This window comes from Cimex lectularius, unplaced genomic scaffold (assembly GCF_000648675.2).
Source record: "Cimex lectularius strain Harlan isolate CLEC.00 unplaced genomic scaffold, Clec_2.1 scaffold105, whole genome shotgun sequence".
NCBI classification, from domain to species: Eukaryota; Metazoa; Arthropoda; class Insecta; order Hemiptera; family Cimicidae; genus Cimex; species Cimex lectularius.
Window position 1 is genome coordinate 255,673 of NW_019394178.1, and position 72,089 is coordinate 327,761.

At 31.5% G+C, this 72,089-nt stretch overlaps 6 protein-coding genes across 13 annotated transcripts in view; 5 read left to right on the forward strand and 1 right to left on the reverse strand.

Annotated features, from left to right (window-relative positions):
• Positions 1-244: 244 nt before the first annotated feature.
• LOC106664917 (sodium- and chloride-dependent GABA transporter 1-like) lies at positions 245-9,095 on the forward strand. 5 transcript variants are annotated; one of them, XM_014391001.2, is made up of 13 exons: positions 245-423; positions 5,457-5,622; positions 5,679-5,813; positions 5,980-6,108; positions 6,275-6,371; positions 6,676-6,808; positions 6,871-7,109; positions 7,169-7,385; positions 7,448-7,600; positions 7,863-8,066; positions 8,138-8,305; positions 8,562-8,696; positions 8,933-9,095. In XM_014391001.2, the coding sequence occupies exons 2-12, from the start codon at positions 5,460-5,462 to the stop codon at positions 8,685-8,687; spliced, it is 1,764 nt and encodes a 587-aa protein (XP_014246487.1). In that variant the 5' UTR covers positions 245-423; positions 5,457-5,459; the 3' UTR covers positions 8,688-8,696; positions 8,933-9,095. The 5 variants fall into 5 exon arrangements, with proteins under 5 accessions (XP_014246487.1, XP_014246490.1, XP_014246489.1 ...); XM_014391004.2 differs by having other exon boundaries at positions 8,962-9,095; XM_014391003.2 differs by lacking the exon at positions 245-423 and adding an exon at positions 3,247-3,400.
• Positions 9,096-10,416: 1,321 nt separating this feature from the next.
• On the forward strand, positions 10,417-13,152 carry LOC106664948. Of its 2 annotated transcripts, none has more exons than XM_024229989.1 (7): positions 10,417-10,477; positions 10,953-11,001; positions 11,110-11,413; positions 11,675-11,965; positions 12,025-12,227; positions 12,368-12,631; positions 12,693-13,152. In XM_024229989.1, exons 1-7 carry the CDS (start codon positions 10,432-10,434, stop codon positions 13,066-13,068), a joined length of 1,533 nt encoding a protein of 510 aa, XP_024085757.1. In that variant the 5' UTR covers positions 10,417-10,431; the 3' UTR covers positions 13,069-13,152. The 2 variants fall into 2 exon arrangements, with proteins under 2 accessions (XP_024085757.1, XP_014246542.1); XM_014391056.2 differs by lacking the exon at positions 10,417-10,477 and adding an exon at positions 10,501-10,792.
• A 4,330-nt stretch (positions 13,153-17,482) lies between these two features.
• LOC106664927 lies at positions 17,483-23,166 on the forward strand. 2 transcript variants are annotated; one of them, XM_014391016.2, is made up of 5 exons: positions 17,483-17,785; positions 17,964-18,205; positions 20,137-20,386; positions 20,452-20,598; positions 21,883-23,166. In XM_014391016.2, exons 1-5 carry the CDS (start codon positions 17,710-17,712, stop codon positions 22,143-22,145), a joined length of 978 nt encoding a protein of 325 aa, XP_014246502.1. In that variant the 5' UTR covers positions 17,483-17,709; the 3' UTR covers positions 22,146-23,166. The 2 variants fall into 2 exon arrangements, with proteins under 2 accessions (XP_014246502.1, XP_014246503.1); XM_014391017.2 differs by having other exon boundaries at positions 20,452-20,589.
• A 4,062-nt stretch (positions 23,167-27,228) lies between these two features.
• LOC106664872 (single-pass membrane and coiled-coil domain-containing protein 4 homolog) lies at positions 27,229-30,786 on the reverse strand. Of its 2 annotated transcripts, none has more exons than XM_024230004.1 (2): positions 30,607-30,786; positions 27,229-27,676 (listed from the first exon to the last, which is right to left on the reverse strand). In XM_024230004.1, exon 2 carries the CDS (start codon positions 27,660-27,662, stop codon positions 27,480-27,482), a length of 183 nt encoding a protein of 60 aa, XP_024085772.1. In that variant the 5' UTR covers positions 27,663-27,676; positions 30,607-30,786; the 3' UTR covers positions 27,229-27,479. The 2 variants fall into 2 exon arrangements, with proteins under 2 accessions (XP_024085772.1, XP_014246403.1); XM_014390917.2 differs by lacking the exon at positions 30,607-30,786 and adding an exon at positions 30,414-30,542 and having other exon boundaries at positions 27,229-27,674.
• A 229-nt stretch (positions 30,787-31,015) lies between these two features.
• On the forward strand, positions 31,016-40,651 carry LOC106664871 (solute carrier family 25 member 51). Its single transcript, XM_014390916.1, has 3 exons — positions 31,016-31,547; positions 34,750-34,934; positions 36,560-40,651. Exons 2-3 carry the CDS (start codon positions 34,779-34,781, stop codon positions 37,271-37,273), a joined length of 870 nt encoding a protein of 289 aa, XP_014246402.1. The 5' UTR covers positions 31,016-31,547; positions 34,750-34,778; the 3' UTR covers positions 37,274-40,651.
• Positions 40,652-45,267: 4,616 nt separating this feature from the next.
• The window catches only part of LOC106664846 (glypican-6), a 60,474-nt gene continuing 33,652 nt past the window's right edge, over positions 45,268-72,089 (forward strand). The window contains exon 1 of the mRNA XM_014390871.2: positions 45,268-45,714. Within this exon, the coding sequence (XP_014246357.1) occupies positions 45,570-45,714 (145 nt within the window). The 5' untranslated portion in view covers positions 45,268-45,569. The remainder of the gene's footprint in view (positions 45,715-72,089) is intronic.

Genomic DNA, 72,089 nt, shown 5'->3' on the forward strand with positions numbered 1-72,089 from the left:
CATTTGCTTTGAGGATTTATTAAATTTTTCTTTGCAGCTTTATGTAATCTTGTCTTCTTTTTTTTTAAACGGACAATAATCGTTTGATATTTAGCGATTACACCATGGGCTATGTTTAGTGTCATTAGTTCGATTTGCAACATATCTTCGCTGCCAACGCCAAACGAGCCAGCGAGGCCGGGCGAACCCAAGGTCGGTCGTAACGATTGGAAGCCTAACAAGTTCAGTAATCGTAATCCGTCAAACGAAAAGACAGGCAAAAAAGATACCTTTAAATAAAATTCTACTGACGCAAGGAGTAAATTCGTCCCGTCCCCACCACGTACAGAAGGAGTCTTAAGTTAGCGCCAGCTTTACGTTATTCAGTGCCGCCGTTCGAAAAGTGTTAGGACCTCATGAATAGTGATCTCTCTACAAAACAAAGTAAGAATGGAATTTTCGATAATGAACAAAAATCATCTCTTTTAAAAGATCAAACTTTCCGTATAAGAAGATTTTTCATTCTGAAGAAATTTCTTATTAAAAAACTATAATTAAAGCCGAAAAAGTCAATATGAATTTAATTTTAACGCATATAAATACAAATACCAGAGAGCTATAATTATTTAACACTATGATTATAATTATTACTTGTCAGCTTATTTCTCCAACTCCATGTTGCTGGTGATGAAATAACGCCCGATAATTGAAAAACTTTGGTGGCTAGATATCGATATAGTAGGTAAAAGTATTAAAGATGAGTATATTTTCTTGTGTACGATGTTGATGAACTCAATAAACTTATTTGATGAGAAAAAATATTAAATGTTCTATATGAAAAATAAACATATAGTTTAATGTTAATTTATATTCAGAAGCCTATGTAAAATGTCTACTTTTTGCGTGCAGCACGGGAAAATAATAATGGAGTTAAAATTATTAATTTGCATTATTAAATTAACAAACGCTTTTATTTATTATTAAAAATTTATGAAATTGACTAAATTTAAAAAAAGAAAAGAAATGTTTTTTGAACATGAATTCTATGCAGAGGGACAAGTCAACGAAATAAAATTATTATTTTTTAATATTTTAATTTAATGTTTATTTGAATATTTAAAGTTCAAGTTTGGAGAAGTCGTAAACAATCTTTTTTTATTTGTATGGGTCTAGTCGGAATGATAACTTCGTTTTCTGCAAAAAAAAAAAAAAAAAAAAAAAAAAAAAAAATATTCCGGATAGAAATTGATTGAAAAAGCACTGAAATTTCTTTAAAAATTTAATAAAATAAACAGGCTTAAGATTACAATATGAAAAATAAGCATGTTCTCTCTCTCTCTCTCTCTCTCTCTCTCTCTCTCTCTCTCTCTCTCTCTCTCTCTCTCTCTCTCTCTCTCTCTCTCTCAAAAAAAAAAAAGAAGAAAGTTTGATTAAAAATTTAAGAATGAAACTTAATCCTCCATTTCCTAAACAATTTAGGTCGTTCTTGAACTAAATTTAAAATATTTGCTAACTATAATGAAGCCAATTGACCGTGATGTCGATTTCAAAGTGAAAACTCATTGGATTTCTGTGCAAATTTCTCAATTAAAATACAAGTCAATGTCCAAGTACAACTGACAGACGGATGTGTTTCTATAAATTAAAGTTAGTTACACAATAGAATTTGTATTGATTGGCAATTCTGCAAGGGAACTCTGAAATTACAAACAACAGAACGTTTAACCCAATTCTGGGTCAATGTGCTAGATGGTTTTAGCGTTTGATTCGTATGGTATATTTATTTTTAGTTTATTGTCATCAAAAATGTATTGGAACAAACCTGTAGAAGTTAGTTAGATAGATAAATAAATAGAGAGACACTTCTATTGATAATTGTGAACGTAATTAACAAATGTGTGGTGATTAGTGACCGTTAATTGTTAATTATTCAGAAATCGTGAGATGCGGTCTGGTGTGATGTAGGTTTCAGAAAAACATTTTCTTTATCGTGCCAACGTTTCGATCTTTATTCAGATCATCTTCAGGGCTCAAAGTTTTTGTTTTATGCGAAATTGTGCCATTCTTGCGTGTCGTGTCGAGAGTGCACAAGAAGGGCACAATTACACAGAAGATAAACACTTTGAGCCCTGAAGATGATCTCAATAAAGATCGAAACGGCACGATAAAGACAATGTTTTTCTGAAACCTACATCACACCAGACCGCATTTCACGATTTCTGAATAATTAGTAATTAACAAACAAATAATTGCCAAAAACATTCCGCATGGATAGAAAATCCGCTTGCCGGATATGTAGAAGTTAATTTTTAATTGTTATAACGAAATAAACGGACAAAGGATAGAGAAAAATAGAATACTCTTGAAAAGACATTGAGACAATATTCTCCAAAACAAAGATACCATCGAAATATTTACACAAAACATAAAAAAAGAATCTGCTCAAAAAAGTGAACAAGAAGACACATGGTCGAAGGACAATTTGCACACATCAGAAAAAGTAAACTAAGTAAATTAATTACGAAAGAAAACTTTGAAGACAAACATGAACAATAGGTGGCGGACAGAAAAGACTCAAAGGTCGAACAACAACAATTTGTACATATGAAAAACAGAATAATTTAGAAAAGACCGGTCGAAGATAAACTCTTCTATAAATTTGATATAAGATATAACCCCACGAACAAAACCAAATACGCAATAGCAAAACAACACACAATACAAAAGAAAAGACGATAACGCAGATAAATTCGTACAAAAAGATGGACCCAAAATGAAAGATACATCTGAAAAACAGAATAATCTAGGATTGGCAGCCAAGAAGGCAAAACTCAAATAGTTGGCTATAAAAAAAAGTCGAATACATGCACAATAAAAAAAGAGAGTATTCAGAAAACACCGAACATGAACATAAACAAAAGTGAACATAACGCAGAAGACAAATAGTGATATAATTCACTGTCAACATTAAAATACAAAAGCTATTTTGACAAGTTCGTGGTCTTGGGTAGACATAAGACAAGGTAGAAAAATAAAAGCCATAAACAGAAAAAATACTCTAAGTAAGACATGGACATCGATGACATTCACAAAATTGTGCATAAGACAAACTACTTTCAATGAAAAAGAATCATTCTTTAACAAAACCACAAACACGAAAATCAATGAACTAAAAAGCATAGAAAATTAACCTTAATAAAACGTGAGCCACTGAAAATACGCTCAGCGAGATAAGGTGGACACAAAGAAATCTTTTCTTATTAACCCGTGTTTGTCACGTGTAATTTTCATATTTAATTTCCTTCTGGATAATACTGTTTGCAATTGTGTTAAAAAATATCCCTAATTATGCTTGATTGACGACGCCTATGTGTGTGTGGAGAGACCGGCATCCGAATAAACGGTTTTTGCTCTTCCTGAGGTAAATTTCAACGTGAACAATGCTAAAATTAATGTAAAATTTTGTTAAACTTTGATGATAGATCAGAATTTTAAATGGGCGGTACATCTGTTTACTTTTGTGAAGTCTATATTTTTGATTTGTTTGCTTTTTTTTTATTTTTAAAACAGAAATCCATGTTATCATACTTTACAGTTGTAGAAAGTAAAATAAGCAAAAAGTCCAGTTTTAAGTTTTCCTAAACTAAGACAATCGAAAAATTTAACATTTTTATTTACTCTTCCTATACATTAAATAGTCGAAAGTAGAAAACAAAGTGGTATAAATCTACATAAACATTCATTAACTAAAGCTGAAAAAAATGTTCACGAGACAACAGCAAATTAAGAAGAAACACAAGTGGAATAAAAAGTTTATTAGTATTAAGTTCGAGAACACATGACAAAGATTTGATCCACATGAAAAGGCTTCAAAAGGGAACAAGGGACAGAAGAAGTGATGGCTGAAAATGCAGCCAGTAGAGGCGAAAAGATACGGAACTACTGCATCGACCATCAAAAGACTCCATGGGATTCGGAAACTGCATGGAGTGATGATACGTTGACACCTTATGAATATAGCCAACGATAATTGTAAGTTTTTCTTTTTGTTGGAAAAAACGCCCGAGCCCAGTACCGAAAAATCATACGATATCATTTCACTTTCATCGAATTCCGGACGTTTTCTATACAATTTTTTTAAAATATACGTTTGTTTAAATTGTACGTTAGGAACATTTATTTATTCATTGATTATAAATGAAAATATTCTATTATTTTGAAAGAGTTCCAACCTCATGTGTCCATTTTTAAAAGTAGAATAAGGTCAGGGATGATTATCTGCTTTGACGAATTTCACTCCAAAATATTACGATTTCGGGAATTCTTTCTCATAAAAACGCGAAAAACATACCAATGAATCTCAGTTATTGCATTATTAGAACTTCTTTTTGTACTTATCTATGTTAAAAAAAAACATTATTTTTATTATAAATTTCTAAATAGATATTGAGGGAAAGGCTTTCTATTTGCATTTTGTTTGAAGTAAATTTTTGGTTTGTACACACTTTTATTTTAACAAAATATGCATAAATACTTAACTTCAGATTAATGGCGAGTTTAATCCAAACGAATTTCATCACATTTACACCTCTAATAAGCATTATTTTAATATTTTCTTCTTCAAAGATCAAATATCCTGAATCCATTCCTGAAATATCCTTGGGTGATATTATAAGGAATGTATTATTTAATGAATCAAGGTGTACTTTCCATCATTGCAATACTGACATCAATCAGTGTACTGGCAGTCATAGTCAGTCTGTGAATTAGAAGTTTTGCAGGTCCTGTCCCAAGTCTTCTTTTTGGGCTTTGTGCACATTAGCTACCTAAACTAAACTACCCGAGGTAACGCATGTTAATATTTTTCAAACTGATAAGAAATTTAATCTGAATAGAATCCATGCAGCAGAATGTGTTCAGTTGAATCGAAGATGGTTCTGACTTTTCAAACCAAACTACACACACCTAGAACACCGAACAGTCATTCTCAAAATAAAGAAAGAAACTGTTACACTGCTTGTACAACTTAGATCTTCTGCAGCATAGACGCACTATTTTTTAGAATAAAAGAGTGAAAAGTCACTGAACACAGACAAGTTCAGACAATCTTAATACACGTTGAAAAGAACGCAATTTAAGAATGATTAAGTGTAATGTGGTGAAAACCCAGAATTTTAAGTTTCTTGACTGAATAGTACAGATTCAATAAACAGTGAAAAAATTGGCATCAGAGAACAGGATTGAAATCTCTGTGGTAGAAATTGTAATTGAGAAATAATAAAATTTATAAATAAATTAGGTCATTGTTGTACTGTACTGCTAACATAATGAAGGATACATTTACTCTTTTATGGCCCAGCATGATTAGACTCCCACAACATCAACATTCCCAAAAAAGGATTTAACATTCCTGTATTACATTGGTCCCATTTCAAAACATAAAATTACCCTAAAACTAATATTTATTCTTGTTATAGGTCATGAAGACGGAATCATGGGGGACAGGTTCTACACTGCAACAAGAAAGAGCACGAAGAGGAGGATGGTCAAATCAGCTTGATTTCCTATTTTCTTGCATTAGTCTTTCTGTCGGACTTGGCAATGTTTGGCGATTTCCATACTTATGCTATGAAAATGGAGGGGGTAGGTGAAAATTAAAAAGCAAACCTATCATATTATTGATAAATTATACTTTTTAGGTGTGTTTCTTGTCACATACAGTATTGCTATGTGTGTATGTGGGATACCGATGTTTTTTCAAGAAGTGGCGATGGGACAGTACCTTGGATCTGGAGGGTGCACATTGGTAGGACAATTATGCCCTATTTTCAAAGGTACATTTTATTCTTGTATTTGCCTCAAGATATGAAATTTTATAAATTCACATGCTAGTTCATCATGTACTTTTTTTTTTTTTTTTTTTTTTTTTTTTTTTTTTTTTTTTTTTTTTTTTTTTTTCTTAGTCGGAATGTTTATTCTGCAGGAAATCATTATTTTCAGGAGTGGGCTCTGCTACAATGACTTTAGTGTTCTTTCTCAACGTATACTACTGCATAATTATTTCTTGGACACTATTTTATTTGATAAGCACGTTCTATTATTTTCCAGATCTTCCTTGGCAGTTTTGTGGTATGTCTTTATTTTTTTCACATTGTTAACATCATAAAACTTTGTCATTGAATTATTTAAATGCTAAAAGATTTTATGAGATTTTTTAAAGAATTTTGTTTTTTAATTGAGAAATTATAATTTTAAAAATTAAATACATCGATTAAAAAATAATTCTTTTTTTCAGATAACTACTGGAATACTATAAACTGCTATTCCCCTTATAGTGTAGGAAAGATAAGTAAAGTAAATGCTACAATCTCTTCAGTGGAAGAATTTTGGAAGTAAGCCAACCTATTATTTTCCTTTTGAAAACAAACGTAGAATTGTTTATTAATTTACATTACTGAAACATAAAAAGAAGTCTGTTTATACTTCGATGAATTAACACCCATTTGATGTCCTTTTTTTTTGCACAAATAATCAGAAAATCAGTAAAATAGTTAGCAGAGATGTGAAATTTGAATAATATATTTTTAGACCTGACATGTTTAATATGAAATTCTTATGGCAAACACTGTTTTTAAAAAATTAAATAAGACATTAAATATTTTAAGAAAGTTCTAATTCTTAAATAATAACCTTTAGATTTAGAGTTTTGGGAATGACAAATGGCATTACTGAAATTGGAGGTATCAGATGGGAGCTTTTGCTGTGTTTGGTCTTAGGGTGGTTGATGGTGTACCTCATTGTTTGCAAAGGAATTCACAGAAGTGGAAAGGTTTGTTTTTAAATACATTTTTCATTTATATTTATTTAAATTAATGTAACTGAGGATGTTAGGTCATTTGGGTTTCCGCACTGTTTCCGTACATTGTGTTGATAATTCTGTTTGTGAGGGCAATTACTCTTCCTGGTGCAGGTCAAGGGCTCTTTTACTTCATATACCCACAGTGGGAAAAACTTTTGTACCCTAAACCTTGGATTGATGGTGCCACGCAGATTTTCTTTGCATACAGTATTGGCACTGGAGCACTGCCTGCATTAGGATCATTCAATAATTTTCACCATAACTGTTATAGGTTTGATATATTAAAATATTTTTTGTTAATTGACAATTTAAAGAAAAAATCATTTCTAGGGATACTGTTATAACTTGCATTGTCAACACTTTAACTAGTATTTTGGCTGGATGTGTTACTTTCTCTATTTTGGGCAATCTGGCACATGAGCAGCAATTGAGTGTTGACAAAGTTGTAACATCAGGTCCAGGGCTTGTGTTTCTTACATATCCAGAAGTAGTGGTTAAACTACCTGGAGCATCTGCCTGGGCAGCAATTTTCTTCATGATGCTAATTGTGATTAAAAACAACCAACAGTAGTATTTTTTATGTATTACATTTCTTTAATATAATTCTAGGTGCTTGGGATAGACAGTGAATTCTGCTTGGTTGAATCATTCATTACAGGAATGGTGGACAATTGGCCTAAGCAACTGAGACCACACAGAGGGAAATTCACTTTTGTAATTTGCTTTATGCTTTTCATTTTAGGCATTCCAATGGTGACTAGGGTAAGCATATTAACAATTATTATGCAGCTACAAACTTTAGTTTGATCATAAACATCCATATAGCCTTTGCCTATCCTCACTGGTTTGGTCTATCAGACAAATTATAAACCAAGCATTGAAGATGGTGAAGTATAAAATCTGACAGACAAAACTAGCGCAGACTAGGATGATCAGAAATGATCACACTTCAGTTTCAGCACTCAACAGACCTAAAAAAATCACAATTGCACCAAAAAGCATTTTTCAATTTCTATCATTTCAGGGAGGATTTTACATTTTCAAATTAATGGACTATTACTCCGCATCGGGAATCAGCTTGCTATGGGTATGTATTTTTCAGACAGTCGCACTCTCCTGGGTATTCGGTGCCAAGAAGGTTGGAGATTGCATCGAAGAAATGCTGGGCAATAGGCCCAACAAATTCTTGCATATATGTTGGGTCTACTGTGCACCAATAACAATGATTGTAAGTGTAATATATAAAATTTAATTAATTACAGCTCCATTTATCAAGTAAGTGACTTTTGTTTGTTATAGGGAATTTTTTTATTCTACATGGCTCAGTTTACACCGTTACAAATTGGAGACTACGTTTATCCGTTCTGGGCCCAATTTATCGGAATATGTATAAGTATGGCATCAATGCTATGGATTCCAGGATATGCCATTTACTATTTAATTGTAACTCCTGGTCCACTGATTCAAGTAAGGTTTAAAATAAATTAAAACAAACTCAGTGAAAGTTCCACTCAATTTAAAATATTTTTGAATTAACAAATTTTAAAATCCTTTTAAAAACAAAAATTACTATAATCACTGTAGATGTCTATGCATATTTACTTATCCCATGCATTAGGTCAACTACTTCAAAAATTTAAAACTAGTTTAAAAAAAATGTACATCAATGCATACAACAAAAAGAAAATGATTTTCTTACACTTACTCTGTTTTTTTTTTCCAGAAATTAAAAGAAGGAACAAAAGCGAAAGCTTTATATGAGGAAGATCCATTACCGAAAAATTTGCTTCCTTGGTCTGACAGTAGTGCAGTTCTGTTAAAGAGAAGCTCCTATGATGAAAACCACTAATTTTAGCCAGTCAGTATTTACTTGTTGCTTGTTTTTCTGATTCAAGGTTTTTTACTGTGTCCAAATTTTAAAATTCACATTTCCTTATAAATAAACTTTAATTTATTAAAGGTGGTTAAAAAAAGTGATAAGAATTAATGTGTGTGATACAAATTTGGACTCTTACAATTACTTTGAATAGGTTTTTTTATTAGCTTTAAACATTATGTTTTGTAATAGATATTTTATTATTTTTATAATATTAGTTGTTCACTTTTACCTAAAATGCCTGTAGAGAAGAAAAAAGTAAAAGAGGTCACCTTCAAGCCCAATTCCACGGATTTTAGGGACAGAACTTTAACAATGCAGGAAGTGGAAATGTTTACCTTTGTAAAATAGAAAATAAAATTATTTTATATCAGTTGTTTATTACATTGTTTAAACTTTAAATGAATACATGTTCTATGACAAAATATATTTTTAAGAACCAATTGCTGATGATGGATACAATAACAATAATAACGGTGATTTAACAACGTATCTACTGTTGTAATAATAAATTAAAAATATCACATTATATGTCATTTAATAAAGTTATGACTTGAAGTCTTAAAAACCAATCTAAATATCTTTTATGTTAATAATTAGAATGCAATTTAATTCTTAATGAGATTTTGTTTGTTTTATTTAGAAGAAATCTAAATAGCCTAAATTATGTACCCTCTTCAAAAAGATTAATACAGTTTGGGGACCAGCAGAACATTTTTACATTAAAAGAAAATGCTTTTAAGCGATACAAGTCAAAATAAGACAAAACAATGTCAACTTCGTGATGATTAGAGAAGATTCATAGTATAGTATTAATGTGTCATCACTTCGCCATTCTGTTTAAAAATTAAATCTCAAAAATTTGTATTAACTTTAAATATTGCAGTTAGTTTTCTACTAATCAGAAAAGAATTACTAATTTCCGTCTGTCTAACCTCACTGGACCTGACAGGCACCGAAGATGGGAACCAAAATGCTTCAGACCAACCCAGCGAGGGTAGGCAGATCAAAATGATTGGTAATGACCAAATTTCAGGTTCATCACCCCGCAGACAATAGACCTAATCTCAAGCAAGGTGCTAGGCTTTTTCCCCGTGCAAATTGTAATACGTTATAAGTTATTTAAGTCAGCAAAGGTAATAAACATGATGGCTAGGATTATTTATTTTTCTAGCTTTACCTTTTTTTTTGGGGGGGGGATGATTTTTCTTTTATTTAGTTTTAATTAAAATTGTAAGGTACTTGATTTATTTTTATGAATCTATCACCTTTCTACTTTTCCGGGCTTTTGATTAGAAACAGAAGCAGTTTGAGACAAATTATTCTGATTGTCCTGTTGTGCCCTATGAAAAAATTTCATTTTTTTTTTTAAATTTGAAAGTACTAACAGCAATTTAACATAGCACTTTATTTAAAATAATTTCTAATTAATTGTAGAGAGGAAGAGAACAGTTTGTGTCGATTGTACTTAAAATATACAAGCCAACAAGTTGCTGTTAATTACAATATTTTATTAGCAGTTTGTAATAAACTTCTCAATAATATGAATAGTAATAAAAAAACTATTTCTGAAGTGATCTGTTAAATTATTGCAAAATTAGTTTGTTTTTTTTTTTTTGTAGAAGAAAACTCTTACAAATGAAAACTTTGACCCATTTGATGTTTTTAGATAAGGTGTTTATATTTGAAATAAAAGAGAAGATGCATTTTATAGTTGATGTTAGAGTTTGGGTCTGTGAGTTGGCGAACTCTTGCTGTATCAGGTTTGTTTTCACTTGTGGGTTTGTTGTCCTACTCAAACATGTTTCAGCATTGAGCCAGTGAGGAACTTCACCCTAAGACAGACCCAGTAAATGACCAATCCTGATTCAACATCAAATGCAATTTGTTAAACTCAATAAAAATTTTAAAATCTTATATGCAATTAAATTGTTCAAAAATATTTCAGTACAGTCCTATATTACAGTTTTCTTTGCTATTGTCAAAAAATGTGATGCTCTGTACTGGATCATCTTTAGTTTTTGTCAGAAAAAACAAGAATAATGGGCAATACAATCTGACAGCACAAGAGATTAAATGTAAATAAAGTTAGAAAACATATGTTATTACCTTAGTATATAGCAATACAACTTAAATAATTAAGCAATTATATATTTTCAGCCTTAGCTTACACCTGGGTTTTAAGTTTAAAAAAAAAAACACAATATTTTAGTTGAAATTGTTTCTTTTTTACTATAGGTTGGGTGAAAATGAGCAGAAGATATACAGATTCTAAAGATTTGTTAAGGTACGCTAAGAAGAGAAGTTTTTTACAACTTTAAACTTTAAAAACAAAATTTAAATATCCACGATTATTTGTATACAATGTAATTACAAATAAAGTTTGACCTTTTAGGGTTTCATGGATTGATAGGAAAGTTAAAGAATATGAACCTAAAGAGGTAGAAAAAGTTCAGCCAAAAGTGGTCCATTTGCGTTTCTTCGATGGCATTTCTGACTTTCACATCCAATACTTTGTCGAAAAATTTAGAAGAAAACAAACAAAAGAGAATGATGTCATTACACTCAACGATGTAAAAGATGTCGTTTTGTACACATTCTGGGGCAACCTGAATCCAAATTTCATCGATTTCTTTTATACGATTGCAGTCGATCAGTTTCTAAGGGCTCTCCTCCTGTACTTCCAATACTTCATCAGAGTAAATAGACATATAATTTTTGAATTTGTAACACTGTCAAAAATGCATTATTTTTGTCAACAGCTGTCCAGTTCTATGTTAATTTTTGCACAGAATAAAAGCAGAAAGTTGGAGTTAGTGTATAAAAAATTCAAATGCAAAAAATATTTTTTGCGTATTGAACTACTTTGTTTTGATTAAATGTGGCATTTTTACAGTTATTCTAATTCTATTGTAAATCAAAATATAATAGACTAGTTACTAATTATACATTAATTACAGCTCTTTTACATTATTGTGGAGCGCAGTAAACTGAAAAAAACTCATATATCACACCCTAATTCAAAACTACATGAAACCAAATGGCGCCAGCAACTCTCTGACTTAAGATTTATTGTCGCTCGAGAATACTCTTCAATTTTACTCGGTCTGAAAGGCACTGCAAAATTCCATCACTTTTGCAGTAACAATCAATCGCCTGAGTCGGATAGGATGCTTTATGAAAATCTGCATTTATTTTCTTTGAGGATCCTTGAAGTTGTTTTAGGAGAAAGAGAAAATCTAGCATTATATGTAAGGGAATAGTATGAATCATTTTATTTTACAAAAGAGTATAAGTGACAATGTTTCAGGAAGAGTTTAACCGCTTGTTTATGACTGGAACTATAGGTACAAAGAAAAGAAAAAAAGGTATTCTCAACAAGTTAGATGTCGATCTTGAATTTCCATTCTATTGTCCAAAACTTCAATTTAAAACCCCACTAGTCAAGGAATTATACAGGCCAAATCGTGATCCAATCTTGAAAAATATTGGTGTTAAAAAGATGGAAACCATGTAAGAGTTAATATTTTATTCTGTTTACACTTGGGCAAACATTTTTCTGAATTTTTCTTTTTGTTTGAAACCCATAGACAAATCATTACAGGCAATACTATTCGAGAAAGAGTAATTTTATTAGCATAAGAACTTTTCAGTCCAGATGACTACCTTCTGGGTGTTGAACTTGGTCTGCTCTGTAACGAGGAACATTTTACCGAGGCGAATTTTTCTTTTGGTATTTTGGGAAAGGAAAGGGTGTTATTTGATCCATTGTTTGCATTTCGAGAGGATTTATTAATGGATGTTCAGGATTGTTCTAAATATGAAGTAAAGCACAAAACTACATTTGGAGAGTGGACAGTGGACAGGCGCCAGGCTTATTCTGTTCTTGCTAAGATAGATGCCAATTCACCTTACAAGTAAGAAAGATAAAAAAATTTAACTATTTAAAATTTATTATAAATTTAAAAATTATTACAGTGTAAAAAATAAGTTTTATGAGCCAAATAAAAATGCTCGAAGGGAACGAATACAACTGAGAGAGATGTGGATTCAAAATTCAGATTTGAAGTGCAGGCTTAAGTATGGGCTGGAGACTGGAGAAAGGGCCATCCTTACACCAAAAGAGCTGGAAAATAAACGAAATCAAAGAATTTTGAAGGTCGATGACCTACCCAATAAACAATTGTCTGATGAGTTAATTGCGAAGTTGTTGGTTAGTACCACGCAAAAAAAGCATCTCAAGGACCTCAGCCTGTCATCTCTTTTATCCTTTTCATCATCAAGTGAGCAAATCCAGCCAGATGCTGTATCTCTTTTTGAAGATGAAAAAGATGCAATACAACCTACGTCCTGAAAAACTTTAACAGGCTTAAAAGTAATATAATATAAAAAAATAAAATAAACTTCTTACAAATAATATTAAGAAAAATCAGATAATAAAATAATGATAACATTTTTTGTACTTTTATTTTCATTATTTAATAGTACAATCATGGTACATATTAAAATGTTATAAAAGAGTTTTATAGGGTAAATTTAATCAAACTTTCAGTTTTCATAATTCTACTATGATGAGTCTACATTAATTTTTTTTTTGTTAACTGAAAGTCATAAAATGATATTACGGTTTTAGTATATGATCTTTAGTGAGTAGAAGCATTTTGCAATTTAACCGTTTTTCTTATTTGTTTATATGTGCTTACTAGTGTAATCATCAGGTATTAGGTCAGAATTGATTTTGACTTAATACCTGATAAATACACACATAAAAACACAAGGTCGATCCATCACTTGGCAATGTATTTACTAGATTTACAGATAGCCCACTGCACTGAGTCTTGTTTTTTTAAACGTCTCGATGTTTTTAAATGTAAACTATTGTTATTTTCTTTTATACTTTTTGGAAGACAACAAAATTGAAAGAGGAATTAAGGTAGCATGTATATATTAATAGCATCATGATAATTGCTGATCCATTTATCAAATTATTGTAATATAATATGGCATATTTTTACTATGTCAAAAATAGAGACCTAAAGTTATATTTTTAAATTTATTCTAAATTTAAATTTAAATGTGTTTTGGTACAACTTTTGCAACTATAAATCATGGTGATCAAAACCACTTTTTGCAATGCTTATTTTATGAACATGCTGTTCAAGTTGAATTTGCTGTTTTGACTATTTCATTTTGTTTTATGTTTAATAAATTGATATATTGTTAATACATTTGTGGTTCAATGTGTTGAATCCAACATGCTTTTCATTAGACTTTTCCAATAGATGTTGGTGTGGCAAATCATTGTCCAAGCACTCAGCTTAATGACACCACTTCTGAGATGCTCTAAATGAAGGGTGGATTCTATTTGATTTGTTTATGACCAAAAGAGTTCTGCAATCTTCAAATGCTTGCTGGCAAAATCCAATCTCAGTTAGACTCTTTTTCCTGGTTTTTAGCTTTGTTGTATTCATTTGTCAAACTGCTCAACCTCAATGGTGAGGAGCTCAACCTGTCTTCTCAAAAATCTGCACTTTCCTGAAACACTAAATTGGTAGATTGAAATATGATATATTGCAAGTCTGGCAAGTTGGAAGAAACAATTGTAATTTTAAAAGCTTGGAAATGACGTCATTTTGCAATTGAAAATGAAAACCTTTAATAATATTAGCAAAGAATTTGTTATGATTTTAAAGTTTCTTCCTGGTTCATCTTATTCAATATAAGACCTAATTTTTTTTATTACAAATCCTATAAGCTGATTCTTACATTACAGTGAAAAATTTAATTATTATTTATGGGTAAAAACCCAGTTACAAATAAATAACATATCATAAATAATTTTTAAATACAAAATATAGATTAATTTCTAATATAAAATTAAAACTAAATAAGCAAAAAAGACAGAAATTCAACAAAACAAAATTATATCTACATATGTTACGATGCAAAGACACACATTTTTAATTAACAAAACTATGTGAAATTGCAGACATTGTGTTTAAGTTAATTATGATATAAATGATAAATATCAACAGAGAAACTAGATTTTCATATCACCTACAAAGAGTTCAAAATTAATTTGTGTAAAACAAGATGAAATGACATTTGTAAATAGTTTAAACAGGAAAGGCCCAAATAGAACACCCTGAGGAACTCCAGAGTGGATAGAATATGCTTTAGACACTAGGAATATTTATTTGACGATGTGATATCTTCCTATTAAGAAAGAATAAAACTATTTCAAGATAGATTCATGAATTACATAATAAAGAAAGTTTGTTAAACCTGATGAGCTGCAAAGGGCTTTATAATATAGTCCTAAAATATAACTAATGTTAGTTTTTGTTGATTAGCAGAATGGCAACCATGTTCTGAGATTATTAAACTTTTAAGAAAGGATTGAAGTTTGTTTAAAATAAGAGATTAAAAGATTTTAGTTGTTGCCGAACTATATGGGTCTATAGTTTTAAAATTTGCTTTACTGTCATATATTAAATTGAGTTGAAAATCATTACTGCTCAGAGATTAGATCTTCGTCTTCTCTTTTAAATGTTTGTCTTATACACAAAATTTTCTCTTTTAATATTATTATGTTTTTAATATTAACACAAATGTATTCTTTTTTTCAGTTCAATGAGAAGGAATTGTAATTGAGAGAGATAATATTTGATTTTCTTATAGAATAGAGGTTAGGAGAAGGGAAGTATTATAGTTTTACTTTAATCTAATCAAATACAAATTCAGAAGTTAAATTTAAAGAGAAATAATTTAAATACTAAGATTACCCAACTCTCTTTTAATAGTTGGAAGGATTATACATTGGAGCGCTAAAATGAGTATTGTGAATGAATAGAAACGTTCCCTTTGAGGAATAGTTCCTTTTGGAACAGTTCTTTTTATTGACCTATGTAGTCATACATAATAATTTTTTTAAAGTTAACTATTTGTTGGTACAATTTATGTAAGAGAATTGTGGCTGACAGGGAGATTTAAAGCCAAAAATAAATAAACAATGTAGAAACAAAAGAAAAGCATTTACCAATAACAACTTTTAAAATGCTAAAATAATGAGAGTTTTTAAAATCTATTTATTTAGGTCAGATTGAAAGGGTTTTAGGGGTTGAGATTGAATTATTTTGAATTTATAATATGAAGTTATTAGAAGCTTCAATGGTACTAACAAATATTACTATCATTACTAAAGAAAAAAAAAGTAAATTAGTTACTTTTTATCTCTTTAATTATATTTCTGTATATGGTTATCAATTATTGGAGCTTAATATTGAACAAACTGAATGATAAAAAATGTTGGTATTGATTTTTATCATAAGTTGAAGTTTAAAAGTCACATTAAATTAAAGAAGAACATTAAAGAATAAATTGTCAGTTAAATTTTAATTTATCACTAAATGATTTTCCGGTTTTTTGGTGAATTGTTTTTTCATAATTAAATAATTTTTTTAAAATTCAAGAATTTCTGATCCAGTTTAACTTGGTTTACAACAAATCATATAACGATAAAAATACATTCATATAGTTTGATGTGAACAACAAAATATAAAAGAAACTATAAAAAAATAGCTGGCAAGCAATATAGTACAACAAAAAATTATAACAAATTGAGAGAAATCAAAGCTAGTACTAGAATACAGAAAACAGCAATCCGAAAATACAGAAAGGAAGAAACAGTACTACTAGGTTGTAAATTGGTCATTGTAGGATTACGCCATTACCTGATGGCGAGGAAACTGCCACCTAATGCTTGACGTGCGGAGAGGTATTAACTGTAAAGCATTTGCCTGTGTTCTATAGAAAATATGCGCTTCTACTAGTCAAATACGATTTGCCGCATAGCTTATGAGAAGTTCTGGTTGACTGTCGAGAGACTAAAGATAGACTGATGGAATTCTCACATGAGACTGGATTGATAAACTTAATTTAATTTTGGTGTAAATAATTTTATGTATGTCTAAATATAATTAATCTATTTTTGCTTAGTGACCAAATTAATTATTTCAATTAATTATCTTTTTATCTAAGGTTTTTGATTGAGATGAAAAATTAGTGTTGAAATATGTCCAAAAGCGGGAACATTGAATGGTTGTAGGTTGAGAGGGTGGTTAGAGCAGCAGCGTATTACGCCGAAGGTTGTGGGTTGGCATCCAGCTCATGACACTAATTTTTCCTCTCAACCAAAAACCTTAGATAAAAAGAATAATTAAACTAAATATAATGTAATTTAGGCAGTTTTAACAGTTTTTTATCAAATAAATTTCTCAAGGTACCCAGATAATTTGCATTGTCAATTGCAATGTGGTATAATTTAGATTTTAAAATTCATTATTGTTTATTCCAACTTGCCCAATACTCAATCCACGAATGCATAAATATTTCAGGAAGATGCCTTTCTTTTTGAAGACCCTAATGAGCAATACGCTTGAAGTTGAGGAGTCTGACATAATTGAAAATTTATCTCTTAATCAACTTAAAGATAATATAATTAATTTTGTTAATTAAAAATATGTATGTATTATATTGTATCATATCATATGTAGATATAGTTTTGTATTGTTTAATATTTATTTTATTCATTTAGTTTTTATTATTTTCTATAAAATTTATAAATATTTTGTATTTCAAAATTATTTATGTGATATAATCTGTTAGTAACTGGGTTTTCCCACAAAACCCACAAAGAGGAACCGGTCTATGTAGTTCTTCAAGAACAGTTCTTTTGAACTAGTTCGTTCATGAACTGCTCGTCCCTAATCGTGAGGTTTTCCCTGCGATGTTAGTCATAGTCTGTTTTGTTGTGATAACTTCTTGATTCTGTGTTATATTTCATATACAATTCAAACATAATTTTTTTATGGAACATACACAGAATATATATCGCGCTTTGCTTTATTTCCGTTTTGCATTTGTCTTTAGTGACTTTTTTAGTCCATACACAATATTTTCACTGTGTCACAATAACATTCCTGGATTAACATAAATGGGTTTTAGTACAAAATTCCTCTTCCTCATTACATTTTTTGGCGATCATTGTTGCTCCCCTTATTACGAAGACCGTAAGTTTGAAGAAAAAAAGTTTTAATTAATAAATATCCGTTATTGAACTTACCATTTGCTGACTGCTTATCATTAAACTATTTTGCTTTCAATTTTTTTAATTACATATCTCAAAATATATATTTTTACAGATTTTTTTTATCTTATGTGATGTTGTCATTTATTTTGTTCATTTAGGTAAGCTGCCTCTTCAAAAGGACCTTATATGCGAGGAGAAATATAAGCCAAAAACGTTGGATCTAAAAGGAGACTTGGCGTTTGTCGTCTCATTTGATCCCAACGATGTAAAAGAATGGAATGGAAAAAGCGATTTTAATTGCATACTCCATATAAAATCTCCGGATAAAATGGGAATAATATCAGTCATACAAAAAATGTCTCTAAGGACTAAAGATACATCATGTATAGATTCTATTCAAGTAGGTATTATAAATTGAACTGATGTTTTTGTTTTATCAAGAAACTTGCCGTTTTGACATTTCGGTCTGTACTAACAATAATTTAAGGCTTGTTGACAGTCATTACAAAAACATTAAATTAACAGATGTCACAGGTACTTTATGCTCAAAGAATGGCCCTCTCATTCCATGCTTTGATTTTAATAAATTAGCTAAGCTTGTCGTTTAAAATGCAGAACATAAGGCTCGCCTTTGTACTTGGGATATATTTTCTGTAGTTTAATTGTCTCCGATCATCCTGGTCTGCCTATTCTCCCCAGTTTAGCTTGTAAGATGTGGCATTATGCTATATAAATATAATTACAATATTGACAAAATAACTGAATTAAATAAAACTTAAATTTTTAGCATTTAATGGGCCAACAATTGATATTTTTTTCCAAATTTCCAATGTGCTAGCCAGAGTGAATCTTTGGTAATCATTTCACCTTGAATTAATTTTATAAATTAAAAAACATTAACTATTTTTTAACTGTTAAGGACCCATTTTCTTTCCCAGCTATGTAATCAGGGACGAGCTACACATTTTCATAGCAACATATAATTATGTCCTTGATAGCCTGGAAGATTTTCTGCTGACCCAGTCCAATGATTACTGTTCTTTTATAATATTTTTTTTATTGTTCTTGTGGTCATCAGGATGTCTCAACTATTTATTTTTTATCATAATTATTGTTTAAATATAGCTGGCATTCAATTACATAAAAATTAAGTACCTAGATTATTGTATTTTTAATTCTTGAAAGTCTTTAAATGCCAATGTCTTTTTTTGCAGAATAATTAATGAGTAATTAAATTAAATATAGTTTAATTATTCAATTAATATTTTTTTCTACTATACGTTAACACTTTGTGTGATGTTGCTGTTGTGTTCTCTTCTGGTGTTTTTGATAACATTTTATTATTATTATTATAAATTAAGGTTTTTAGTTGACATAAAAAAGTCAATGGCACGAGTGGGATTTGAATTTTTATTTCAGCTAAAAACCTTAATTAATTATAATATATTAATTGGTCAAGCGGACCACGAAATTAGTGAATTTAATTATTATTATTATAAAGTTGTATGGCTAATAATAATAATGGGGTCAGACTAGCAACAGTCTCAGCATGAGTATAGGCTCATCCTTATCATTTTATTCTTCCATTATGATAAATAAACTATTTCTACATAACAATAATAAAAAACAAAACACAATAACCCTTTTTTTTTTTTTTTTTTTGCATTGCAGTTTATTACTCCGCAATTTGTATTTTCTTCCATTTCATTTTTCCGCTCCAGCAGCCTCAAAAATTTCTGAAAAAAAAAGAAATCTTGCACGCACAACTTTCATTCATACATTAGCAGGCAAACGTTGAATGGAAATGGTATAACAATTTGGGAAAAGGCCTAAGTCTCATTATAAATTCCAATAAATTTGAGAAAATTGAAAAGTGCTCTTTGAAAGAAACACTGGGGACCCGGTAACTCCTATAAATCACTCGAAAGGTTGAGCCTTTGCCTAAAGGGTTGCAAAGTGGGACAGTCAACCAAAATATGTTTTACTGTCAGAATGATACGTACTCCACTTCGTATACATCGAATTATTATTATTATTTTTTAATGGCCTTATGAACATAGCGTATTAGCCAAGGAAGATGTGTGTTTTTGATGATGCACTGTTAATGGGGGAAGAGTTTCGTGAATAAAAGGGTCAGGGGCAACGGGTGGAATAGAACCCATGACTGCCGGGTCTACGAGCCAAGAATCTATCACACTACCCCCCTGGCTACCGCATTTTGTTGAAGAAAAAATGAAAATTTAATTATTAAAATTATATGTTTTATTTTTCCACAACAGACAGTCTCTTTATTTTAAAATATTTGTTACCAATTTTTTGTTTCCTTCACAGTTCCGACAGTCAGAACCGATGCATACTCTTGAGAAAATCTTACCATTCAGCCTTCATAAGAAAACCTCTTGGAGTTTGCCAATATGTGGTGAAATGGACCCTTTAAAAGAACCACCCAAAGAAGGTACTAAGTATGCGATGAACTCGTTCGTCGCGAACAACGGTTACATCGAAGTTAAAATTCATATAGGAAGAAAAAGGAAGTCTGATGAGAAAATCGATTTCCAAATTGTTTTTACCGCACTACAAAGTAAATTATCATTAATAACTTTGATTCTTGATGTGCTATTAAAGCTTTTTTTTGGTACTTTTCAGGCTGTAAAAACAGAAGTGCCAATTTGATGGCATGTAGCCCAGACATCTGTATAAACAAACATTTCTTCAATGATGGAAAATACATTAATTGCCCTTCAACGCAGTGCATCGATGAAGAATGCTTACCTGTAGATTCAGGTGATTCAAGTAAGATAAAAATTAAATATGAAGATTGACAAGACAAGAAAAAATTGAGGTTAAAAAAAAATTGATTGTTTAATCCAAGATCATATCCACAAACCATAATAATTTTTGATAAAAAATGTTTAAATAATGATATTAGTCTATAAGATTTATTAAAGCACTTGGTGGCTTGTTAACTTGTTAAATAAGTCAGAAGTGTTTTTAAAAATTCAGTTTCATCCCTCTTGTGCTTTAACGCAATGTTTATTTAGAAACTCTGAAAAGGGGTCTTTTTTGACAGTTTCATTTGAAGTTTTGTGTTTTTACAAGTGTTTTGTTTATTTGAAATGGGGAAAAGCAGTGCATTTTTATCATCGTGGAAAAGAAAGCTAGCTCAGGTTTTGTGAATGTGATGTATACGGTGGTGATGCTTTAGGAAAAAAATGTCCGTAAGTGGTTTACTAGGTACCTATAAAAATTGTAAAAGTCTTCTTATTTAAAAATGTATCAATGATCAATTGACTAGAGAAGCTGTTTTCATAATTTCTCAACAAAATTTGTTTATTTGTTAAAAAGTTGATATTTAAATTCATTTTGGTTCATTGTTTCTTCACAGTAGGAAACACAAATTTTTGAATAAACAACATTGATGTCAGAACAAACGCAATGCTGACTCACCATTTTCACATTTTACAAACTTAGATGATGTGGAATGTAGTCAAATAATATTTTTGTTTAATTTGTCTTCCCACAAAATTCCACAGATAATGGAAAGATAAATAAAAACAAAAAACAGGACTATTTTACAAATTTATAAAATGACATGTCTGACAAAATAACCATATATTTTGTAATAATGCCGATTTTGTGCACTGAAAGCTTTAATAAGGTTTGTCGGATTTTTTTCCCATTTTTCTGTGATTTAAAGGACAGTCAATCAATGTTTTCATTATAACAAGATATAGAGAATTTTTTTGTTTAGTTTTGACAGATAATTGTGAACTCTTTAGCTTTCCTTTGTCCTAATATTGATTTTAAAAGACTGACTTAAGCACAAAAAAAGTGATTATGATCATAGCAAGGGGTTATGAAGTTAAAAAATGGCTAGTTGGTGGAAGTACTTTTGATTTTGAATCCAGGACTCTAGTGCTTGTCCATGAGTACGTACATCTTAACCATTGTAGCCACTGGTGCACCTTTCATTATTACTCATCTCTAATAATTTAAGATATAGCATTAAATTTGTTCAAAAAAAGAAAAAAAAGGAAAAGGATTTGTTGTGAGCTATAAAAAAATAAATAATTTCAGATGGCAAAGCTAGTGAGCAAGTGGTGAACAGTATGATCGTGACGGCTGGAGTTTTGAGCGTCATGGTCTCATTTATCATATTTCTCGGCTGTTACATCGCTTGCCGTTCTATGGAGATTTGTTGGGTGTTTCGAGAGGGATCACAAAACAGGGACAGAGGGACTGAACTGTCACAAGTCGAGCCTACAGCTCCTCCACCTGATACGCCATCATCGGATAAAGATCTTCCTCCATCTTACGAGACGCTTTTCCCCGAGACATGAGGGTCTTGGAAAGTTTGTATTCACCAATTTTATCCCCTTATGTAATGATCAATTTTAATTTAATTCGGAGGAGTGCCAACCTTTTAGCACTGCCATTGGAACATCCTAAAATGTATGTATGAAAAAAAATTATTTAATTTATTTTTATTATTATTCAGCTTTTCTGAACAATTCCTGTAAAATATCAAAAATTATGACATTCCAATATTATGTAAATTATAACGTACAAACTATTTAATTGATCAGATTATTAAGGCTATTTTAAAACAGTTTTATAGAACAATTAAGATGTTTCCTTTAGTTAATTAATTTTAGTTTGAGTTTGAATACGCATTATAAATTTTGCTATACAATTTTCTAAAACTATAATTAACAGTTAAAGGCAGAATTTTAAATTTTATTGTAGGAAGTTTATTATATTATGAAAATTTCAATTATCATTTTTTTTTTGCAACAGCAGAATAATTTTTTTTTAAATTTACAAATATAAAAATGGATAAAATACATGCACACATTCAACACTCAAATATGGGTGTGTGATAATAAACTAAACCTATTTTTCTAATGAAAATTTGATTATGCTCAAGATACATTAAGAATATTTTTTTTTTAGATAATTAATACAGAAAAAAAGATATAGAGTCCCGCTAACCCGAACTAATTTGAGCTCTGTTCAGTTAAGCTGAATAACTTCAATAATGTGGAAACAAGCATTAAAACTGGTTTAGTTTGATAAAAAATAAGAAAGTACTTTCAAAAATAAGCGTGACGTTTTGAGATAACAGGACAAAGGCGTGATAGTGAAGAAAGATCGTTTCTGATCATTTTTTGACATGCTTATCCTCACTGTTTTGTACTGTTGGGTCTGTTTCAACTTTTCTTACAATTTTGATTACAATTTCAGTTAAAACCCACCCATGACTGCATACCTCACAATTATCATTAAAATTTAACTGGAAAGTACAAAAAATATATTTTCTATATTGAAAAATTCTTTCCACAAACCAAAATGTTACACAGACATTCGGATTAGTGGGACTCCGTCATACTATTTCTTTCGTTTGTATAAGTGTTCATAGGAATGGATTTTTAAACAGTAGGACTGTTTTATAGATTTCTTATATGATATATTTAACATTTGGTATAGGAAAATTATTGTAAATGTTATTTGTATTATTTTTATTACATTGTATTATAATTATAACTAAATACTATAAATTGAGAAAACCTAATTACTACTAACAATTCATCCCGATACCAAATTGTGATAAGTATTTTGAAAAGTAGAACGTTTTGATAAGTGTAGAATTATATATTTTTATGTGAATAGCACAGCATGAAAACTCCTTAATAAAAGATATGAAAAGAAAATGATTAAGAAAACTTATTTTCTTAGTTAAAATTTGTTGGAAAGTTTGTAATTAAGATTCATGTAATATAGGTCATGAAAGCTCACAAATACTAACTGTACTCATGTGATAATTCTGGTTTATTATTACTAAGACTGTAAACTGTGCCGAAATATTTACTACTTAATACAATTTTATAACCTTTCAAATAGATAAAAAATCTCTGAAATCCACAATTTTTCCATTTCTGGAATTGGAAAATTAAAATAACGTTTCTATTGTGATAAAACTAAAAATTTTGTAAAGATTGGATTTTTTGAAAAATACATTTTATGTTTTATCTAGTCTTAAGTAAATTGTATATAATTGTAATAACATTTTTAGTATAAAGGAGTCAACAAAGTTTAAACATTATCGAATTCGGATGTTGATAATGGTTTTACATTTTCTATCCGTAAGGAGTTAAACCAGTCATGATAATTAACCATTTTAAAATACAGAGCTTTGCTGTTTTGAATAAGGAAAAAAAGAAAATACATAATGAGTACTTAACAACATGACTAATTTGTACATTTTTGACAACTTTATGTAATTGTTAATATATTAATGCTTGTACTGTGTTGTATATGTGATTTAATATACATTTTTGTTTGTTTTTTAAGTGCTGATAATGTTATGTGAACACATTCAGTGATTTTTAATTATAAAATGTTTTCAAACTGATGTTGTTTTTCTATATTCCAAAACTTACATCAATACAACAGCAGTTCAATAATGACACAAAACTCGGTCAGATACCTTAAACTCTTCTATGCGATTATCAATTATTTCCATTGTGTTATTAAGCTTATTCGTGCAATCATAGATAACAATCCTATTAGAAAAAAAATCCAACTGTTATACTGATTTGCAAATAATTTCTATTATATATAATGTTAACCTTATTTATGACAGAAACAATGCAACATAAATCATAGACAACAGTAGTAGTGACAAATAAAATAATTCTTCAAAGAATTGTAACATTAGTGTTTGTAGATTAAAGCTTGATGATGCATTAAACTGTTCTATACATCTAATTAAAAAAAATATAAAAAAATCAAACAATTTCTGTTGTCTTATTAATCTTATTCATGCTTGAAACAACCACAGCTAAATCAAAAATAGCAATTGTAGTGAGAAAGGAATGATTTGTAAAATAATAATTCAAAATCATGCTAAATTAGGGGTTGTGGATTGTTAAAAATGAGCCCAATTCTGTTCTATCATATTGCAAATTATTTCTGTTATGATATTAATCTTATTCATCTTGGAACAACCACACATTTTGGATTTTGCCCGTGGCTGCGTTAAACTGTTACATGATTTAGCACTTGGGTTTCTGTTGTAATATTAAGCTTATTTATACTTGAAACAACCATATATAAAAATATATAACAATTATAGTGCAAAATCACTAGTTCAAAATACTGTAATATTAGTGGTTGTGGGCCTGATGCTGCAATGAACTATTTGTCGAGTTTTCACAGTATTTCAGTGATATTAAGCTTTCATCCACACATTATACATAATTTTCTAAACCCATGTCACACTAGACCGCATCTCACGATCTCCAAATAATTCTACGTAATGATTATTATGAGAGGAAATTTATTTTTATATATCCAAATAATTCTTTAGCATTTCAACATTAGTTTTATTTACTAAATTGTATTCTTTATGTTGTATGGGCTATTGATATTTATTTTAGAGATATTAGAGAAGTGAATTTTACATTATTATTATAAAACGCATTGTCACAAAATTATGTGAATTATGCTACATAAATATGTTTGCTAATTGTTAAGACTCAATGCTTTGTTAAACTTAAAAACAATTGCAAACAATTTCCATTGCCATATTACAGATAACAATTGTAGTTTTAAATTTAAAGAATTATTCAAAACGTTAAATTGGGGTTTGTGAATTACTTTACTAATACTACTTCTTACTATACTTTACTAATTACTACTTCAGTCGAAAGTTGTGTTAAACTGTTCTAAACATTTTAAAATGATTTCAGTTGCCATATTAAGCTTGAAACAACCATACATAAATCAGCTAACTATTTCAGTGAGGAATAACAGAATAAGGGGCGTCGGTGGCTGTAAAGTCTAGGCATTGACATAAGGTAAAGGTCCTGAGTTCAAATCTATGGCCCTGCATTTTAACCCGACATACTTACAATTTTTTTAAACACTGGCACGGCACCCTGAGGGTTGATATGATCGCAAACCCTTGTAAAAAAAATGCATATAAATGATTTAAAAGAGGGGTAAGACACAGATCCACACACTGAAGAAGTGCTGAAAACATATAGTAGCAAAGATAATCAGGTAAAACAAGGATGATCAGAAACTCCAGATATAAAAGAAGTAAACAACATTGGGAAATTCATGTTGCTGGAATGTTAAAAATTTTACCTTATGACTGTTTGAAGGTTTAGCAAACAATTTTTGTTCTGCTGGTCAGGTCATTCACACTTGAAAAAAACTATACATACATCATTGATGACAATTAAAGGTGGATTCAGCCTAATGTTCTGTATATTTTTATCCAATTAAGTTTAAATGCATTGATTAAAAAAAAAACCTCATTTATTATTATTGTTTTTACTGGCTTTATAAACTTTGCATATTAGCCAAGGAGTGGTTAATCATATGCGATGTGTATTTTTCATTTATTAATTTTTTTAAGGAGGGAAGGGTTGTGTGAAAAAAAAGGACCAGAAACATCAGTGAGAATTGAACCCATGACTGCTGGGTCTAGAGCCAAGAGTCATTCACACTGACCACTCGGCTACAACAGTTCCTATTTTGAGGTTTACAGATGTAATTCTCTTGCACTTACTGACCTGACTCAGATAGGTTGAATTAAACCTTAATCCAAAAATTAAACAGTTTAAATGATTTACAATTGATTACGCTCCAATTTGACACACATCAACATTGTTTCAAGGAACTCTTTATTACTAATCGTGTAAAGTAAATTGCACTCATTTTGCAGTAATCTCTGCAACATGGTTAACTTATGATTTGGATGAAAAATGGGTTAAATAATAATTTAATAACAATTATAACATGGATTTATTAAAAAAATATAATGACATTATCAACTTTGCAACAAACATGAAAAATAAGTTCACAAAACAAAACAACTGCAACTCAACATGATATGAACCCAATACCACCAATTTTGGCCCCAACACTTTACAATAATGCAAATATATATTTTACTCAGTCATTTCTTACAAACATGCGTATGAGGTGGCTTAGAGTCTTTTGCACTGTGTCCATCTAGTAAGACTAATGTGCTCTCCTTACAAACATGATAAAGTAATTCACGCACTTAAATGCAATGTCATCAGTTCAACAATGATTACTGGAATTATTGAATAGAATACTTTAAGCGTAAATGCAAGGGAATGGAAATAATTCATTTATATGCTAACTTTACCAATAAGCACCATACATTTTAAAGATTGACATTGGTAATTAACTATATAAAATGGATAATTATGAAAACTTTACAAGATTTAAAAAATATTGCATTAAATGACCAATTGAATGAATTTATTGAATAGTTCCCAAATGTGACAATAATTGGGAAAATACAAGAATTATTTACATACACTTCCCATTAAAATGATAAATTGTATATATTGAAAACGAGTTGGAAACAATATAAGAATAGCACAACTGGAAGCAATTTTTTCATACAGAAAATAAATCCTTCATCCAGACAAACATATATGTGCCAAACTTATTTTCCTACTATCACATTACTTTTTCTTCTTATTTTTTAAAATTTAATATCAACTTTCATTATGAGTACAAATGTTCATCAAGTAGTAAAAATCTGTTAAAATGACACACAAAAACTTGATAGAAAACAAGAAAATTTTTTTTATAAACTTAATCTTCTCAGTGCCTGGGTTTCGTATGTTTTAATAATCCTCCATTGTTTTTGGCCGCGTTTTAAGGTAAATATATACACCAATGAACAGAAAAACGGCTCCTAATGTTGGCAGTGCTATCGTAAATACTTTCTTTTTATTTTCAATGAATTCCTTTTTACGTTCCTTCTTCTGTTTATTCGTCTCCTTTACCTTGCCTTTAAGCTGTCTCATCTTTTTTCAAAACTGAAACATATTTTGGAAATTAATTAAACATGGTAGTAACATATTTGAAAATGTGCTCTGTACAAACTAAACTTACAACTTACAAAAAATTCTTAATACAATTTGTAATAGAATGAATATAGTATAGATAACAGAAATTTAAATAACAAAAAATTGATATTATCCCATTTTTTTTTTAGTTTGTATTATTTTTTCTCACAATTCAAATTTCTTTAAAATAAGTTTACATAAGAAACTTAATACTTATTTCAATTAGTTGTAATTTTTATGTAGTCTTGGTTGAGATGAAAAAGTTAGTGCCAAAGGTCATGGGTCTGAATCCCGCTTGTGGCACTAACTTTTTCATCTCAACCAAGACCTTACATAAAAAGAATAATTAATTGAAATAAGTAATTTGGTCAATTAGAATACTAAATATAAATGGATTAATACTTAATATTTATTTCAACTCTGTCTAATGATAAGTATATTATGCAACTGTAAAGAATTTAGCTGTCTGCAATCTGTGCAAATCAAAATGTTTTCCCTTTAGTTAGAAGCAAGTCCATTTTGTTTTATGCATCTTTTAATTTATCTATTATTATTTTTACATTTGTTAAAAAAAAATCATTATCATTATAGAAGAGTAATTTATTCTGGCAACAACTTCTAGCAGATGGATTTTCTGTCCATGCTATAATGCTTATGTTAATTATTTCTTTATTAATTATGTACACATGTATCAATAAAAGTATGCCTATACATCTATCTAAAGTGACCCTCAGCAGAGACTGAGTGGTCAGGGTGTCCGAATCCTTTTTGCCACATTAGTGGTTCTGGGTTTAAATCCCAGCAGAATGATGTTCACAGCATACGTTGTAATGATGGTGTTGGGATTTATAAGATAGTCAGCAGTATAAATGGTATAAAGGATGGCACCAAAAATGCTCCCTTGGGGTATAATCTAATATCTGGGTATTCATTGTCACACCGCAAAATAAAGCAGCTATTAGTTACATGATAGAGGATAAGACGTGGTAGGTAAAATTTAAGCTTATAAAGCATGCCTGGGCCACATCCATGAACGCACTCAAACGAAGCTCTACTCTCTAGAGTGGAAACGACTCTGAAACCTTGTCAAATCATTGAAAGGGGATGGAAGACAAATTTGTGGGAAGAAATGATTCTATGATGAATCCAGGATGTGCACTTTAAATTTAAAAGTAGTTTTCGACGATTTTTGACATAAAAAGTAAACTTAGTAATATAATTCTTAAAACAGGCCTTCGATACGGTATGGCTCGCTGGATTAAGGTATAAGTTAAAACGTATGGGAATCCCGATACCTATGTGACCCTAAGCTCCTTTCTCAAAGACCGAAAATTTAAAGTCAGAGTTGGCAATTGCTATTCAACGGAAAAAAGTATCAACTCGGGAACTCCGCAAGGGTCAGTGCTGTCGGCTATATTATTCAATATTTTCATGAGCGACTTCCCATCTCCAGGAGAAAACATTGCTGCCAATACTGACTCAGACATCCAAAAGGCACGAAATGCTGTCCAGTCAGCGCTCCATGAAATCAGCTCCTACTGTAAAACCTGGAAGCTCCCAATCAACCCCAGCAAACGCGAAGCAAAAATATTTACTCTGAGAAGACCCCGCAACCCAAACGAATTGAATATTGAAGGGACTAGCATTCCCTGAAACCCTCCCGACAGTGCTGTCAAGTACCTCGGAATAAAAATGGATAGCAGACTAAATTAGAACATACACATTAATGGCAAACTGCAAGAAGGATATGCCCACCTCAGTATGTTGTACCCATTAATGAATAGAAAATCCAGGCTTAAGCCTGAAATATCTCTCCTGATATATAAATCCATCATAAGACCTTTGGTCCTTTATGGGTGCGAAATATGGGGGGGGGGCCGCCTCACCATCCAAAATCAAAAGAATCCAGGTACTACAGAACAAAATTCTGATGATTGCAGTAGACGCAGAGTGGTTTGTGCACCGGGAACTCAATATACCTTCCATCGGTGAATCAATCCAAGAGAGATTCAGAAAGTTTCACTCCGGACTACCAGCAGTAAAAGGGGCTATACACTTCCAACTGGGGAACAAGATCGCATCGAGGTTAAAGCCGCGTACCATCCAGGATGTACTGGACATTGAATATAGCAGATAGTGGACATTATGCACATAGTTGTTATTCATTTATATATTTATTTACTTATTTAATGTTATTCCTTATTATATAAACTTAAACTATTTCCTCCATTGCTGAAAAAAAGGCTCATGATAGACTTATTATAACCAGATACGAAGTATTTAATACAAGACAATCACTGTGTATAACTTGTACTAAGTTGGTCTAGTGTAATAAGAAAAAAGGATTATAATTAATAAAATAATTATAATATTAATTAATTTAATAATATTAACATGAATAAAACTCTTTTTTTCTTTTTCTTTTTTTTTTAAAGAAAAAATTAACCCAAAACTTATGCATTGAAATAATTTCTGGTGGGTTCGATTACGCTATACTCTAAGAAAAAGATTTTTTTAAATGTGACTTTTCTAAAATGTCAACTCTGACGATATGAACCATAAAACCTGACAATATTTGTACATAATACAAAAAAATTAAAACAGCTTTATTGGAAAAAGTAATGAAGACAATTAACTTTTCATTCACACACACAATACTTGCTAGATTGAATAATAATACTAATTAAATAAATAAAAGTAAAGTCATACATTGAGGTTTATTTATTAAATGGACTCTGAACATCACCGAACTCATTCTATCGCAGGAAGAAGCACTTTTTGCATCTGCAACCCAACTATTTTTCCATACGTTTTTCTTTCTTTGTACATAATACTGTATATGGAGAAAAATATATTTTGTTGTGCATGCACCAACCACCAAACTTTTAAATTTATATTTTACCTTATTGAACCTCAAGCAAAATTATGAGATTTCTACTTTTTTAATGTACATATGTAAATGATTTTTAAAAATAAGACTTTTCCCTTGTGTCGAGTGTTTGGAGCTTTCCTGCCAACTTCTAGCTTGGTGATGTACAAGGTGATGGGAAACCTGCCACGTACCAAACAACCGATAGCCACCAGTACAACCTACTTGTCAATTACTACAATCCTGCAACAAAAACTTCGGTTCATTTTTTTATTGTATTGATTTAGTATAAATTTTGCTATATATATTCGCTTTAAAAACAAAAGTTTTTATGATTTACTCTTAATTGTAATTATTTTAATTAGGACCGTCAATTGATTTTAAGATTATTTTTTAGTGTTTTTTATTGTACTAGATTTTGAAACTTTTTATGATTTCAACTTTATAGTTTTGTATCTAATTTTTTTTTATTTGTTTCTTTGCCTCATTGTTATTTGATTATTATTGTGTCTTTCCCCCCTTCCATGATTTTTGGTTTTATATTCAAGGTTGTGATTTTTTGATTTTTTTTTAAAAGAAAAAATTGAACTGCGTCTATCTTTTACGTATTTTAGAAGAAAGACGCAACACGTTTCGATCGTGTGATCCAATAACGCCATATTCTTGTTAGACTGTTCAACCTGTCCCTTATCAGCGTAGCGTAGTGAACAATGAATGAGTTTTTTTTATCACGGGTATTGCCAATTTATCAAAAATCCTGCCGGAAAGATTTTTTTTGCTTTGAAATTTAGACTTTAGAAGGTGGTCGGATTTTAATTTTGAAGAGGGGAACGAAATTAAAATCATGAAAACGCCTTCGGCAGGAACGTTAGTCCGACGAGAGGGCGGCTTTTTCTGATGCCAGGCCGAACACCGGTGATGAGGCCGATGAGAGACCGTTCGATTTTGACAAACCACGTATAAATGGACTGGAGGTGAGTCTCTATCATTACAAAAAATAATATAAAAATTTACTATAAACGATATACAATTTTTACAAAAGTTTATATAATTTAAAAACTTACACTATCTCACAGCAAACGAACTACCCGATTTTCAAAAACTTTAAAAGCCTTTGATTTTTGTTTTCTAGAACATTAAGTTATTATATTCCTACGAATCCGTGCTTTCTCTAGAAATTTCTAGAAAAAGGCCATGTTAAACAAATTAATTCCATGTATAACAGAGCTGATATGTAAGAGCTGATATTTTAACTGTAGTCAGCCATTTAAAGAAACTTTGGTGTACCGATCGTTTTCTAGACTTGGGCACCATGTTCACAACCCAGACGAAAACTTTTTTTTGTGCTCTAAAGAACAGTATATGTTAATCAACTGCCGACTGGATGCTGCAGTCTCCGGAGGAATAAGTACAGTGTCAGAGGAGCAGAAAAAACCCTGGGTAGGTATTGCCAGGAAGAAGGAAAAACAGCAAATGTTCTCTGTTGCTGCGAATGAGAGCAGAAATTCCTTCTCTTGGTTTCGAAAAAGCCCAGGCCTGAAGAATAGATTCGAAAGTCTTTGACAAAGCTTTGTTATATTGGGGTCTGATAAAACTCTTAAACATTACAAAGAGCTCTAGATAATAATGTAGATCGCACATTAGATTAATATTGGCTATGGCATATAAGGTCATAAATGGGCCTTTAAACTTCAGGCAAGGAAGAAATGTAAAAAAAAGGCCTGGCATATTTAGTCAAGGTATTAATTAAACAAATTATATAATGAATATTAGATGAGAGCTCATTCTTTACTTGTAATCAACCATTTAAAGAAATGTGTGGTGTTTAGTGGCCATTAGTTAATGATTATTTGGAGATCATGAGATGCAGTTTGGTATGACATAGGTTTAGAAAAACGATGTCTCAATAAAGGTCGAAACGTTGGCACGATAAAGAAAATTTTTTCTAAACCTACGTCACACCAGACTGCATCTCACGATCTCCAAATAATCATTTTCATTTAAAGAAACTGCTCCACCAGTGTGCTGGTTGTTTTCTTAATTTGGGTATCATGCTCCCAATCCAACAGAAAATGTATCCCCAAAACTAATCTTATGTTGTGAACTGCTTTTACCTGTGACTTCATCCATGTGGGACTCAGTTTTAATGTACCTTCCTAATGTGTTGCAGAGTGGTAGTAATAGGCTTTCTAATATAATGTCTCGTTTCTCAAATTCTTCTCATCTTCAGTTCACTTGAGTCTGTACACGGTAAAAAATTGTACATATGATCCTCTTAGGGATGGAATTTCAAAATATCCTTTTTATAGTGGCTCTCCATGTCATTTTAGGAATGCACTGTCGAATTTCAGCCCTTTAGATCTAGTGGTTTGGTCTATCAGTCAGTCAGAGAATTGTTTTTATACATACAGATAAAACAGCTTAAAGTGCCCTTTTTTATTTATTTATTAATTTTTTTGTTGCTAAAAATATACAAATCAAAAAAGAGGTATATGGTGATCGACTGCTGACTAGACTCTAAGGCATATATACATACATCAGAGCGGCAGAAACGAGACTTTGCAGATATTACCAGGAAAAAAGAAAAAACAATGGGTGTTCTCTGTTGGTGTCTGACCTCTGTGAAGGTCTTTTCTTTGGAACAACTCGTCTGAGAGGAAAACCCCTGACCTGAAGAATACACACAAGAGTCTTTGATAAAGCCTGTGCAATGAGGAAAAATAAAAAAAAATAGCATGTCCAGTCAAGGCATTAATAAACAAATTATATATGGAAAATTAAAAAATCTGATATTTTAATTGTAGTCGGTTATTTAAAGAAATTTGGTGTCTTGGTAATTTTCTAAACTTTGGCATCATGCTCACTCAACAGAAAACTCCTCCCTAAAACAAATCTTATGTTGTGAATAAAACAGCTTAAAAGACACAATTGATTTGGCTCAGTTATACAAATCAAAATACAAGCATATGATACTGCAGTATAGACATCAAAACAGCAGAAACAAGCCTGTGCAGATATTGCCAGGAAGAACCATGCTCTGTTGGTGCAGTCTATACAGGCTGAGATTCCTTCTTCTGGGAGTGGAAGAGCCCAGGCCTGAAGGATCACGGGACTCCTTGTCAAAGTTTTGGGACCTGATAAAGAGTTAAACTCTAGATACTAATGTAGATCGCACTATTGTGTCTATTGACCAACATTGATTGTGGTGCATAAGCTTGAAAAGAGACTTTTTAAGCTTAACCTAAACTTTGGAAAAAGAAGAAATGTAAAAAAAAAGCCTTAATAAACAAATTATACATGAAACATTACATGGGAGCTGATATTTTAATTGTTGTAAACCATTTGATTAAACTTCAGTGTACCAATGCTTTTCTCATACTTGGGCACGTTGTTCACAAACCAATAGAAAAAACTAACCTTCTGTTGTGAATAAAACAGGTTAAAAGTCACAATTGTTTTGTTTCTCAAATTATACAAATCAAAAGAAAAGTGTTTTGTAAATATATTATAAGGGAAATAATAGGCATTTATAATGGCTATTGCCAATTCAATTACCACCTCAAGAAAATGATACAAAAACCTGCTGACTTTGACACAGGGGTTTGATTCATTCATTTCTATTCAACTTTCTGTCAACAATCAGGAAACAGATATTTCAAAAAGCATGAATAACCTGAATTTAATGGCACGCAGATAAAGCGTTATTGGTTTTCTGAAAACGATAAACTAATCTAGGGTGCCTTTATCTGACATGTAAATAACTTTCAAGTTAACATGGAAAAGTTTTTCCACTTGTACTCTTTCTAGAAAATAAGAATTGTACATGTGATACCTCGTTGACATTTCAGCTTACAAATCGGTTTTTATCACAATGATTAACTTACTAGCTTGCAAAAATTCACATGACAGTAGAACAATAATCTTTTTATATAAGCAAAAAATACCAAAGAATAATACTCACATAAGCTTAAATGATCAACAATGATCACTAATAATAAAATTATGGAATAGTTGTAACATTTTATTGTAGTTTCAAGCAATTATATTGTAATTAAATTAAAAGCGTTTGTTGTAATATTTTAGAAAACAATTAATTTAATAATTCAATTAAAGCTTAATTGTTACTAAATTTATTTAAACTAAGGTGTGCATATATACTTTTTAATTTTTTTCCAGTGACCAGAGAATTACAAGAACCAGAAATAATGGTCAATATGGTTGGAGCGGAACCTCGTGCACGAGACAAAAGGAGTGGATTGTGCAGCTCTCCAATAGAGTACAAAGAGTTTGCATGTGGATGGGGAGCGGCCTCCATCAACATACTTGTCACATTCCCTCTAAATAAAGTCATATTTCGACAGGTACAGTTGTTCTGTAGTTTTTTTGTCAAAAAATTGTCTTTTTTTGTCAAATTGTCACCTTCTTTGTTGATAACTATATAATAATAATTTAAAATTATTCTTTTTGGGTTGTCTTCTACAAAACTACCACTATAAAGAAAATAATATTTTTAAGGAATAATAATAATATTTTGTCAGAGTTATATCGAATGACAATAATTACAATGTTCCTCTGCAGAATATTGACATAATTCTCCTTATTTTGTATTGTTGTACATTTAAAAATTATTTTTTAAATTTTCTTACTTCCTTCTTCCTTTACTTATTTACATAGTTTTATTATATTACTATTTTGTGTTTGTTTTATGGAATGTATATGTACACATTCAATTTCAATAAAAAATTAAATGGTTATGTTGAAATATGCCAAAACTTAGCTGAAAAATAAAAAGAGTTTTACTATAAAGCAGGCCAAAATTAAGAATATAATAAAAATCTTGTCTTTATACAATATGTAGCTGATATATATTGATTATAATGAAGTTTAGATGTTAAAATAGTATTAAATGTTAAAAGTATGATTTAAGACTAATTCAAAGTGTGCTGTTGAAGGGGAAAATTATGTTCAAATAATAAATTCAAAGAAATATTTAAAATAAACTTGATTTGTTGAAAATATTAGGTATGTCAACTACTTTTAGCTGTCCTGGCAACTGCTAGCATGAAGCTACTTGCCTACTTACACCACTTAACGAAAAATCTATTGTGAATCAAACATGAAACATCTAACAATGGAAACTATTGGGTAGTAAACTAAGTCACTAGCATTGTTTAATAATTTTATTTTGAAATTGAACTCTGCATAACTATTAATAAGATAAACTTTACTTCTCGGTCTGTATAAAAGACATTGTAGAGTTCATAGGTCAAAGACGCGACAAGTTCTGGGAGGTTGGAATTTAAAAATTTCATGGAATATGGCAACAGATAGTTGAAAAAAAATGGTTCAAATATTGTTAATTAAATTTACTTACAAGTATCTGAAATTTTCAAATTCACGATTAAAACAAAAGCTATGGACTTATTTTATGACGACATATGTCCTATTGAAGTCCTTCAACAAGCAATTTATACATTCTTTCTACTCATTACTTTATTCTTAATTAGTTTGTAAACTCATGCAATCATTAAATTTAAAATGGTTATTCTTGAGGAATTTTTAAAATTTTTATATTTAAAAAAAAATATGTTATACAATTTGCCTTTACTAAATGCATACCAAGTTTGTACAGTACAGCGTGGCTATACTTTAAGAGGGCTAGACACCTTCAGTTTATCCGCACAGTGATCTGTCCTAAATAATTGTATGAAAATCTGGATTGGTATCTGAACTGAAGGTGTGTAGGCTACATTCAGTTTTCACCTAAGTTACATCCGTTTCTTTAGTTCTTTCATCAGTTTTGGCGATGACTAATGAAATCTGGATGACAACTGGGCAAAAACTGTTTGACAAACTGTGTAAAGAGCATAGTTTAATGTTGCAGAAAAGTGCATTACTACCAGCCTAAACTATTCATGATGAACTGCAAAGATAAACTAAGCCCCATTTACAATATCAAAGCCCAAAGATTGTTTTCTTGTTTCAGATGCTCCACAATGTAACAACAATGCAGGCTGTGAGGCAGATAACAGAAGAAGGAGTTGTTCATTTGTACCGGGGTGTCTTGCCACCACTTGTTCAAAAGTCTCTTTCCGTGTCGATAATGTTTGGTGTTTATGATAAATGTAAAAAACCCCTTTTAGAAAAGAACTTAAACCCAATTTTTTCTACAATAGTGGCCTCGATTGCTGCTGGTACCATAGAATCAATATTAATGCCGTTTGAAAGAATACAGACATTGTTACAGCACCAAAGGTATCACAGAGATGTTCAAAACATGAAAGCAGCTGTGAAGACTTTAGGAAAACACGGGTTTAGTGAATATTATCGTGGTCTGGTGCCAGTGCTCTTTAGAAATGGCCCTTCTAATGCAGTATTTTTCCTTATGCGAGACCAAGCTAAGTCCAGCTTTCCAGAACCTAACACCATCCCAATGAGAATGCTCCATCAATTTGCAGTCGGAGCATTGATCGGTGCTTTCTGTTCAACCATATTCTATCCTTGTAATGTGCTCAAAGTACACATGCAAAGCAGAGTCGGAGGGCCATTTCAATCTGTGCCTTCGGCAGTACGAGAGATTTATATAGAAAGAGGAAGTATCAGATCATTTTTCCGTGGAGTGCATCTTAATTACACTAGATCATGCATTAGTTGGGGTGTTATTAATGTTGCTTATGAAGGGCTGAAAAATTTTTTTTAAATAAGGTTTACTTTTAAACATATTGTTAATTATTGCCATATTTTGTTGTTGCCTTTTTTTCACCCCCTGGTAAATACTGCAAAACATGCAGTGTCTTCTCTTAATAAAACTGATTGAAAATAATTTAAATTACTTTTGCTCAATTAATTTTCATTTTATTTTTCATAAAGAAAAATAATACTTTTAACTTACGAGGAAAAAAATATTTTGTCTTAAATGAAAAACTTTCCTTTGCATTCATGACTGTGTTTTTTAATGGTGTCTGTGCCTCTTCGCATTGTCATCAATTTTCGTGATATTATTACCGGCCCTTATTTGTTTAAAACAAATTCCTTGTTGATTAAACAAGTTTAATTTATTATTATTTTTTTTAGAATGTGTTAACTAAATTGTTATTCAAATATTGTTGTTGATCAATGTGAAGCTATAGTCAATTTGTAGATTTTGCCTAAAATGCAATTAAAAAAATAAAAAATTATAAAAGAGAGAAAGAGAAAGAGAGAACATTAAATCAAGCACATTTGTGCTAACACAACAAAATAACTGCACAAATGATAAGATTTAGGTAATAACTGCAGTACAAGTGGTTGTGTCAAGCTATAGGCATAAAATTGATTCAATAAAAATAAAAATAATAATAAAAAAATGTAACAGAAAATGAAATGTGTAAAGCAATAAATAAGAAATAAAAGTTTTGCCAATTCTAGTCTTTTTTAAACAAGACATATTTATGTATGTCTACTCAATTCCATTTTCTACAAATAGAGGACATTTTCTTTTTATTAAAAAAAAAAAAAAATAATAATAATAAAAGCTGAGAAGAAGATTGTATTCAGTGTAAAAAATTGATCCATGCTAGTTGGATTGTATATAAACAAACTGGTTGATTTTCTTAAATAAATTACGTAAATAATGGAAAATAAATTGATAATTGTGTAAAATAAGTGACTTCAGTGAATGATGTGCTATATGCATATAAATTAATAGGTAGACTTGTTACTAACAAAGATTTATTAATATTTTAAAAAGGAAAATACTAGATACAAATTTAAATACCTTATTTCCTTAATTTAAAGTTAAGATTATATTAGAAATCAGCACATTTTTCTACATTCATTTATCATTAAATTGTCCAAGATGGACCAGTTTTGAAGAGTATAAAAGATGAAAACAATTGAAATATTTTTGGGTGTTGTGTTTTTTTAAAACTTTGTTTTCAATTTTTTAAAGCATGCATATTCACATTGTATAATAAAAATGCACAGGAATCAATCTGCTTATATTTAATAAAATATATGTAATTATAAAAAATTAATAGTTTCAGTCCTTCTTTTAGCAGAATACAATGGGTGGTCCAGTGTATCTCAGGTGCACTCTATGGAAAATGTCCTCTATTTTTTCCATTCTCCTTTTTCTTTCCATGTTTTTCCATATGATGAACTATCATTTCAAATGGATAATAGCGTCATATCTACTTTCTCTCTATACATTTGATGTTGGTTTTACCAAATTTTTTATGGTTATGAAATAAAACCAGCGTTTATTGGGAAAATGCCTTTTTTTTTAATCTCGCAGGGGCTGCTGGCTGGTTATTTCCAGAAGAGTTTTGTGTAAAAAATTTTCTAGTGCACATCAACTAACATTGCGGCTTATAAAATAAATTGTTCAAAATTCTTACCTGGCAAGGTGAATTACCTTTCTTTGTTTGGTAATATGCTGCATTTTGTAATTGGGCATTTAAATCAAGGAAATTTATACCAACTCCGAAAATTAGGTACCATCATATTTATCTTGCCTTATGCCATATATATTTATTTTTATATTTGCAGTTTTAAAGCTTTACCTCTTAACTGTCAAGCCTTTAGTTTAAAATTGCAATTTAATATTTTCAATAAAGAGGGAGATTTATTTTTATGAAAACTCTAAAATATAATGGCATTCTTACACAATACAATTTTTATCAATATCTTACAAAGAAATGGTTGATAAAATTAATCCTCAAATATTTATATATTTGGTGTGACACTGATGGATTAAACGAGTCAAGTTGTTGTAAAGGTACTGGAATTATGATTATTAATTTTTTTAAACCTTCAATCTACCTCCAGCGCACATTTTTTATTATTAAAATCGTTGTTTTTGGAACAAGCATGTTGCCATCTATTCTGCATGAAACTCTCGTACTTTAGCTGCAAGTTTGTTGATTATGATTTTATTGAATCAACATTTTTGCTCATATTTTAAAGATGTAAGTAGATTCTTTAGAAAAATATTGTGATACTTAAACATTTCATCATCGTTTAATTTCAAATTAAAACAAAGCAATAATTATTGATTCTAAGGTTATTTGTATGAATCAAATATTGTTGTTTGTTTTTAAAAGAACATGCTTCTGAAATATTTCAACATAAGTTTGTTTGAGGAGCTTTAATGATTTATGTTACTATTTAAATCATTTTTAGAAGTAAAATTTTTTGGCAATGACAATAAATATAGAACTAAGTGAAATTGTCGTGAAGTTGTCCAGTTTATCTTGAAAACTTAGTTAAAAAACAAGTTGTTACCAAGTTTTATGGATATTTTGTTAGTTTTTAATTATGTTAAAATTGGACAACTTATTGGACAAATTTTGTTTCAATTGTTTTTATGTAATTCAGACATCTTTTAGAAAATGCTATGATAAAGGAATAATAAACCGACTACGGAACAATTACTTCAAATTTAAAAATTTGAAAAATGTCATTCACGCTTACCACGTAACATATAAATAAATTTATCCCCATGATTAAGCGCTGTTTCTCATTTGTTTTTCAATATCTCATCAGACATATCTTGTCAGACATATCTCATCGATATGTACTTAAAACTGCTATTAAAAAATAACGCATATAAGTGCACGAAATGTAACAGCATGAATTTTTTTGTTAAAAAAAAGCATGTTAATAAAAGGCAAAGTATGACATGCATGGTTTATAATGTTCTAGCAGATTTTTTTTTGTTTTTGTTTGAACTGAAGATTACATTATTGTTATGTAAAGCATTTATACTCCGGTACACAATGTGAATTGTATCATGCTCAATGCCTCAATGGATTTTAAATTGAAACAATTGACAAATAATATAGTTCCTTATTTGTAGGGTAGGTAAGTGTAGTGTTAATTTTTAAAGACTTTTTTTTCAGAACAGATTATATGGTATAATAGTGAACAAAGAAATCATAAAATTAATAAGATTTAAATGTGCAGTACAAAATTATTAGATAAAACGATAAATTTGGCAGGGATATTAGGCTTGTGCGAGTAGTTTTCAGGGAATTAGTTATAATTGTGCCTTAAATGTATGATACAATGAAATACACAATATTATTTAAGTTTTGTATTTTATTTTTATTTTGTTTCAATAGAAAATAAAACTTTCCTTATATTTTGCACTGCTAACACAATAAAACGCTGAACAGGAATAATGCAGTACAATTAAAAACACTACTTTTTCAATTTTTTCCTTCAAATTTTCACATTTAATAACGGATTTCTCTGTTGTCTGTGGGGTGATGAACCTGAAATTTGGTAGGGACCTATCATTTTAGTCTGCTGATCTTTGCTGGGTTGGACAGTCAGACACATTTTGACATTTTTTGTCTGACAGACCAATCCAACAAGGTAAGGCAGACCAAAATGATCGGCGATGATGAAAAACAAGATATAGTATATTAGAGGACCTTCAAATATCACGAAAACAAAATCATTTATAAATTGATGCAAGGAAGTATTAAATTCTACAAATTCCACTACCCTCCTGCACTTATTTTATCTATAAATGTAGATGATTATGCACAATCTAAAATAAAATAATATTAAGACTTTGCTAAATTTTTTTCTAAATTTTAGATTAATGACAGAAGTAATGAACACATGAATTAAATAATATTGGCAAACCATTCCTTAAGGAGAGACCGAGAAGTACCTTTGTTTAGTACTACATGAAAAGCTGACCTAGGTATGGCATATCAAGGCCATTCAACAGAAATTACGTTTCTGCATTAAACAACTAAAATTCTTATTGATGGCAAAATCAAAATTACCACCCACTAGTTTAGTATGGTAGTGGTATGCCCAATCCCGTACCTATGGGTGTCTAATATGGGTGCTCTGCCAATAAATTGCAAATAAAAAACATCCGAAATCAGGTTTTGAGAATAATACCACTGTCCATTAGTCTAGATATGCTCGAGTGACTTTTTAGAGAAAATAAACTGTTGCCTGGTGTTATAAACGAGTATGCAAAAGTTAAAAGCAGAAAGGAGATCAATTCAGTTGACATGATTCCATATCAGTTTCTAGACAAAGAAGAATCATAATTAAAATGCAGGTGTAGAGTTTCAAGTCAAGAAAGTCCATGGAGAAGTTTATAAGAAATATCATAAAATACTCCAGTCTTCTTGGACTAAATGTGACATAAGAAACATCTCTGAACAGCCCCCAATGCATCATTTAATTGTTTCGTGTATGAATTCACATCATCACAAGACAAGAATTGGTCGTATAATGGCCTTATAAAGTGAAAGTAAGCTGTAAGAATTACTGAAAATTATTGTAGGTTTGGTTTGCTTTATTGATTATAGATGTAATATGATTTTTTAAAGTTCATGTCATAATTAAAATGATTTCCAAGATTTTTTATGTCATTTTGTTTAATGTTAAGCCAAAATAATTTAAAATCAATACATAAATAGAATTGAGATGATTAAAAGTAACTAATTTACATTTTTTAAACTTGAGGAAGAATTTATTGTTATGACACTAATGTTCAAGGCTGGAAAAAAAAATTGGTAAATAGTTTGTTTATTTATATGATTGATTCTACAGACATACAGATTTTAAATTGTCAGCTAAGAGTGAAAAATGAATTAATAGAAAACAAGAAATAACACTTACAAAAAGTTTAAACAAGAATGGACCAAGTAGTGAACCTTGAGTTGAGGAACTCCAGAGGGGACAGATTTTTTTTTTGAGTATATATTAATTAATATTGCCCATTAAATAAAACGATTTCAAAAGAGATCCTTTAATAGAATACAATCAATTCATTTTCATATAATTTTCACTCAGCACGCAACTTTTACAAATGTAATTTTTCACTTTTACCTTGGCCACTTGAATGATTTCTGATGTTTGTAGCTTCTCTTATTTATTTTTATGGTTTGAAATGTTTCCATTACTTAAATCAATTGCAATTAGTGTTCATCGTACTCGCTTCTTAGAAGGAACATTTCGTCGGCGAAACCCGAAAAAATAGAAAAATACGAGACTTATTGAACCAAGAAAAAAGTGCTGCCGCCATGTTGTTAAGATTGCAGGGGAAAAAATCGCCATTCAAATTTCAGGTCATTTAACGTCAACTTCACAAGACAAATGGTCCTATCCACGTTCTTTTTTAAAATAATTAACACAGTTTTATTTTCTATAACAATTATCCTTCTTTCTCAATCCTAACCAATTGAAAGACCATTGGGTATCCATAACCACTTTACATCGCATATTGGGTTTTTCTTGCAATTTACATTTGTTTGTTTAATTTAATGGAAATAAATTTTAAACGGGCGTAAATAACTGATTGTGGAGGAATTCCTGTAGATTGCTAGTTTGTCAAACCCTCCGCTTCCTTTTACCCGATATTTTGCGTTTAGAAACTAAAAACACACCCTGAAGTTGGAAGCATTATCCATGAATCGATTACCGTGTAATGTATTTAATTACTAAGTTAATATTGAAATCTAGCAAAATCAGGGAGTCAGCAAGAACAGAACCACCAGAAAAATTGAATATTCCTATATTTTTCATCAAAATATAACTTGATTCGTTTGTCTATGATTAAAATCTAAAAAACAAGATTTTCGCAAATTTATCTAATCCATCTGGGAAATAGTGAATGATTGTGCGTGGGTATCGATTTGGTTCATAGATTTTGAAGTTGGCTAAACTTGTGTGTTCAATTGTCACTAACACTGCATCTAGGCAAGGTCTTGAAGAAGAATGCAAATTCAATTGTTACTGCATGGCTTTCGACCGATTTTAAGTCCTTGGCAATGTGAGGGACTGAGTCGGTCTTCAAGGAAATTTGAGATCGCCTGTAAAAAAACTTAAATATGTAAATCTGTAGATATAACTAAGGTTATTTTACCCTTATAATGACGTTAAAATAGGTCAACGCTTGGCAGTAACAACTGAATTTGCTTTCTTTTTCAAGACCATACCTTGATCTAGTGTTCGTGAGTGAAAAGTTGGTCGATACTTTCCAATACTGAAAACAGTGTCCAATTTTGGTATATAGAAAATTTACACTTTTCAAAGTGAAAAGTCAAGTTTTCTTCGTCAAAATTTAATAATTCGATTTGTTATCATGATAAAAATATTTTCAAAAATTGTTTTCGCTAGATTTATCTAATTCATCTTCGAATGGTAGTGAATAATTATTACCTAGGTATCGATTTGGCTGATAGATTTTGATGTTGGCTAATCTTGGCATCTAGAAAATCTTTACTTTCCAAAGTATAAAAAATATCTTTTCATGCAATACAGTAATTAATTCACGAGAAAATTTGAAAATCCCACCTTATTTAGTAAAATTAGATAATTCCATTCATTTGTTTATTATTGAAATTGAAAATTCCAAACTTCTTCAGCAAAATTATGTAATTCGATCGATTTGCCTATGATTAAAATGCTTTGAAAAACTTTTATATTTTTGCAAAATTATGAATTCATTTTGGTGATATGTGGTGATAATGCAAGTGTCAATTTGGCTGTTAGATTTTGCTGTTGCTAGAGCATCCAATTTAGGTATAAAATCATATTCTTACCGAGTTGAAGCTTGCTATGCAATACCGTAAAAAACCGGTAAAATTGAAATTTCCAACATTCTTTATCAAAATATTTATAACTCGATAGATTATCTATGATAATGATAGGTGAATAGTTGTAACCCAGGTTCGATTTGGCTGTTAGAATTTGCTGTTGGCCGAATGTCAAATTTTGGTATATGCATTCAAAATCCTACTTTCCAAGTCGGAGTTTGCTATGCAATATTATAAAAAACACCAATAGAATTGAAAATTCCAACATTCTTTATCAAAATATTTATAACTCGATATGTTTTTTATTATAATGATGAGTGAATAGTAGCAACACAGGTTCGATTTGGCTGTTGGCTGAGTATCCAATTTTGATATATACAAAATCATATACTTTCCAAGTCGAAGATTGCTCTGTAATTGGTACCGTAGTAAAATCACCAGAGATGGAAAATTCTATCCTTCTTCAATATACTTTCAAAATTGTATAGTAATAACGTCATACTATGGTTAAAAAAGATTTTTGCAAGATTATGAAATTTTGATTGAATATAAAAAATATATTTTGCATTGTATCAATTCACTTTTTTCCACATACTACATGTATTTGTTAAATTTAAACAATATTTGTAAATCCCAGGCCCTGAAGATGATCTCAATAAAGATCGAAACGTTGGCATGATAAAGAAAATGTTTTTCTGAAACCTAATCACACCAGACCGCATCTCACGATTTCTGAATAATCATCGATTAACGGTCACTAATCACCACACATTATGAAATTTGTTAATAAATGAAAAAGTGTGACCGAAATGTTATAAAGTTTTTCAATGGCCACAGGTGTATGGTACAAATCTGTCGATACAATCAAGATGTAAGATCAAATTTTGCTGAATATTGACCCATAAGCAGTATGTACCAATATTTTGATGTTGTGTGTGAGCGTGAAATTATGAGTGTGAGAAAAGGCGTTGCCCCGAAAGGGAACTCAGCCCGGTTTTGGGATGCATCTGCATTCTCGCAGACGCCGGCCAGACTCAGGAATTTCAGGTCATTCGATGCATCGATTGCTTCCCATTCGATACATTTCAGGTAGAAGCGAACGGGAACGAACCCAGTCCCCTCCACTTCACGTTCACGTTCGCGTTCACCCCTAGCATAGTCGCTCATTCCGTTCTCAGTCGTTGCGGTGCCCTCTTCTGTTCGTCCTTCTTTTATTTTTTTGTTTTGTCGTTTTCGCCCTCCAATCCGTTTCTGGGGTTGGAGTGATGCCTCCAAGCCGTTCTTTTCAAGTGTCGTCTTCCTCTGTTGTGTTGTACCAGTTTTTCGACGCGTTTTCAATTTGATTTAATATATATAAATTCTTATATATATATTAAAAAAATTAATTTAATTCTTTTTAATCTTATTGGTTAATAGCAAATATTTTTTTTTAAATTGGATAAAATGTCTTGCGGAAAATTCTTACTGTTCACCGTCGCGACAGCATGCTGCCTGTGTTCGGTCCTTTGTGAGACTGTCAACTGTGATAACGTCAAGTACACCCTTGCAGAAAAAGGTCTAGGAACGGACGTTCCCAAGGATCTCAATGGTGAGTACCAAATCAATTTTTTACTTGCACATATATAGATTTAAAAAGTCACTGGACTTGTTGATCACTTGAACATAGCCGTTATAAACCGGCATGAAAAATTCCTGATCTTTTCAACTTCGAAGTTCTCTGGTTCGAAGTCCCCTAAGCACTTCACAATAGACTCACTCAATTTATAAAAAAAAAATCTTTTCGAAATTTTTCAACGACCTAAATAAAAAGAAATTTTCTGTTTTCCAGATATTCATACCTTAGTGACATTTAAAATATAAGCTATTTTGTATTTCTTTCTGTGATTTTATATATACTAGGACGTTTGTAAATTAGAATGAAGACTGAAGACTGATTTCTATATTTAATTTGATTAATAAAATATTAATATTGTTAAAAAAACATCAAGCACAAAATTTTTTCATAGACACCCACAGAAAATGATCAAAAATCTTATTGTTCACCAATAATTAAATTGGATACTGACAGTATTTCAACAACTAATTAAATATTAACAACATTAACAAAAAAATATATTTCTAACTTTTTTGGAGCAGCTATTGGACTTCATTGTGCTACCTGGAGTGAAAGGAACGGGCACAAGCGGGATTAAACGGATCCTTCGGGTGGAATAAAAGAAATTACGGTCCTGTCATTTATTCATTTCCAGTCGATTTATCACGACGATTGTTCAATTTTAATTGTGTTTATAATTAATTATTTCCTTCAATGGTTGTTCTTTTTAAGAACTGTAAGCCTATAAGGATAACAAATGAATTTACAGGTACATTATATTGATAATTGAATAAGCCTTTTAGTTTAGATTTTTTTTTACAAACAAAAATTAAGATTCATTTAACAGTTGAATTTGCCCTACAGAGATCTGCCAAATGAAAAACGCCAGTATTTGATAAAAACGTAACAATATTTCTATATGTGTAGAGATTAGTGACCATTAATCGATAGTTATTCAGATATCGTGAGATGCAGTCGGGAGAAATGTAGGTTTCAGAAAAACATTTTCTTTATCGTGCCAACATTTCGATCTTTTATTGAGATCATCTTCAGGGCCTGGGATTTACAAACAATGTTTACATTTAACAAATACATTTAGGATGTGGATAAGTGAATTTATACAATGCAAAATATATTTTATATTCAAACAAAGTATTTGTACTGTTTGAATATAAAATATATTTTGCATTGTATAAATTCACTTATCCACATCCTAAATGTATTTGTTAAATGTAAACATTGTTTGTAAATCCCAGGCCCTGAAGATGATCTCAATAAAAGATCGAAACGTTGGCACGATAAAGAAAATGTTTTTCTGAAACCTACATCACTCCCGACCGCATCTCACGATATCTGAATAAATATTTCTATAAATTAAAGTCTAAATTTTGAATTTCCCAATGAAAATAGATCGTAAGGAGATATTTTATACAACCAATGAATTTACAAAATTTGATTTTATAAAAACTTTCAAATTTGCCTGCATTTGTTGTTTGGAAACAACTCTGCTTAGTCGTTACAGAAAGATGTTTTGACTGCCTCAAAAACCGCATACAAATCGATACAGGGCTGTTAAAAAAAGAATATTAAACTTGAATTAGAGGTTTTGACTCAGTTTTTTAAATTCATTTTATGGTTCCTTGGTAGGACACAATGCAGGCATGGTTGAGCATCACGCAACGGTTTACAGCGAATCATTAAACCCACCCCCTTTAAAAACGCGACGTTAGGTTGAAGAAAAAGACCCACTTTCACATAAAGTTCAAAAGTTGAGGCAGTTGAAGCACTTGGCGAAATCATTTGTGTATAAATTCTCTCAAGCGAGTCCAGGCCGCATTGATTAACGGTCCATCGTTTAAAAATATTGACTCAGACCACTTAATAAAACCGCTTGTCTTGTGCTTTGACACTTGATGGTCAAATTGCTGGGCGAATTTTCATCCAAGAGACAACGAAAAGAGATGGCTGAAACGCTTTTGTTTCGTAAGACCGATAATGATTTGCACGAGAATAAGCGGTCAAATCCCAGGAGCATTGGAAGATTCACCGGTTTGATCGAAATTGTTCATCCTTGATCCCATCGGCCTGTTAATTATGGAAATTGTCCATTCCCGTTTCTCTCCCATGAGAATGGAAAGGTGGTAAAACGATACCTGGATGAGCAGAGATCAATTTCGGCCATAACTCTTTGGAAAGTTCAGTGTTTCGTGTAAATTACACTCGACGCTAAGATCGAAATTGTTTGTGAGAGCAGGAGGCAAAAATCAACCGCTTAGGAGAAACGGAAGAAAAAATATTCTGGAATAAATTGGACCAAAATTGTTACTAGTCGTAATACTTTCAAATCTACAGACTCTTATTATATTACATTTATTTCTTTATTTCCATTTTTATTTAATTAGGAAGGGTGAGTTTAGTTATGTACAAGCACGATTATTCTATTTTTTATACATTATGCCTGAAGTACGATTAAAACAATCCCTAGTAAAAATTCCGGCTGTTCTTCCGATATGTGATGTCGTTCATAATGTAACATTTTTATTACTTTTAACTTTAAAATGAATTTTTTATCTATTTGTATCCCTTGGTATAGTGGGAAGTTTCAGGCGTAAAATTAAGATCAGGTATCATTTTGGTACGTTATGACTGAAGTAAGGTAAACCGTCCTTAGGCTGTTACGTTTTGTTTGAAACTTAACGTTTAATTGCTATTAAATCTGAAAGACTTAATTGTTAATATTAATCTTTGATTGATCTACCCTTGGCGTTTCAATTGGAAAGACACTTCTGGTATAAAACGCGAGATTAGGCGGACTATTTTGATGCATTACGGATGGAGTAAGATAAACCATCCTTAGGCTTATACGTTTTGCTTGAAATTTAACATTTATTTGCTAGTAAATCTGAAAGAGTTAAATGTCAATATTAATTTTTGATTGATTTACCCTTGGTAAATTGGAAGGAGATTTCTGTTGTAAAAGCGAGATTAGGCGGACCATTTATGGCCGAAATAAGATCAATCGTCCTTAGGCTACTCCTTTTCGTTCTCAATTTCAAATTTCACCGTTTCTAATTCTGAAAGACTTAATTATCAATATTAATCTTTGATTGATCTACCCTTGATGTTTCAATTCAAGGGGAATATCAGGCGTAAGAGCGAGACTAAGCGAACCACGATTAACTTTTAACAGATAACCCTCTCGACCGGTTCATCCGCGATTTAACAATTTACCAAAGCAATTCGTCGAAATTCCCTCTTCATATTGTCGGGAGTGAGGCCGCACAGGCATGTTTTAGGGCGGGACGACCTCTGAGGGGTAGTTTCGGTGAGGTCCATTGTCCGATCTATTGTACCTTCCTCTCACTAAACTGTCACTCTTCTCCCCTTCATTGAATCCCTGGCAAATTACATGTGGGTCTTAGCACATGCCGGCATACCAGAGGGCAAAGCTACCCCCCAAATCGAATACCAATTAAAGTGAAATAAAATTACGCCTAAAAGAAGGTCTAGTATTATTATTTTTCCAATGGTATTCCTTTTAGTTGGGTTGTTTTAAAACTATAGGACCACAGATCAGTTTATGAGTTTTGTGTCTGTTATTTATCGAGCGTTGGGTGTTGTTTGTTAATCGTGTCCAGTAGCAGAAGCTCTCTAGTCAGGGTTATAAGCAGGACGAGGCACTTAAGCAAACCCAGCACGGAAGATGGTGAAATGAAACGCGTCTGACAAGCCAATCGATGATCGAAATGCCAAACCTTTTAAAAAGAACTGTAAGATCTACGAAAACAAATTGTACAAAGTTTCTCGTGTAAACCCAATCTCTATTATTAATATAATTAATAATAAGATTATATAAGCTTTCTAAGCCCCAATACGCTTTTGTCATTCTAGAAAAGCGATGCATAATTTGGGTGTATATTGTTTTGACCTATTCTACATGGAAATTCCTATTAATCTTTTCATGAAAATACACTCCAAGATATTTCAATTCGTTTACTTATCGTTTATGGTTTAAGTAGGCCGCCACTCTCCTGCTTATTCTTCTTTTGCTATTCAAAAAGACTATGAATTTCGAGGGGTTGAAATTAATTTTATTTCCACTAGCGCAGTTCTGTACATTTTTCATTATTGTCTCCAGCTTCTGCTTCCAATTGTAATGCTGTTTTGGCTCGTATTAATAACGATGGATCATCAGCAAAAGCTACTACGTTAATATTTGAAGTTGTGTGGATTTTTAATTGCGAGTCGTAGAGTAGGATCCAAAAAAAAAACCCGGACCACAACTAGAACCTTGAGGGCACTCCTTTGAGTAAGTGTGTATGTGTGTGTGTGTGAGAGAGAGAGAGAGAGAGAGAGAGAGAGAGAGAGAGAGAGCATAGAGCCATAGAGCGGTACTCCATATTTAAGAAAGATCGATGTCATATGATGTCTATTCTTCTTTGATATCAATCCCATTCTTTCTATTTCTACCCTCACTCCTGATAAGTTTAGTAGAAAGAGATCCGAAAGCTCTAAACCTAAATCTTTGACCATTTTTTTTTTCGATAGTTCCCAGCCAGATCTCCCTTTGTTTATTGCAATTTCGAACAAGATGTAGCCGTTTAAGTTGTTACAACGTTAGTTTTTTGGTCTTTGTGTAATGTTCTTATATTTTAAAAAATTGTTTCAGACCCCAAATCAATAATTTGATTCTGCATTTTGTATATATTTAATTTAATCTGAGTATTACAGTTGATGACGTATTAAACTTGAAAACCCAAATGGAAAAATCTTAGATATTAGATGTAACCTTATATGTATTATACTGCGCCATTTAAGAGCTGTTGTAATTCGTTCTGTGCTTATAGCAGTCCTACTTCGTCAAGGAACCTAATTACAAGGCAATTCAGCCTGCAATTCTTTAATTTCTTTTAAGGTTATATTATACACCCCAAAATACTTCATACTGCCGGCAAGTGTGGCACCACAGTTAGCAGGTGTGTTGATGTTTCATCTGCTTCTTTGCAGAATCCGCACGTGCCATGTCGGATTATACCAATCTTCTTCAGATGTTCATTCAGTCTGCAGTGTCCTGTTAGGATTCGCAGTTTGACTCGAATTAATTCTCTTGTTTCTTTCCTTCCAAAAGTTGCATGGAAAAAACCTCGGATGCACCAACAAATATTTGACGATTTGGAATATTCAGCTTTCCTATAAATTTATCGTTTAGTCTGTTCGTCTAATTTTCAAAACCATTTGGTAGAATATTATTTTTTAATTAATATTTAACGAAATGGCTTAAAAAATCGCGTAGAGCTAGTTTATTTAGGCCAAGTCTGTACATAAATTTAATCAGTAGAGCTTTTTTTTGTTTTATCACGGAAATATAAAAATATATCTTAACCTTGAAATATTTAATGATTACTTCTTCTTCTCATTCTAAAAATATATAAACGCTTTTATGATAAAAAAAGTATTTCCGTGTGAATCATAAAGATATTTGCAATCAGAAGTACTTGCAAGAATGTTCTGTTTGTGAGGCTTTGTTGAAAAAAGATATTTTCCGAATTTCATTATTGGCAGAGGGGATGGTTGAACTTTTATCGCGGAAACTGATTATCCCCGTAGATTCACTGCCGTGTCAGTTAAACATCCCTGCGAGGATTGTTTTAGAAAACATACGAGCCGTGCCGGTTATTAAGATTTTACATTAAGATGGTGGATCCTTTGAATATTGAGTAACGGCTTGGGAAGATCTGATATCCTCCCCCAAGGGCCCTTCTACAATATCGCATGTCTGACCGTGGATTAAAGCGAATACAATCTGCCTAGAGTACAATTCCCTTTCGGTATGTACGTGAAGAGGTCGCTTGTCTAAAAGCTCGACTTAAAATGTGGGTGGTGCCTGAAAAAAAAAATACAGAACTTCTCAAACATAGTGATCGTCTGGGACTGGATTGTAAAATTTAAAAGAAAAAAAATCACTCTCTTATTTCTATATCGCTTTTTGTTAATGATATATGCTTAAAATAACAGTAATGTGAAATCAATCACCTGCCAAATTTGTAACAATTTTTTCTTGTTTTTTTTTAATACTTCATGAATATTAAATTGTCCTGGCTAAGAGATGAACAGTTAGCAACAGTTCGATCGAAATATATCTCAAGTCCGCCCTTTGAGAACTTAAAGAAACTTAAAAAAAGCCAAAGAGGATTTTGGAGCCACATAAGTTCCCACAGGCTTAGATTAAAAAATACAAAAAAAGCAATAAAAAAAACAGAATTTTTTCTAAGATTCTATTAGTTAAATAGAATACGCTGAATCAAACTGTTGGTAATTCCTCCGGATATAAAATTTAAAATAAAAAAATATGCCAAATTTATAGTGATTTTTAAAATGAAAATCCGCTGGTAAACATCTAACTAATTTTAACAATTTTTTGTCCTAGCAGTTAATGAATGTGAAAGAAATTGCTCTTGCTGGTCAGCTAGGAGATTAGGAGATGAACGGTTAAAAAAAGGCGAAGAGGATTTTGGAAAGAAAAAATTTCCTATGGTGGGGTAGATTGTAAAATAAAAAAAGTGAATTTTTTCCTCAGATTTTACAGTAATTTGTTTAGTAAATAATTTATTAAATATAAAACATGAAATCAAACTGTTGGTTGTTCCTCAGGACGTGGATTGATAAAATTGAAAATTAAAAAGAAAATATGCCAAATTTAAAGTGATTAATCAATCCAATTCTTGACTTTAGATTTTTTATTTGATAATTTAATGGATCCGAAATTGCCCTGGGTGGCCTGGGAGGCGATGAACGGCAGGAGTTCGATGGAAATTGATCTCGGGTCCGCCTATTCTCGCCAGTCCCGTTTCGGTTCAGCGCCATCTCGACAAAGATAGGCAAATGAGAGGAAATGATCATGATCATCTCTTTATGATCAAGTTGCATTGGGGTATAAATTGTTTGGAAAGGCCTGACGGTTGACGGTCATCTTTGTTTTAGTCATTAGCCAAATTTGATTTGATCTATGTAACATATTAAAAGATTAGTGGATCTTGGGAAAAAAGATCTCTTGGGTGATTTTAAATTTAAAATATTTTCCACATAATCCACTGTGGATTATTAAAATTCGTTTTTTGGTTTAGTTCCAAGTTAAATTGAACGTAAATAAATTTTTCGATAGGCTCTTTATATATTGTAAACTTTCTCCTGAAAACGAGTTTATCAAGAGGTCGATTCGATAATCTCGGGCTTTTAATTATTTATAATTGAGGAATGGAAGGAATGGAGTCGAGGGGTGGCGATGCGAGCTGCATTCCATTTTCATCCGAGTCGTCTATTTGTACTGGTACTGGCACGGCGAGTGGGCGACTCGACCAACCTTCCCACGGCCACTTCTTTACAGATTTACGAGCTCTTTCCCTTCTCTCACCCCCTCCCCCATCGTCAAACAACAACAACAACAAAAGTGGTGTCCTCCGAAAACCGTTTTGGTGAGATTATCCCTCGATTGATCTCTTTCCGTGTGGGGTGGCCGAAATATATTATCGAGTGATAATTGTAAAGATTATTTATGACACTGTAAAACGTTTTCTCTTGTCACATATAATGATGAAGACAGAAATCCAGATGTGAAACTCATATATAATACGGTCCTGACCCGTCTCGCTTGATTATTATAAATAGGTCCGCCGTATTATATCATAAATATGTAACTGACATTTCTGATTTATATTAGACCATAAATAGATTGAATTTGCAAAGCTCTAGCTTTGATTAACGCCAAGGATTAGTCGGAAACTGCTGATGCAGTATTTATGTAAATTATATAATTTCTCAAAAAATAAATTTTTTTGGGGGCTATCCAAGCTGGGTGGCTTTTAATGAAATGTAATTAATTATTTTTACAGGCTAATTAAAATTAAACAAGAATATAAAAAATTATCATTTTCACTCGATTATTGGTCAATTCTGGCAACTTTTAACTTGAGTTCGTCGTGCTCGCTTCATTTTAATTAACGATAAACAGTTAAAGCTTTATTTAGCTGAATATAAACATTTCATTATGTCTCTAACAATAAAATATTTTTCATGTAAATTATTTAACTTGCACTTCTATAAAGTGTATGTAGGTATATATATATTTTCATATTTAACTTATATTATATTTAATTAAAATATTTACTGAATGTAATTAATCTAAATATGCACAAAATATCTTAATTTGACTTATTTAATCTACATATTTTTATGTAATTGTTTTGTAATATAATTTATATAATATTTTAACATATATTATTTACAATGACAATTTAAAAATTCAAAATACAATGACAAATGTGATGTTTTTTTTAGGTATTTTCATAGGAAACATTCTTTTAAGCTATTTTCTTACTTTACATACTGTTAATTCTTGAGTAATTTTTCTTATTTTTGCTTTTATATTGTTACATTTTTATATCGTATATTTCTATATTTAAACATTTTTTTTGTACATTGGATTAATTCCGTAAAATATATTATTAGTATTACCATTTACATTATAATAGACTAAATAAAATGGAACATCAGTTAAAGAAAGTAAGACTTTTTGAGAATTTTTTTGGCAAATACACTTGGATTCGTATAATTTTTTGGTTTTATTTTATTACAAACTATTTAATATTTAGTTAATAACATATCACATTTTTCTTTTTTTTTGTTTGAAGAATTTTTGAAGGGTTTACAAAATAATTTATCTCTTAATTAATTTAGCTTTGTTTGGTCCAAGATCGCTGTTTTTTACTGTTAGATAAATTTACTGTTTAGACTTTTGCTAATTAACAACGTCCTTCTTTTTTATTTAAAGATTCTTAATGGATACAAGTTAGAGAATTGAAAAATCGTTTTCCCCCCTAATCGTGAGGGCTGTTTTTTGTGCGTAAATTAATACTTTGGGTCGTCTAAGCTCGCTAGTCTTAAACTGTATGCTTTTTAGGCTTTAGATGATAATCGCCTTTCTTTTCTTTTGGACTTAAACGTTCTAAATCGAAATAAGTAGGAATGTTAAAAAAATCAATTTCCGATAGATTTTGAGGCCTTTGCGAATTAACGCTTTGATTCGTCTACACTCGCTAGTTTTTATTTTAAATTTCAATCATCTACCTTGTATATAAATTTTGAACGTTGTGTTTTTACAGATATATTTTCTGGTAATTTAATTAATTAAAAAACTAACCATTATCTTTAATTACAAATAAAAAATTAACTGTAATATTTTTGTAAATTATAAACAATCAGATTTTTAAAAAAATTGAAAAAAACTTGAACCCTATCTTTAGACGTGTTTTTTATTAATTTACACAAGGTCTAAGCGATTAGGATTGGAATTGATTAAAAAATTGTAGTTCACAGTTAATTAATTTTCTTTTGTTTTATAATAGGTTAGATCGAATTATGCCAGGCTAAAGAAAAAAATACTATCTTCGGGTCTTTTTTTTGTCAAATTCTCACTTGGGACTGTCTACGCTATTTGGATTATAATTAATTAATCGAATAACTTTAGATCTTTATTTTATAATTTTTTAAGACTTAACGATGTTTTTCTTGGTCCAATTTTCTTTTATAATTTTCCTTTCTTGGTCCAATTTTGTTTTATAATAGGTTAGATCGAATTATGCCAGGCTAATGAAAAAATACTATATTCAGGTCTTTTTTTATCAAATTCTCACTTGGGACAGACTAAGCTATTTGGATTATAATTAATTAATCGAATAACTTTAGATCTTTATTTTATAATTTTTTAAGACATAACGATGTTTTTCTTGGTCCAATTTTCATTTTCCATGGTCCATTTTCAAGTTTTTTGTTGAGGATTATTTGTTTTAAAATTATTATTTGACAGATATTTTGGGCTTTAGCGTATCATCACCTACAATTACCTCTTCTATAAGACAAAGCGAGACTACAAGGACGTGGTGTCAATTTTATGACATTGACTTGTAAATTGCAGAGGCTAAAATCATGGGGAATCATACGACACGCAATTTTTAAACTTTTTAAGCTCGGAGATTTCTAATCAATTGTAGATATTTTGGGTCTTATATCAATCTTTTTTTTAGTGTTTTGATTTGTAACGGTTAAACAACGTGATCAGACGGTGTTAATCTGTGAATAGCGGTATAGGTTTTTGTTAAGTTGGAATCATTTGTTGTGCATTCCGGTATTTAAAAAGGTGGAATTTCGGGCGTGGGCGATCAGATGATGAATGCGTGAGAATGGTTGCTGGACGACCTGGGACCTTCGCTTTCCAACAATGGAAACTAAGTGGGACCCATTAGTTCCCACTTCTTTCCAGTACCCATTACCTGAATCAATTGCTCCAGGTTAAAGAGATCTCGCTATTATCCAAAGCGATCTACCGTCGAGAAGTTCACGCAGGAATTTACCTTCTTCCACCCTTTTAAAAGCGAGAGGGACCACAGGAAAAGGATTATTGATAAACCGTCCGTGACTGTAAAAAGGTGGCGTGGAAAATTTCGCCCATTAAATCCTTCCGTTTTTCTTTTCTATTCATCATCGTGGAGGTCCATGACAAATAAAAAATAGCAAAATTTTGATCAACTATTGCCATTTTTTTATAATGTTCGGTAACGGTGAAGCGATTTGCATTTGAAATTTTTAACAAAGAAAACTAACTCGTAGCAGCTTCTATATTACAAAAATTATCATCGATTTATTCAACTTGAGCCAGATGAAAACACCCATACATGACAGCATAAAAGCCCCTAGAGACACACGAGCATGCAGCTTTATAAACCATGTGTCATGGCAAATATCAAATCTCAAGTCTAACTTAAAAGACTTAAATAATGTACTTTGTTATAATATTGATGAAACTGTAGCCTGGTCATCGTTTTTACTCATCTATCCTCGCTGTTTTGTCATAATGGCCTCGAAGCTGTGAAAATGTAAAATTCCTATCAAAATGTATTCTTTAATCATTAGGTGATAAAATATTTCTGGAAATTCTTGCTCAAGCAGTTTCAGGATTGGACATTGAAAGTTTTTTAACCGTGATTTACTGAGTACTTCACAGTATGCAGGGGCACTCGATGTCGAGCATTATTTTCTTTTTATCTCTGCCATCTTGGAATTAAGCCAGCATCGTAATGTTAAAACTTTAAATACTTAACGTGTCTTATATATAAAAAAGGTTAAATGCTCTTGCATTAACAAAAATAACTATTAGAGATATTTAAAACGTTTGTACATTTTCCTACCCACCCTTTTGTCTTTTTCGGAATGTAGTTATAGACATGGAGTCGGTTGGAAGGGGCAATGGATGTAGAGAAGGGGAAGGAAAATATTATTTAACATGCTAAAGGTGGTTTGGAATTAACAGGTGATGGCCCATCTGTCTTTAAGATAGAGCCGCACTGGGGCTATTAAACTCGTTTTAAAACGCGTTGCAAAATGGTCCAGACATAATATATCCATCAACTGATTCGACAACTTTCTATGCTGAAATGATTCAATTAGTTATATAGGTTATATGTTTCAATATTTAGTTCCTGAAGGACAAAGGGGAATCAATTTGGTTAGTTATGATATTCTGCCTTGGAACAAATAAACTGCAGTCACGATAAAAATCTTGAAAAATAGTATCGTTTCTTCGTTGCCATCACTAGAGAGACTAAATAGTTATGAAATTAATAAGTTATTATTGATAATTTAGAGATCGTGATATGCGGTCTGGTGTGATGTAGATTTAGAAGATTTTCTTTATCGTGCCAGTGTTTCGATCTTTATTGAGATCATCTTCAAGGCTTGAGATTTATAAACATTATTTAAATTATACAAATATGAATATGAATTTATAGAATGATGAACATAATATAGAAATTATTCGGAAGTCGTTAGATGTCTGGTGTGACGTAGGTTTCAGAAAAACATTTTCTTTATCGTGCCAACGTTTCGATCTTTATTGAGATCATCTTCAGGACCTGGGATTTACATGATATTGATACACATAATATAGAAATTTTAGGTTTAATCAAGTATTTCTACTGACTTAAAGTGTTTGTTTTCTGTGTAGTTGTGTCGCTATTGTGTCTTGTTGGGAGTCTTAGTGAGATATTAATTTTTTTGTTTATAAGTTTCATTTCAAAAGAGTAGGGAAGGAAGTTGGGGTAAAAATTCATTTTTTTATTTCCTATTTCTTTGTTTCAAAATGATTTTAATATTCATATATTATATGTATTTGCATTTTTATTATTTGTATTGAAATATTCATATCTTACATGTATTTGTATTACATTATTATCATTAATTTACGGCCACTAAATACTACACATAAAATATTGCTCTCGGATTGGACCTTAAGTAATTTTTTCGAACTTTTGCCTTTGGTGAATTGTCGTGGAAGAAACGAAACTTAAATGTAAATAAAACCAAGATGAAAATCATCAAAAATAGACGCGTTTTCTTTATTTCCAGTTCCCGGGAGAATAGTAGCTATAAAATCTATAAATAATTAGGTTTTGTTACCGTTCAATCTTCACCAACTTCAGACCTTTGGGAACAGTCGTGTAACAAATATGACTAAATTTAATACAAACCACCATGATAAATCTTCAAATACAGTGAAGTTTTCTTTATTTCCAGTTCCAGGTAGACTATTAGCTATAAAATCTATAAATAATTTGGTTTTACTACGGTCGGATCTTAATCTTTGCGAAATTTTGCCCAAGATACATTTTCGTAGAAGAAATAAAACTTGAAAAAAAAAAAAAAAGAAGAAAAAAGTAGTTTTTCATTTCCAATTCCAAGGGAGACTTTTAGCTATAAAATCCATAAACAAAAAGGTTTTTCTACGGTCCTCCTAGGTGAAGTTTAGAAAAAACAAAATTTATTAAAAACCAAGATGAAAACGTTCAAACAAAGTTGCGTTATCTTAATTTCCAGCTCTAGGGAGACTTTTAGGTATAAAATATCTAATTAATTAGGTTTTTTCAGTTGGATTTTAAGTAATTGTCCCCTTTCTCGCTGGTTTGTTTGGTAACAAGTTAAACTTACCTATGTATTTTAACATCATGAAAAGTTCAAATTTTCAGACTTTTACTTTTAAAAAAAATCTTTATATATTTTGTTTTTTTTATAACAAAAATAGAATACATTTTTCATTTCCAATTCCAGGAAGTTTAGCTATAAAATACATAAATAATTAGGTTTTTCTGTGGTTGGATCTTTAGTAATGGTTGCAATCTTCGGTCTTTCTAGGTGTAAGGTCTTGGTTGAGATGAAAAAGTCAGTGCCACGAGCGGGATTCGAACCCACGGACCTTCGGCTACCAAACCCCACCTACTTTCGTCGGTTCGAATCCTGCTCGTGACGCTGAATTTTTAATTCAACCAAGACTTTACATAAAAAGAATAATTAATTGAAATAAGTAATTTGGTCAGTTAGACCACTAAACATAAATAGATTAATACTTAAAACGTAAATGTTATTAAAATCCAATATGAAAATATTTAAAAAATAGTAACATTATCATAATTTCCACCTTCAGAGAGACTTCTATACAATTTATAAATAGTTAAATTTTTCTACCGTTGAATTTTAAGTAATTATAGTGAACTTTTTTCGCTAGTTTGTTGTTAAAACTTTCAGACTTTAACTTTAACATCTTTTTGTATATATTTTTTTAAGAATGTGAATTTTTTCTGTCGCTCTTTTCGTATTGTTTAATAGTTTTTGAACTCTCCGAATGGTGTAAAATAAAAAGCAATATTTTTAATTACACGTTCCTTCAAGAAATTTCTCAGACAAAATGTAATAGAAATGTTGGTCGTATAATTTTTGTCTTGATTTATTTTTAATCATATTATCGTGTGGTTTTTAAAAGAAATAATGTGCACCTTGATTAAGATAATCACGTCATTTCAAGGTGTTGGGTTTTTTTGGTTTTACCATCAGGACTTAATCCACACCCAGAACCAGTTTTTTTGTTAGAATTTCAACTGTTCATTCACATTGGAAATAAACGTCCGTAGGTGAAACTTATCTGCGACCTCAGAGGAAATGGAACGTACTAAGTAGGTATTAAATGTCACAGTTTTTTTCTTCTTGTAAATCCCCGGCTAGGTACGAAAAGGTCGGCACTTTTGTCATTCGGCCCCGAATAGGATGTTTGCTCTTATCTCGCCCAAAGGAGCCAGGGAGAAGGCGGAGGCACAAAAGAGCCTGATTTTAGTAGGAATGGATCTAAGTGGGACAGCGTGCATGTCCTAACCAGTTCAGACATGTGCCAGCCTGCCTCGGAGTACAGGTATGCCGCAGGTACAGGTACGAACCGGGGCCCATTTCTTCGCCTCTGACTCATCCGCCCGGATGAGTTTTTTTTTTCTGAATTCCTCTCGCCCCAAACAGTGAATTGTGGACTCTTTCATCTCAGGTAGGAGGGGGCGTTAGGCTATCATATCTGTCCTTTTATTAATTTAGTGCTTTCGAAAATAACTGAGTTCGAAAAAGACACAGTTATAATTTCACTTCTTCTAAATAGTTACATTAGCTGGGAAAATTGTCTAGAAGAAAAAAATGGGCATGGGCCTCTATAGAATCTATTAAAATATTTTAAAAAAACTCGTTGGTTTGATTTATTGTTTTAATTAATATTTAGCTTTTTTAGTTTTTTGGGTTGTTACAAAACAACGCACAAATATATATAGCTTTATATTTAATTATCGCTAAACTTTCGAAATTTTGTCATATTCAGCTATTGTGTAACAGGACGAACCGCCCAGCGAGAACAGACGGACCAGGCTGGTCAGGGACGAATTGCTGGCAGATGTTCAAAAATTTCACCCAGGAAAACTGGAGATTTTATGTTTTGTAAACGTCAACTTTTTTCAACGGCTATTCACGTCGATAAAAGCAAAGGGTAAACTGAAAATGGCGATAATCCTGAAAACGCCCAAGGGTTTAAAGTTTCCAACCTATATGATTTAACTTTCGCATAAGCCCTGTCCTAACTCGATGGCTGCAAAAATTTAGAAATGTTATTCCTCTGTTGTTGAATTGTCCTCGTGCTTTCCAACAGTTCACATTTGTTTTTTTATTTAGCTCATTTTGACCGATTTTTAGATCACCCCCGACTTACACAAATTAGCCAAATCTGCCAGTCGTAACTTTGTTTTTAAATCAACATTTGCAATGGCATGCATAATCTATAATGATCCCAACGTTAGTAAATAAATTGAATTACATATACCGTTTGTTAGCTTACAAATTTTCAAGATATGGAGAAGGAAATACCTGTTACTTTTAAAGATGCTTTATTGTCGTAGTTTTAACAATCAGTGTTCAAACTTCGAACACTCAATGATCCTTTGTACTGGGAATAATTTAAATGTATATATATATATATCCGAATTCAGTCTTTCTACTGAGTAATCAACAAAAGCTCTTAATTTTCAAGATTATCCCTCGGCCAAGTTTCATTCTGCCGAAATTTTACTAAAGAATTTAAAAGTTTTTCTCGCTTACAATTAAATTTCACCGATGGCAGGCTGATATTTTGTACCATAATTCACCCATAACTGCAATGCCGACCGTTTTCAACAATTTGTACTGTTCTTTTTCATTACAGTCGACTTTTGCTGGATCAAAATCACATGGGCGCCTCCTAATCTAGAAAATTACTGTTCATTCAGCTTGGGCATAGACATTTTTCTGTCCAAATTATAGTAGAAGCACGGGTATAAAGAACGAATAGATATTTTCAAAAATGTCTATCAGTTTGTATAAATGTTTTTTTAAGATAATAATTATTACTTAATTAGTATATAATAATTATTCGTAATTGATTAACATTATTGTAATTAATTCCAACGATGATAATAATCTTTCAATTCATTAAGGTTTTTAGTTGAGGATGATAATAATTATGGATTGAACGTTTAATGTATTTTAAACAAATGGTTAGAGTTAAAAAGTGACATTAATAATTCAATTCATAAACATTTCAACGTTTCGCCGATGCCTTCGAATTTCACGAAGTTCAATCCCTCAATACTTATAAAACTACGACACCATCGTTCTTAAACAACAGTAACCTTAGTTCAATACGCTTATACAAACTACGACGCCAAATAATAACAATTTTGCCTTTCACAGTCTCTTCAATTCATAAAAAGTTGGCTCAATAAAAGAGAAAATATTTAATAAAGGTTTTTACTTTTAATGTGAAGATGTGGTCCAGTCCAATAAAACTGGGAATTTTTTGTCAGAGGTTATTTAATAAATTCACTAGTTTTCGTGGTGCGCTTGACCAATTAATATCTTTCAATTAATTAAGGTTTTTAGTTGAGATAAAAAAATGGCAAAAAGGAGGGAAAATTCAAAAGGTGGGGTTGAGATGGGAAGTTAGTGCCCGAGCAGATCAAAATCACGATAGCTCAAGTGGTAGAGTAGCGGTGTATCTAGGCCTAAGGTCGTGGGTTCGAATCCCGCTCCTCACACTGACTTTTTTATCTCAACTAAAAACCTTAATTAATTGAAAGTTATTTAATAAAGTAAATCCAAGTAAATTCTAATCGTAAGGACAAATTTTTATGCAGATGTTACTTTAAAAACTTAAAAACTAAGAAAAACTTTTCCATTCCAAACGCAGTCACGATGTCTGACGATATCACAACATTATTACATATATTTTGTAACATGGTAAATTTATGTAATATCAAAGGTACAATTTACAGAATTCTAGTTGAAAAGTTACTTACTTACCTCTAGTTAGGTTGTAGTAATTTTAAAACATAATTTTCGTTATTTGGTAATTACAAAGAAAATAGGGATCTATCTTTAAACCCCTTTATAATGTGGTATTTGTACATTTTTTAGGTTTTTAAGAGTAAAATCGAAGTTAGGGAGTGGTGTAAATATAAAGATAAATTTCATTAACGATCATGGAAACTAAATATTCGATCTGAAGGCGGTTGAAAGATCGCTTTCTAATTGAGTAAATATCATTTATGTTGATTTTTGCAACTTGTTGCACAATTTGAGAAAAATCGCTTTTTTTCCTTCTAATTGTTCTATTTCCCTTGGGAACCCTACAAAAATTCTTATCAAACAATTATTATTTAACTTAACAATAACTTAAATCACAGTATATCAAACATGCATGGCAATCTAATGCCATGCTAAAAAAACATTCTGGAACATACATTCTCGCAGAATTAGTTTAGCACACGTCATATGGCGAACGAATGAGCAAAGACCACGATTACATGCGGATCGGAGACGATTATACAGATTATTTTACAGTTCATCTTTACACCCGGCCCAACGCCTTTTCACATTCCGACGCAATACCGTAATTCTTATAAATGAAATTACTCTCCAGGCGGTTTGTTTTAATCGGTTCGTCTGTTGTAAAGTGTATCCAATTAATAATCCCGCTTGGAGACGATAAATGAAAATTAAGCCATGAATAAGTGGAATCAATCATAAATTGCTATTTATACTGGTTGGGGTCAATCAAAAAACCGTTTTGTAGGGTTACAGAAAGGGTAAAGGGGCTAGAAATAATTGTTGATTCAACTGATGCCATTAATTGTGTATACGGGTTAATTGGGTAGGTGGGTTTTAGAGAAAACAGCGAGGATGACCGGACCAGAGTTTTAAAACTGCCTTTGACCGGAAACGTTAGGCGATGGCTTTTCTATGCCATTTTCAAATGGGACAATAGGAAAACAAACTGAAGACGTCGCGTTAAATCTTCAGAAAGCCTGCTGGACCGGCAGAAGTGTACACAAATGTCTGAGAGGCAGGTGTCGATCGGGCCGGGTCTAGGAGCAGATGCACACCATGGCTTGCTACTTTTTCCTTCCAGGCACGACTTCCTTTCATCCCGGGTTAAAGGGCGGCCCCGACCGGGGGGGTCGACGATAGCCGACACCGTAGGAAATCGCTGTTTCCTCTTCCCACTTGCTTACCGGATCGGAACTTATCAGCTATATTTCTTATTCCAAGGGCTAGGAGATTCATTTTCGTATTGTTCCACTTCCTCCGACGCCGGCTTATTGAAACGTGATTCACCTCCCTATTCCGTCCCAGCCGTTCTTAACAAGTTTTACAACAAGTGATTCACGACATTCCGGAACGGAAAAAATACATTAGAAGATGCCATATGCCACTTTAGCACAGGAAACATCACGCACATGTTATAATTAAAACATGGGAGGGATGTATAAAAAGCAAGTGGAATGCAGCTAATCTGGCGACTTTTATATACAGGCTACTCTTAATTTTTTTAATTTTAATTTCCAGATTTCGTTTAAGAAGTAATTACATTTAAAAAAGTACAAAATGTCTGTTGTGCTTCTACATGTCAGACCCCACAAAGGATTGGACTATTTTAAATCAATATTTGATGGTTTTTCTTGTTGCATTTTTACTAACTTAGCCCACTTGCAAGGCGTGCAGGACCTTGTCGCAAAAAAGCCGCCATTATGTGAAACAACTGGATATTATTAGCTCTCAGGAGGGCCAGCGGAGAAGAAAGGAGGGACTGGGTCTTAACAAAAGGTGTTCTAATGGGACAAAGAAACCTGGATAATGGGAGTGTTAACGAAATAATTAAGGAGAAGCGATGCGGAGGGTAAATAGGAAAAGAGTCGGTGGGGCAATGAGGATAGAAGGTAGGGGATTGCGGCCACACCGGTTCGTAGTCTCCGCATTCCTATGGCCATTCAGTCGAGGGGCCCAAAGTCTGAATGGCCATCCTCACCGCCATTGTCCATTACTCTCCACCATTTGTAACGTTTTATAATTCCCTGGCGCCTTCCCCAGGCAAGAAAAGCACTTCTCTTTTATGCTAGGTTTGTCCGATTTGAGTTGAGACGTTTTGTCGAAGTGAGGACATCTAAAAAAGAGAAGTGATTGGTGACCATTCAAATGTAAAAATTTCCCACAAGTGTTTTTTTTTTTTTAAATAAGGATGTAGCTTATCCAGTTTGAACAGGAATATTTTGCAGAAGTTTAGCTTTTTATTTAATGCTGTTTGTTCAAGTCTTATTATGTAAATTCAAAATTCTATTGAAGTTAAAAAAAGCATAGGTTGAAAGGATTTGTAGAAGTAAGATGCCCAATGGAAGAGAAAATATTTTATTAAAGTTTTATGAAGTGGTAATTTAGTTCTTCCAATAACTTTTGTCAAAACGAAATTTAACTATTTGAAATATAACTTTACAAAAGGTATGTCCAATCCTAAAAGAAATATTAATATGAAGTTATGGATGTAGCTTGTCCATCTTGAACAGAAATGTTTTAATTAAGTAAATTTTTTAAAATGTAGTTTGCTCAATCGTGCCCAAGTTGAAAATTCTAGGCATTTGGCCAGCAAAAGCCCAAATATTTGTAGAAGTAGGATGTAGTTGGCGCAATGGGAGAGAAAATATTTTATTAAAGTTGTTACTTTATGAAGTAAAAATTTAGTTCGTCCAATAAGTACTTGTCAAAGCTAAATTTGACTATTTGTAAGGTATGTTCTCTAAAGAAATATTAGTGTGAAGTTGTGGATGTAGCTTGTCCATCTTGAACAGAAATGTTTTAATTAAGTAAATTTTTTAAAATGTAGTTTGCCCAAACGTGCCCAAATTAGAAATTCTAGGCATTTGGTCAGTAAATGTCGAAATATGTGTAGTAGTTCGCTCAATGGGAGAGAAAATATGTTATTTAATTTGTTACTTTATGAAGTAAAAATTTAGTTCGTCCACTAACTACCCAAACTAGAAATTTTATTGAAGTACAAAATTATTTTCCTAAAGTAAGGATGCGTTTGCCCAGTAAAAGTTGAAATATTTGTACAAGTAAGGTGTAGTTGGCTCAGAGGAAGAGAACACGTTTTATTAAAGTTGTTACTTTATGAAGAAAAATTCAATAACTATATGTTAAAACTAAATGGAACTATTTGGTTAACAAAAGTGTAGTTCAATCATAAAAGAAATATTTGGACCAAGTTGCAGATGTTCGTTGTCCATCTTGAACAGAAATATTTTACCTAAGTAATTTTGCAGTGTAGTTTGTCCAAATCATAGCCAAATTAGAAATTCTATTGAAGTATAAAGTTATTTTTATAAAATAAGGGTGGATATGTTCAGTAAAAGTCGAAATATTTGACATAGGAGAAGTAGGATTTAGTAGTAAGTAGGCGCAATGAAACAGAAAATATTTGAATAACTTGATTATTTATTGTTGAAGTAATAATGTAGTTCGTCCAATAACTATCTGTAAAAACTAATTAATAATTCACCAAGTTTCGTGGTCCGCTTGACCAATTAATGTCTTTCAGTTAATTAAGCTTTTTTAGTTGAGATAAAATAATAAATACATTTCATTTGTCGCCGAGAATCACATAGATTACACGACATTTGAAAAATGACAAAAAGGAGGGAAAATTCAAAAGGTGGGGCTGAGATGGGAAGGAAGTGTCCGAGTGGATCGAGGTCACGATAGCTCAAGTGGTAAAGAGGCGGCGTATCTAGCCGAAGACCGTGGGTTCGAATCCCGCTCGTGACGCTGACTTTTTTATCTCAACTTAAAACCTTAGTTAATTGAATGTTATTAACTGGTCAAGCGGGCCGCGAAAAATAGTGATTGTAAAAACTGACTTGATCTATTTGTAATATAACTTTATAAAAGGTATGTCCAATCACAAAAGAAATATTTGTGGAAGTTGTAGTTGTAGCATGCCCATTTTGAACGTAATTATTTTTGTGTAGAGATTAGTGACCGTTAATCGATAGTTATTCAGATATCGTGAGATGCGGTTGGGTGTGATGTAGGTTTCAGAAAAACATTTTCTTTATCGTGCCAACGTTTCGATCTTTTATTGAGATCATCTTCATCATCTTCAGATCATCATCTTGAAGTATAAAATTATTTTTAGAAAGTAAGGTTGCATTTTTCCAGTACATGTAGACATCTTTGTAGATTTTGGTATGTAGTTCGTTCGATAAAATAAAATTTGTTATTCTCCTAAAAATTTGAAGAAGTAGTTATTTCATAAATTATATTGTATTATATATTAATTTGTATTCTGCTGTTTTTATGTAATTTTATGAATTCACGTTTCACAACAATTTCATAGGAAACAAGCATGACACCAGAAGAATAGCACCACACTTTATGTGATATACTTGGTCCAAAATTTATATTATTTTCATATGTTTTGTATATTATTTTTTTCCATTCGACATATGTTTTGTAATTCACCCAAGCTCTGAAGATGACACGAATAAAGGTCGAAACGCCAGCAAAAAATGAAAATTTTTTTTTTCTAAAACACTTTATTCTTGACGGCTTCTTACTACTTCAACAAATCATATGTAGTTTGTCCAAAACAAATGTAATCTGTAAGTTATTTTATAAAGAAGCAGTTGTTCAATTAAAAAACAAATATTTGTAGAAGTTGGGATGTTCGTCCAATGAAATGGCAGATATTTTATAAAGAAAAAAACAGTTAACCCAAAGTAGAAAGTTTGTAGATGGTAGATTTATGTAGTAAAGATGATAATCTAACTTGAAAGATCTTGCAATGGGCTGGAAATATCCATTTGAAATAAGAATGTGTATAAAGATGTATTTTGCCCAGATTTATTGGAGAATTTTATTTAAAACAATTCTTTTGCTGGTTTAAAAACAAAAATACAGAACATTTTTCTTTCTTTCATGTCAGACTGAATGGACAAAATATGTTAAGCATATTATATATATCCCTGAAGGTTAAATGTAGAAGAATCTTCATTCGAAAAGACCATCCTTGTCGCAGCAGGTCCTGGATTTTCATTTTTATTTCTCCGATAAACAGTACGTCGATCTCCGGGTTAGAATTTGGGCGGAACGCAGGGAGGGCCTTGACATTTTCAATTCGGAAGGCTTCGGTGGAAAATTTACATCAGCTTTTGCTATACTAAAGTATTCCTTATATATATAAAAAAGAAAGAAAATACAATGACCCCAAGGGCAATTTTGTCAGTGCAAGTTAAATTATATGTATTATGAACCGCGATGAATTGGAAATACCACGAGGAAGTTTCATAACGATAATTACAATTGTTTATAATCCCATCATATTTGAAAACGTTTTTCTCTAAAATGTTACGTGTTGCCTACAGTATGTTATTTTCCGTGACATACAAGGATTGTACTTTACAAAATATATATGTATTGATTTTTTTCTGTCATTTATTATCTTCATACAAATATTTTTTAAGCATTATACGATATATTTTTTAAGGAATGTGTGTTCTTGTTCAAAAAGATCTCCAGCTTTATTCATCGTCTTTTCTTCAAATATTTGATTTAAAAACATGAAAACAAATTGGTTATTTGTTCAGCTTGGTAAATTTTATGCTTAGCAAATAAAACATTGCAACTCTCGAAAGAAAATATTTAAAGGAACGCAAGCCTGCGTACTGCAGTACGTTGGAAAATTAACCGATTTTAAGGGAAAATAATTTTAAAATAATTGCAATAGGTTTTTGAGTACCTTTTTCGGAGTGGGATTGTCAAGTGAGTAAGTACTCCCAACGAGGCTGCCTTTTAAATCGTGATTTTGAATGGAATCTACAGATCAAAAGTGATACCGATTTCTATCTAATCTCAAAGGGTTCAAATTGAATAAAGCCGTACTTGTACGTGTCCAGTAATCCTCTTGGGCCTGTTGCTACCCTGTTAAAAAAATATACCTGAAAACCCAAACGGCGTTTAAGAGAGAGTGGAACGATCTAGGAGTGAAGTGATCGGTGTTTACTTTAGTCGGCGGCATGGGTTACCTGAGAGGCCGGATGCCTTTTTACATTATTTATGGTCCTCAATGGTATGCACGCTACCCACCTGCCTGAAAAACGCCTCTTCACGGGGATTGCTCAAAATAAAAAAACGAGATTTCCAACTTGCCGATTGTGCCATTCAATCTTAATGGAAGACACTGATGACCGAACAAACCGAATATGGAACCACCGAACCTTAGGTGAGTCGTTCTCAATTATACTAGGCCCCTTTTAATTCGACTTGCCACCATTACAAAAATAGACATTTCTTAATTGAAATTAAAAAAATATGTGCAGAGTTTAGTGACCGTTAGTAGACTCCTCATATAAAAAAGTTTTTATATCCCTACTTCCTCCTCCACCCCTTCAACATCCAACATATATAAACATAAAACATCAAATATCTCACTGGCACTCTCAACACGCACACAAGAATGATACATCTACACAGAAAAGAAACACTTTATAAACTATAAAGTATAAACTCATTTTTTTCCTACATGTATTTGTATAGTTTAAACAATGTTTTATAAATCCCGGGGTTCAAAAATGATTTTTATATTCATATCTTATATGTATTTGTATTATTTGAATTTTTATTGTTTGTGTTATAATATTCACAGCTTACATGCATTTTTATAATGTAAACGATCCATTTTATTTAGTGGACTATTGACCAAATTACATCTTTCAATTAATTAAGCTTTTTTTGTAAGGTTTTGGTTGAAATGAAAAATGGCAAAAAGAGGGAAAATTCGAAAGTTTCTAGGTTGAGATAGGGAGTTGGTGTCCGAGAGGATCGAAGTCACGATAGCTCAAGTGGTAGAACAGCGGCGTATTTAGCCGAATATCGTGGGTTCGAATCCCGCTCGTGGCACTCAATTTTTCACTTCAACCAATACCTTAAAAAAATATTAATTTAAACAATGTTTATAAATCCCAGGTTTCACAAATGATTTTCAAATTCGTTTCTTATGTGTATTTGTATTTTTATTGTTTGTATTGTAATATTCATAACTTACATGTATTCGTAAAATTTAAACAATTACAATTAATTAAGGTTTTTAGTTGAGATAAATGCTAATATATTATAAATTGTAATATATTAATTGGTCAAGCGGACCACGAAATTAGTGAATTTCAACAATGTTTATAAATCCCAGGCACTGAAGATGATCACAATAAAGATCGAAACGTTGGCGCGGTAAAGAAAATGTTTTTCTCAACCGAAGGTCGTCGGTTCGAATCCCGCTCGTGGCACTAACTTTTTCACTTCAACCAAAACCTACAAAAAAGATTAATTTAAACAATGTTTATAAATCCTAGGTTTCAAAAATGATTTTCAAATCCATTTCTTTATATGTATTTGTATTTTTATTGTTTGAATTGTAATATTCATATCTTACATGTATTTGTAAAATTTAAACAATGTTTATAAATCCCACGCATTGAAGATGATCACAATAAAGATCGAAACGTTGGCGCGATAAAGAAAATGTTTTTCTAAACCTACGTCACACCAGACCGCATCTCACGATCTCCAAATAATCATTAAAAAATATATAACGTACACACTTAACCTTCATAAATTCGTAATTTTAGTTTTATTTTAAACTTCCGGCATAGAAGAAAGTCACTCGGGAAACTTGACCAAGGTTCACCATTAAATGGTTCATTTACATACGACGTGACTCCTGGCATTTACACATTTAACGAACCGTAAAGGCATTTTATTTCTGTCTACAAAGCATTTAATTGTGCTGAATATCATAGGGTCCGGACTGAGGTGTTTATGTCGGCGAATCAACTGAAAGTAAAATTAAGGAGGATCATATGACATATTTTCCTGTTGATGTATAAACAGGTCATTACTTTTTTTCTTAGTTATATAACTAAGCAATACATCTAAAAAATAATAACTTTTTTGCTAGATAAATGTAATTGTTTAAACAAATCAGTATTCAATCTGGCAATTACAAACTAATGAAGGCGATTCTGTTGATATCTGTAAAGTAGATAATCCTTGGAGATATCGATTTTAAAATATAACTACAACGCCGAGAAATCACCGCTGACAAATTGAATTTAATTAACCTGAACAGAAGTTATCGTTGGGCAGAGAGCCAAACGTTAGGGACGTTTATTTCCGATGTATGCGTCAACCGATCAACGTCCTCCTATTTTCATTCAGTACAATGTGTATTCAGCGTTGTAACATGCAGGGAAGAAAAATGTTTTTCGTTTAATTTATTGAATAAAACTTTTAAAATAGGAAATAGGAACAATAAAATTCAATTTACGGAAACAATCAAGGTGGAAGCGCTTGGGATGCAGGACTCGTTAAAATCTGTCACATTGAAATCCTTGTTTAACGGGAGCCGCGGACCCCGGACCTGCGAATAATTGTTACAAATCAATTTTATAATTATAAACTAAGCAAATTATACCATCAGAGATCATTTCGATTCCTTTTGCGTCAAAATTAAAAAAAAAACCCTGAAGCTAATGATTACACTTATGAATCTCAACAGTGAGAAACTTTGCTTACATTTGAAAATTTGACAACAAACAATCCACCAGGGGTTTTGTTCCTTAACGTTCATTTTATTAATTTCATTAATTAACCAAGGTTTTAGGACATTGTCGGCTTCCATTTTGTCATGTCTCGCGGAAATTGGGCCCTTGGAAGTTTTGACTTTAAGTCTCGGAGCTCATAAATTGTCAGGCGACGTCACGGAACCCGTTCTATGCTCGTTTTAATCCGACCCGAACAGGGCACCTGAACGGTCTTGGAAAATTTATATCTTATTTCAAAAGGGAGCAAATCCAACCCCAAAAATCAGGGCCGAACTCAGGTATTTTCCGAATGTAAATTAAAAAATAAAATCTGCCTATAATAGCGTCAACTTGTGGGATAATTCCTATTAAAAGTACAACGGTAAATCTTAAACTTCAATATCCGCATAGGTATTTATTTCAGTACAAGCCAATAAATGGATCAAAAACATGGCAATAAAAAAATTGTTGAAGTCATAAGAATCGGTCAAGAATGAGGTACTTTACAAAATTTCAAAACATATGTTGATTGGAAAAAGTACAATTTAAGATGTAAATATAAATTTTGAACCAAGTATTTCAAACCTAAGATGATACCACGAGAATAACACCACATTTTATGCGAGTATAGTTTGTTCAAAATTTATATTTACATCTTAAATTGTATTTTTCCAATCAACGTATGTTTTGTAATTGACCCAGTCCCTGAAGATGACCCTTATAAAGGTTGAAACGTCACGATCTTCGGCTTGATACGCCGCTGCTCTACCACTTGAGCTATCGTGACCTCGATCCACTCGGACACCAACTTCCCACCTAAACCGCACCTTTTGAATTTTCCCTCCTTTTTGCCATTTTTCATTGAGTGGGCACTCTCAACACGACACACAAGAATGGCACAATTACACATAAGACAAACACTTTGAGCCCTGAAGATGATCTCAATAAAGATCGAAACGTTGGCACGATAAAGAAAATGTTTTTCTGAAACCTACATCACACCCGACCGCATCTCACGAT

Coding starts and splice junctions, on each gene's coding strand:
- LOC106664872 (XM_024230004.1), bottom strand. CDS start 27,662: ATGAGACAGCTTAAAGGCAAGGTAAAGGAGACGAATAAACAGAAGAAG.
- LOC106664917 (XM_014391001.2), top strand. CDS start 5,460: ATGAAGACGGAATCATGGGGGACAGGTTCTACACTGCAACAAGAAAGA. Junction 5,814..5,979: donor ATTATGCCCTATTTTCAAAG/GTACATTTTATT, acceptor CATTATTTTCAG/GAGTGGGCTCTGCTACAATG. Junction 6,809..6,870: donor GAATTCACAGAAGTGGAAAG/GTTTGTTTTTAA, acceptor TGAGGATGTTAG/GTCATTTGGGTTTCCGCACT.
- LOC106664871 (XM_014390916.1), top strand. CDS start 34,779: ATGGTCAATATGGTTGGAGCGGAACCTCGTGCACGAGACAAAAGGAGT. Junction 34,935..36,559: donor ATAAAGTCATATTTCGACAG/GTACAGTTGTTC, acceptor TTCTTGTTTCAG/ATGCTCCACAATGTAACAAC.
- LOC106664948 (XM_014391056.2), top strand. CDS start 10,633: ATGCAATTAAATTGTTCAAAAATATTTCAGTACAGTCCTATATTACAG. Junction 11,002..11,109: donor GATTCTAAAGATTTGTTAAG/GTACGCTAAGAA, acceptor TTGACCTTTTAG/GGTTTCATGGATTGATAGGA. Junction 11,966..12,024: donor GAGAAAATCTAGCATTATAT/GTAAGGGAATAG, acceptor ACAATGTTTCAG/GAAGAGTTTAACCGCTTGTT.
- LOC106664927 (XM_014391016.2), top strand. CDS start 17,710: ATGGGTTTTAGTACAAAATTCCTCTTCCTCATTACATTTTTTGGCGAT. Junction 18,206..20,136: donor CATGTATAGATTCTATTCAA/GTAGGTATTATA, acceptor TTTCCTTCACAG/TTCCGACAGTCAGAACCGAT. Junction 20,599..21,882: donor TGTAGATTCAGGTGATTCAA/GTAAGATAAAAA, acceptor AAATAATTTCAG/ATGGCAAAGCTAGTGAGCAA.